At 36.1% G+C, this 72,089-nt stretch overlaps 1 protein-coding gene across 1 annotated transcript; it reads right to left on the bottom strand.

The window, feature by feature from the left end:
* Positions 1 to 16,035: 16,035 nt before the first annotated feature.
* LOC131062349 (metal tolerance protein 5) lies at positions 16,036 to 68,702 on the bottom strand. The gene is made up of 6 exons (XM_057995986.2): positions 68,195 to 68,702; positions 55,766 to 55,875; positions 55,398 to 55,643; positions 20,176 to 20,256; positions 19,330 to 19,563; positions 16,036 to 16,696 (listed from the first exon to the last, which is right to left on the bottom strand). The coding sequence occupies exons 1-6, from the start codon at positions 68,367 to 68,369 to the stop codon at positions 16,349 to 16,351; spliced, it is 1,194 nt and encodes a 397-aa protein (XP_057851969.1). The 5' UTR covers positions 68,370 to 68,702; the 3' UTR covers positions 16,036 to 16,348.
* Positions 68,703 to 72,089: the final 3,387 nt, after the last annotated feature.

The raw sequence follows: 72,089 nt of genomic DNA, 5'->3' as shown, positions 1-72,089 counted from the left end.
CATCATCTTTAAGGGAATTTGCATATTTTTTCTTGCTTCAACCCCTAGTACCTAACACAGAGTGATAGGTCTTAATAAAATAATCTTCAAATGAGTCAATGTTGAAGAAATCTATTTCCTATTGGGGGATTATCACAAGTCTCTTATGAAATCCCCTCAATGTATTCTTAGGGAGCCAAAGAACTTTGTAATTGATCCCATGATCCCTTTGATACTTATTATTGAAAAATTCAAACTAAATAACTTGGTTGGCAGCCAAATTGTTACCAAAGACCCCAAAAATGAAAGTTTTGTCAATTCTAATTAGCTCGACACCATTTTAGTCCTTAAAATTCTTCTTTTCTCATCATAATTTTGTGCTACATCTCTGAAAAGTTCTACATTTACAAACACATTTGGGACCATTACCTTTCCCAAATCTAAAAGCCAAGAATTTGAAATAGAATTGTATGACATTTTGTTCTTATATGAGTGCTCAAGTATTGCCCACTAGGTAACAAAAATGTTTGCATCCATGCAATCTCTACCATTGTCTATCAATCTTTTTAACATAATTATCGACCCTTGAGCATGCATTTGTTTCCTAGAAGAACCTACAAGTTGAACCATTTGGTCTTCATCTAAAGGCCTTTTTGATGATGTGGGTTGAGAGCTAGTTTGACTTGTTGGTTTATTTCTAGGAACTATGTTTTCTAAAGATGTCTAGGGTTTGATAATTATTCACTTTTTCACACATTTCCTCACTTATAGAAACCCTAGAGATGCAAGAATAAAAAATCAAGACTAATTTTATAAATTAGGGCTTGAAAATAGACTTACCTTATTATCAAATGAAAACTCTAGTTTGTTCTTATTCTTCATACAAAGCATACTAATGCATTATCACAATCATAGCACAATACTTATTTTTCTCAATTATTAAGAAATCACATAAATATTGATCACTTTCACCATTGTTTCTCACTCAAATGAATAGACTTTGTAGCTAACCATTTCCTTTTTTTGAACAATGACTATTGATTTAGAATGGCACATGTAGAATCAATGATGATCACCTTCTTCAACCATTTTTGAAAAATCTTTTAATGCATTAGAAATTTTTGACCAATCAAGAGTGAACACTTAAGTCCACATGGAGTTGACACATTTACGTGTTAGCCTATCACACTATCATGATCTTTGTAGGGTCCACCTTTCTTATAACTTGTGATACATATAAAAGAAGCGATATGCTACTGCATCAATATAACTTTGTAGGCTAGCACTTGATAAAATCTAAGAATGAATGAATGAATGCAAGAATTTTAATGGTGTTGACAAGACCCAATGGTCTGAGAGAAATGGTGGGCCTTGAACATGTGTCCAAATTTTATAGTATCACAACTTCACCAAGGTATTGTTTACAAAAGCATGTGATACCAACCACAAAGGATCAACTTAGACTATGTTGCACACAATTGGAGTCAAATCATGATCAAAAAGTTTTGAAGAATAGGGTCCGACTCTGAAAAGATGACATGTCGGATCCTTCTAACAAACGGGAGCCTTGGTGCCAACTAAGAAAAAGGCGAGGACCACCATTGAGGGTGCTAACAAGATGACTTATATGATTTAAATTGTAAATGTGATAATAGTCAATGGTTAACTACTAGAAGAAAGGGTCAATAACTTCATGTAAATAAAGGCATAAAATTGAGAAGGCAATGACAAAAAAATAAAATTAAAAGCATTAGAGCCATAAAAGGTTCAGGGTTTATAGACTAGGTCCAAAAAGAACCCCTATTAGGCATGTAGATAAAACCCTACGATTTGAAAAAGCTCTACCAAAAAACACCCCCTAACAAAATTTAATCTATGCTTGGGACTAAAAGATTCCAAAATATGAGCTTAACCAAGGGAAGCCCCTAATCCTAAATATCACTTTCATCTCACAAACATTCAAAAAATTTACCACACTTTTGCAACCACTTCAATCACTTCTATAAGCATACTAGTAACACAAAATTAGGCAAGTGGGCTTAGAGAGTTTTAGGTCATGTAATAATCAAGGGACCCTATTTTCTAACAAGAGTTGCTAGTAAATCATCAAACTTTAGAGCAAGGAAAAGTTAACTACAGTGAGAAAAAGGTCATTATTATGAGGTCACTAAAGCACATGTTTTAGAGTGAGGCAAGGGTCACTAGACTAAGAAAAGGGTCATTTTAGCATGCTTAAAGGTTCACTATTTCCATATTCAATTGCTATAACCTTCATGCATTCTTAGAAGCCTTCTCAATTTTTTTTATATCACTTTATAGCCTTCTACAACTCCTCCATTAACTTTTAATTCCAAAATAGACACTCTTCATCCAAGCATTTTATATTTCATTGCACATTTGACTCCCATGCTTTGCAAGCTTCATCCATATATACAATGAGAGAGATCATTACAATCTTTGCAATCTTTTTATAATTTGTTAGATTCATCTAGCCTAATATTACATTCATGCAAATAAACGAGCAAAGGAAAATCCTTATCTGCAACTTAAAAGAAATTATTAGATACATACTACCATAGAGACATTTGGAAATAAAAAATCCCCTACAATAATGTTATTTGATTCTATAGGCCTATACCTCAAAAAATGAGATGGACATGGCTTCAATGGTTGCCCTACAACATTCTAGCATCTAAAGACCATATTGAATCAACCTATTCAAGAATGAACCAAATAACATACTTTAACACCCCTAGGGTGTCAAACCCTAATCATTGCATTGTGGCAATGTCAAATAAAAAATTAGGGATAGATACGACCCAAAATAGGCATCCCAAATTGAATGAAATCTAAAATAATTTATGGTACCCCTCAATAATAATGATAGGTACCTAGGACAAGACATCACTATGATGGTGAATAAGTGTCAAGTTAAAACCCTCAATGCCACTATTTGTTTTGGCACCAAAACCCTTTGAATCTCTTCAAAAATAGCATGGAATTGTTAGCCAAGGTTGTTCGTTTCACCAAAAGATCAACTTGTTAACACCTGATAGAAACACCAAAGATAAACAAACCACGGGAAGCGATTAAGCCATCTCGCAAATCCCCGACGGAAACACTAAACAACCAAGGGAATGAAAAGTACACACCTTCCAACAATCCCCCTAGCGCGATAGAGGGATTCAAACCTATGACTTGAGCTCTAATACCATTTGTTAGACAAGGTTTTGTCATTGCGCCAAAAGATTGACCTATTAACACCTGATACAAACATGAAAGATAAACAAACCACGAGAGGAAATTAAGCCATGTCGTGAATCCTTTTGAGGGCGGTGCTGAACAACCAAGGGGACTGTTGTCCTCATTTTTGAATTTTCAAAAATGTGACAATCCCTACAAATTTTTTCTTTAAATGTGCCATTTTTATCTCTAAGGCACGTTTTACAAGGTGAAAAACTCACATTTGTTAGTATCAAATCATCAGGGGTTGTCTTTCCCATTGTTGTCCAAGTTTTGGCTTGAGTTTTCCTAGCTTTCTGTGCAATTTCAAGTTTCAGAGCAGTAACTGCAAGTTGGGGATTTTACTCTTGAGGCATGCTTCCTGAGGCAAAAATTTTACTTCTTGTTGAACAAGACTGATCTTCGGTTAATCTTTGATCCATGTTTCAAATTTCATCGCGTTTCGAGTTCATTTGCTATGACTTTCCTTCAAATTCAGTTTTTTTCCTCCTGACTGCAAGTGGGAAATTTTCCTTCTTTTGCAAGTTAGGAGTTTTCTTTTGTTTTTGTGTTGTAGGGATTTTTTCAAGCAATTACAAGTGATCTATATAAAAGACTTGTAACTTGTAACTTGTAACTTGTTTCTTATTTCCCATTTCCCCTTTTTGTCTTTTAAGTTGTTTGTAGGAACTTTTTGGACAAATTACAAGTGAATCTAAAAATACAAGTTTAATGAGAACTTGTAAGTTCTCATAAAAGTTCCTACTTTGTGCTTTTAAGTTGTAATAGGGATTTTATTTCCCTATGACAAGTCTTTATAAATTTTTATGTTTTTAAGTTGTAATAGGGATTTTATTTTCCTATTACAAGTTTTTATGTTTTATTATTTTAGTTGTAATAGGGATTTTGTTTCCCTATTACAAGTCATTTTATTCATTCTTTTTGTGCTTATTTCTCTTAGAAACCCGAATTCGCACAAATGAAGGAAAAGTATGTTATTTTTAACTTGCAAAGGGGATTTAGAAACACGATTGCATATTTTGAAGGACATTTTTACTTGGAGTTAAAGGTGAAGAACCCGAACTGCATTCTTGCCTCCAAGAATCCATTTTTTGTGGCTTTTTCCTTTGAATCCATTTTGCTAGGAGTTGGGTGTTGAATGTAGGAGATGTGGGAGGTTTTTTTCTCCCCATTTGCTGGTTTCCTTGCAACGTATTTTCTCTTCTTTGGCCACATCTTGATCCTCCTTGCTAGGCGTATCTCCTCCATTCTTTCTAACGAGGAGGTTAAATACGTTTAGTGTGTTTTTTCTCCTTCCTCTCCATGTCGTTTTTGGTGCTTGGAGGTTGTATGCAAATTCATTTTGGATGCAAAGGCAGTTTTCAACATGTTGCCTTCCTCTTCTATTTATAGAGCTTTTGGTTCGGTTCTTCTCAAAGTTTATTCTTTGCTAAGGGCATTTTGATCAAGCAAGGTATGTATTTTCAGTTTTGTGTTTGTTTTCTTTTGGTTGTTTTAAATTCCTTCATTGATCATGCTTTGTGAATATTTGTTCTTGTTTGAATTTGGATTTGTATGAGATCTTCCCAAATCATTTTTCTCTTTTAATGCAATTTGTAAATTTGTATGATTTTCCCCTCTTGCAATTTTTTCCTATTTACGTGCAATCAAAATTTCAAAACTCGATTACAAGTGCAAGTTGTAATGTTCTTTTACTTGCAGTCAACCTTCCAGAACCCAAAATTATCCAAAATGAACTCAAAAACACTTGAAAATGAGTCTTAAAGGTCCAATTACAAGTGCAAACTTGTAGTTACCAATTATGCATATGAAGTTGCATGTTTGTTCTCCACATTTGCAAGTTAATGCTCTTGTTTTTCCACACATGTAATGCAATCCTCAGAACCCAAAATTCACTTGTGAGCCCATTTTTGCATCAATTTATCCCTTCCCTTGTCAGCCCTATTTGCACACACGATCTATCAAACCAACAAGTCAATGCATGGGCATTGGTTTATAACAATATCATCTTGAATAATGTTGTTGTCCTCATTTTTGTTTTAAAAATGATGGACCATTACATTAAATTTTTGTTAAAAAATAAAAATTTTACTCTATGACATGCTAATTGAGGCATAATTTCACCTTACCCCTAGACTGGACTAATCCTTAATCCATCCTCAAACCACTTATCAAATTTCATCACATTCTAAGTTCATTTGCTATGGTTTTCCTTCAATTTCTAGTTTTTTCTCCCTGACTGCAGGTGGGAAATTATCCTTAAGTTGCAAGTTTTATGTTTTTCTCTTGTTTTAGTGTTGTAGGGAAATTTTAAGTTAATTACAAGTGCACTTTTTGAAAAATAGAACTTGTAACTTACTTTTTATTTCCCCCTTGTTTCTTTTTGGAGTTTTAGTCATCGTAGGAACTTTTTGGACATTTTACAAGTGAACTTTAAATTATAAAGTTTACATAAAACTTGTAATTGCTTTAAAAAGTTCCACTTAAATGATTTTAAGTTATGGTAGAGGTTTTTCTCCCCCATTAAAAGTTTTATAAAGCACTTTAAGGTTGTAATAGGGATTTTATTTCCCTATTACATGTTTTATTTTTAAGTTATTTTTGTGACTTGTAAAAGGAATTTTATTTTCCCTTTACTAGTCTTTTGTTGAGTTGTTTAAAACTTGTAAAGAGAGTTTTATTTCCCTTTTACATGCATTTTAAACTTGTTGTTTGCTCTCACAAACCCGATTTTGTCTTATGCATGAAAAATGAACATTTTTAACTTGCAAATGGCCCAATTTCTTTTGTTCTGTACATTTTAAACCTGTCATTCCTCCTCAAGAACCCGACCAGAAATATTGGAGGATTTTGTTGAAGATTTCCAATGATTTTTGTGGAGAAAATCAAGGAGGAAGAAGGCGTTTAGGTTTCATACTGATTTTCATGGATCTTTGAACTCCTTTCATGCCATTTGGAAGACATTGTTGGTTTTATGGCCTTCAAACAACAAAACACGTGTTTCTTGAATGCCACGATTTTCTTCTTGAAATGCTATATGAATCTTATCTCTTCTAAGTCATTTTTGGCTTATCTTGCCTAGGCGTGGAGGTTGGATACTTGTCTTCAATGATTCTTCATGTTTTGAATGGGCATTTTGATCCATATGGCATTTTTTCAACAACGTGGCTAGGGTTTGGAGTGTGGTTTGTTGTCTATTTAAGAGATTTTCTCTCTTCTTCAGGGATTGCTTCTTATTCTTGGGAGGTCATTTTGATTGATCAAGATATGTTCTCTTCTCTTTCTCTTGTTTCATTTCTTGTTTTTGTTTGTTTTGGTTTCCTTGGTCAATTTGTATATATGTTAGTTTCTGCCTAAAATCGGTTTTGTGAGAGATTTTTCCCTTTGTTCCAAGTTTGCAAAGCAATTTGTGGATTGCATTTGTCTTTCCTCATTTTCCCTCTTTACTTGCATTCAGAATTTAAAAACCTGATTGCAAGTAAGATGCAAATAGTTCATCTTCCCCCTTGGTTGAAAAACCTTAACCATATTTTGGTGAAATTCCAAGTTTCTAAGTTGAAAAATATTCATCCTTTCAAATCGAGTTTTTAAAATCTGATTACAAGTTGAAAGTTCTTCCCATTTTCATAAAGATGATCTTCCCAAACTCTTTCCATTTTCATCCATACTCATTACCATCATTTGTACCTACCATTCTCGCCATTTCTCACATGTCAAAACCTGATTTTTCACCCATTTCTTCATTTTCCTTTTTACAAGTACACTTGCATTCAGGTTTCAAAAATCTGATTGCACATTTGTTCTTCCCTACTTGTATACTTGTAAAACATTCCCCAAGATCTGAAATTGGTCAAAATCCAAGTTCCAAGCATCCCTATTTATTTCCCATCTTCCTCTCACAAAGTTGTGAAGTGCAAGAGATAAGATTTTTCTCATTTGAAGAGGAAAGATGATAGTTGCAATTGATCTTGATGTTACATTGACACTTTTAAGTCTCCATCGCAGCATATCAGGTTGTTCTTCAATGTCAGATTTACCATCATCTTTCGTTCCAAAGAAGATGAAATGCAAATTTGATAAGTACCAAAATGAGGTCTCCCCTTCACAAGTTTCTTCTCCTATGGATCATATCAAGGATACATAAATAGGGCATGTTGACATGTCAGGTTTCATCAAGAGGGTGGAGGATCTGTAAGATAGTAATATGCAACGACTGCTAGACAACCATGTTCACCATACTTCTTCTTTTCTAGTGGTTTCCCTAGAACCTGAGTTTGTTCTTGCTTGTGCTCACCATTTTGATAAAGAGACAAGAACTATCAGAAATGATGATGGGGAGGCAATAATCCGTCTTGATGCGGATACTATTGAAAAAGTTTTCAAAATACCGACAGTGCCTATGTATATGGAGATTTCCAAAGATAGTGCAGTTGATTACTATGTTAAAAGGGAAAATGATTGCAAACGCCATATTAACAAGTGGATCCATGAGCCATGAGTTGCTTTCACAAGACGGGCTATGTTATACCATTGTGACTTCAAGTGGGAAATTGGAGACATCATTACTCTTCTTAGTAGAATGTTGGGTCTAGAGCATTCTAATGTTTTTGAGCCCTGGATGTATCAGTTTATCATGTTCATAAGGCAGTCCCATCACATCTCATGGGCTGAAATCATTAGTGATGATTTGTGTGAACAACTTGTGGCAGTCCCTTTCACCATGAAATTCTATATGAACTCATATATTGTGTATCTAGCAGCATCACTTAGACACTTCCATGGTCTTTCTACCAAGGGTGATCGCTCGCTTATACCTGTGTAGGAGTACTATGATCAGATGCCTTTGAGACCCAATAGATTGGATTACAGAAGGGTTCAGGATGCGTTCTTTGGTTATTTTATGTGTCAATTTGACAAGACACTAAAGAATAGAAGAGTGTCAAATGAAGCATGGGAGAAGGTGAATGAATATTGTTGTTTGTTCCTTCAGTTCTCAACTTTCATATACATGAGAGTTGTATGTTATAGTGGGCAACCGTACATGCTTCCTAGATTCCCAACTAATAAGATCATTCTTATGGAATTGGGAAGACAGGTCATGGTTGTTCATGCACATCAATCTATCAGGCATAAGGTTGGGATGGGGATTTCTACAACTAACCCATTGAAGATTGGTCAGGACTCCCTGATTACATCCACCAAAGCCAAAGCTATGGAAACTGAAATGCAATAGATAAAACTCAAAAGGTTTAAGTCAAGAGCATATTTTGACTATCGAGGTATGAAGGAGAGAATTAAAAAGTCCTTCATACATGTGCATCGCATAGAGGATATTTGGGTGGATCTTCATACAAAAAAGGAGGTTCATAAGATAGATTGTTGCAAGCTCACCCTTGAATAGATTATTGATTTAAACCTGATGGACATTTTGCAAGGAATGATTGATGATGGGAATGTGCTTGATCCAAAATATGTTTCACGAAGAGTTCATGAAGCTCCACTTCCATTAATTCAATGGTCACACAAAGAATGCACTTCCGTTATTAAGAGATTTCAACATATCCTAGCTAACACCAACACTTGGATAAAAGGTAATGGTGTTAGACTCAGCAAGATCAAGTTTGGAAGAGAAGACGATTCTACAGGACCCCTCAAACACAAGTCTGAAATCTAGATAGATAACAAGGAAGGTGCATCATCTTCGGGCACAAGAATCAATTTGCGGGTTATTCGGGTGATGGTACTTCTTCCTGAGGAGGCGACAGTTCGTGCAAAGGAGAAATCCCAGCTTTACATTCATTTGATTGATCCTGAAGATCCAAAGGAAGAACAATAGTCAAATGATGCTCCTAAGTCACTAACTTCGAAGTCACCTCATGAGTTTCCTTCCTCAATCCCCATGGAGCTACCTTTATCTCCTCCTGACACAGTAGTGGATGAGTCTCCTCAGAATGTTGTTCTCAATTCAGTAGTTGAACCACCTCTTGATCATCAACAAGAGATTTTGCTAGAAATATTCAAGGATACTCTTGCATGTATTCATTTGTCAGAGATTGATACCTCTACTTCCAACTTTGAGGAGTTTATGAAACAATCTTCATGCCCTTTGGTTACTGAGAAAGCCATGGTTGCTATCCAAACATATACTTCCCCCAAGATGACCACGGTTGTTCAAACAAAAACTGCTTCTCCTCTACTTTCAGCTGCTATTGAAGGAGAACTAATGGATTTACCTCCATGGCTTAGTTCCTTCACTCCCAAGAGAAAGAAGCAGGAAATTTCTCCTGATGTCTTTGATTATCAGCAGCTTAGGCAATCAAGACCCAAGGTTGCTAAAAGAGCCAAGACGATCTCAAGGGTAACAATTGACAGTAACAAGATGAAGGTGGCTGAAATTGTCGAGCCTCTTGTAGACAAGCCACATGAGGAGATGCAAGTTGTTGATTACAAGGTCACAAGGGTAGAGTTAGGTAAGCAAACACATGAAGTAGTCAAACATTATGCCCACTAGTCCATAGCTTCACTGGTACAACGATATGATGAGATTATAGCCAAGAAGGACAAGCTTGAAGAGGAGAATAGGCAACTTATTGTAGCTATTCAAAAGATCACCAAATCCGCTAGTGAAGGGAGCAATCCTTCAAGTTCTTCTGGTCCACAAGAATCAATTCAAGGAGTTGAGAGAGCTGCTCAAAAGGTACAAGCATTGGAATCTTGGGTAGATCATCTCCATGATTTATGTGCACAGGTCTTGAAGGAGGTTTTTCAAATGATGGTAAAATTGAAGACCATTGAGGAACAATTGAACCAAGTTTTTGACGCTTTCAAACATAACTTGGAAAATGTGGAAGATAGCTTGACAACATGGCTCAAGATTCCTCAACAAAAGTTGAGTGTTCTTCTAGAACATCGAGTTATTCCTTCGAGGGTTGTGTATCTAGAATACTAGGAGCTCTTGGAGAACAAAGAACTTGTTCTCAAGTCACTTGTTGAAGACATTGATGATTCTGTGAGACTGGGATTGGAAGTATTTCAAGATATTGTTTCTTGTTGTGAGAAAGCTTCTTGCAATATCATGGATTATAATGGGGAATTATTATCAGAAGAAAGGGTTCTCTCAGATCTACAGTTGAAGATTCATAATGAGTGGAAGAGTGAACCATTTTCAGCTGCATCTATTCAAGCTTTGGTTGCCTATCAAGTCTTTTTGCAGGAAATTTAGTCTTCCTTTGAGAAGAATAATGCCATAATCCTTCGTTGCTACGATATTATTGTGAAAACCTTGATCATGGCAAAGAATACCCATGAACCGAATCCTAATGAGTTGCAAATTATCATCTAGAATTTGAAAGGATTCATGTCTTCACATGCTGCAACCTAAGTGTTTTTCAACACTTAGTTGCATTTTTCAGAATTGTAATCTCTTAGTTGTAGTTTCTCTTTTGACATGTTTACTTGTAAAAATATTTTATAAATTGCAAGTTAAGTCATTACTTGTGCTTTTCTAATTACATGTAGATGAGTTTCAAGTCAATTTAGAATAGGACTTGTGACTTTGAATAAGTCATAGTTAGTTATTGAATAAGTCTTGGTGGTTGAGGGAATTTCTCAAGTTAGTTAGGATCCTCCCACCTTTTTCTCAAGACTCCTCTCCTCTAAATACTTGAGGGGGTCTATTGTAATTTTTATCTTTTAGAAACAAAGCAAAAACTCTATCAAATTTGTAGCAAAGAAGTATTTGAGCTTTTATGTGTAAATTAAAGAATTGAAAGGAATAGAAGAAGATTGCTCAAGTTTTGAGCCTTTGTGCTACATTCTTGAGTTTGTGTTCCATATTATCTTTCTTGCAAGTGTTTCTTAGAGAGCTTAATCGAATTTGATTTGCAGTCTTTGTGCTGCAAGTATTGGAGGTTAATATCAATTAGAGTAAACATTCTTTTAGGAAGAGTTGTAAGACTTTGTGCTTACACTTGTTCTTGAAAGAAATTAGAAATAAATTTTGTGATAAGAAATAGTTGTGAGTCTTTGAGCTTATACTAGTTCTTACTATTTTCTTGTAAAAGAGAATAAGATATTCAGACTTTGTGCTGCTATAATTTGTTCTTGATATCATTAGCATAGAAAAGGGTAGATAGGACTTCACATATTCAAGAATTCGAGCTTGATATTGATGTCTCATCTCGAAAGAAGTGACGTAAGTCTTTGAGCTTTCAGGAAACTTCATTTCCTTTATCTCATTTCATTTCAAAAGTTGTTAGTTGTTTTACATTAAATTGCTATCACTTTTCTGTGGAGAGAAAAGGATATTGGCTTTCTTTAAAAATAAAAAAAAACTGTTGTTCCATCCTATTTTAGTTTTAGTATTAGATAGATGGGGGGAGCCTTCCCTTAATTAGGAGAGTATCATACTCACACACTGTGGTTGAAACCATAATTTTATATATTTCTCCAAGTGTACAAAATTTTCAACCAACAAAGGTGTTATAAGTTCTTCATCTGTGAACAAAAGAGGAAGAGATACAACAACAATTTATGGATGCAAATTATAGTGATTTCAAGACATAGATGGTCATAACATGAAAAGAGGAAGGCAACCCTTTCCTTCTTGAAGAAATGGTACTACCCCAAGCATGTGAAAGGTTGGAGTTCGTTGGTTAAGACACAAAGACTATCAAGGGTTGAAGTTCTTGTTCCAATTCAAGATGTCATTTTCAAGATGTCATTTACCTCGATCACAGAGTATCTTGTAGCAACATGAAGATTTTCAAAATAGAGGATGATGTAATTAGAGTCGTTCTTGGACATTGTTGTTGCTAGGATATGTTGTTGTCATTTATGTCAACATATTCATGCTTCGATGATTGCAGATTGGTTTATTGTGATCATGGTTTGGTGTATGGAGTATTTATAGTATCATTATATTCTTTTGTATTGGTTTTGGTGATACGGAAAGCTTAATTGATCATACCATATGATCCAGTTTGTAGTTTGTTTTTCTGGTCAGTGCTTTGTAGAGTTCAGTATTTCCTCTGGTATATTTTGGTGTGCTCAGATCTTGAGCTGAGTCTTTGGAGACTGTTTGGGATAGTCTTGTGTATCTTCATTTCAGATGGTTCGTGATTTGGTGCTCCGCAAGTTATCTCTCTTGGTGACAATTGTTGTTGTTTGAGTGTTCTTGAGTTTCAGACATTGATAAATGAAGATTTGATAAGTGGTGTTGGTGCAACTGTTTCCGATGATTCTAACGTGCTTGCTGGTGTTTCCTAATTGTGTCCTATTTGTTTCGATGATCCACATTGATCGTTGTGCGAGTTGTTGGTGATTTTGCTGAATTGGTGACGTTCTTCATTTTATGCGATTTTCTTGGTGGTGTAGCGTGTTGCGGTTGGTCTTGGCATGATTTACGGTGGTGTTGTGTGTTTGAAGATTTGAATTAGGTCCATGTTATGTCATGTATATCATTATATAGGTCTAGTGGTTGATCTTTGTATCGTGTGATGTAATTTTGTAATTGTGAGTTGAGGGTTTAGCCAACCTTGTTGTCAAGGTTGATGAATTGTATAAATAGGTGGTATTGTCAAATAATTTTGGTGTCGAGGTTGCATCTGCCTTATCAGAGAGAGGTGTATGTGCGAACAAGTGATTTATCCTTCGACGTTGTGATTGAGCATAGATTGGTGTTGCAAAGCAGACAATTGGGCTTAACCGGAACTGTCATCAGGCATTTGGAGATGCTTTTATTGTAATTCATTTCTTCTGGATTGTAATCTGAATCTTATTGTAAGTCAGTGAGACTTCCCTAAGGGTTGTAGCCTTCTAGGTCATTATCTTTTGAGCAGTGAGCTCTAGGCAGTGTGCTTGAATGCATGTGCATTCCCCATTGTAAGATTTGCACATACTACTGCAGAGTATCATCTTATTGTGGGTAGGTTCCCACCATGGCTTTTCCCTTAACTGGGTTTTCCATGTCAAAATCTTGGTGTTGTGTTATCAATTTGCTTATCTTTGTTATTGCTACAGTTTATCAAATCTGTTTTTGTGGTTAAGTTTGTAGATTTAGTGAAAACTGATTCACCCCCCCCCCCCTCCTCAGTTTTCCTTCATTGTTGTTGCCAGCAATCGTGTCTTCAGACACATAGAATAGTTTCAATTGTGGATATGTAATTTTATTTTGACAAGTTACATGTAAAAATAGGTTTTGTAATTGCAAGTGTCACTTTCACTTGCATTTTTGTAAAATGTAATTACATGAAAAGCAACTACAAGTTGAATTAGATTAGGACTGTGGTTGGAATAAATAATGGTGGCTGAGAGAATTTCTCAAGTTAGTTAGGATCCTCCCACCTTTTTCTCAAGGCTCCTCTCCTATAAATACTGGAGGGGGTCTACTGTAATGGATATCTTTTGGCAATGCAACAAGACTCTACCCATTTGTATGTACACTCTAAGACTTTGAGCTTAGTTGTAAATCAGATTGCAGTCAATTAAAAAAGGCAAATTGCTTTCAAACTTTGTGTTGATTCAAGGTGATATGTGACGACATTTTCTGGAGATTGATTGTGAGGTTTGAAGTGTTATACAAGAGGGATTCAAGCTAAATCTTGCAGACTTTGAGTTGCTTGTCACGTTTGAAACTATACTACGACACTCAAGTTAAAAGGTAACTTGCAGACTTTGTGCTGCTTTTATTTTCTATGTTTGTGCATAAGGGGTGTGTCATGTAGCTAGACTTTGAGCTGTTACATACTGTACTTGGTTATCAGGAAATCATCTAAAAAGGTTGATAGGAGAATATATAGTTGAAGACTTTGAGCTTTCTTTATGTTTTCCCGTCTCGAGGAAGTGATAGAAGTCTTTGTGCTTTCAGAAAACTTCATTTCCTCTCTCTCATTTTACTTTATAAGTTGCTGCTATTATTTATTTCCAAATGCTATTGCTTTTCTATGAAGAGAAAAGAGTATAGTTTTTATTGAAAGAAGAAAGACTGTTGTTTCACCCATATTAGATTGTTTAAGTTTGTAGATAGAGGGAGCCTTCCCTAAATTAGGAGAGTATCATACTCACACATTGTGGCTGAAACCACAATTTTGTATATCCCCCAGGTGTACAAAATTTTCAACCAACAGGGACAAATGGTGCACACCTTCCTACATGAATTCCCTTTTGTAAGTCAAGGGAAAGACAAATTGTCACAACCTAATTGACACCCACTTGTGTTTATGAAACCATCTCAACCCTCTAACACACAAAACCTAGCCCTCTTCTTTAGCTTAACTCATCAACAAAATGTGCCAACAATAGAACGTCCATTGAAACTCTCAAATGGTTATAAAACCATCTCAAATCTCTGTCAAACAAATGAGCACATTCATCTCCAAAGATATCAATAGATTTAGATTACATGTCTAGCTTCGACAAGGTACTAAGAACCTTGTTAGGAGCCAACACAAGTTCCCAAATCTTCACTACTTGCTAACAAGCCTTTAAAAATGTTTCAAAAGGTCCTGAAAACCCTATCGAGCTTTGTCAAAATTAGGAGAAACTTTTCAAAAGATGATAAAGGTTTAGGAACCTACTTCAAACTTTGACAAACACCAAACTTGGCTAGACTAAAAGTTATAAGAAGTCCATTGGCCTCCAACAAGATTGTGAAAACCTTATCAAGAGCCAACAAAGGTTTAAGAACTTTTGCAACTCATCAACACACAAAGACATACATATTCAAAATAAATTGAAGAGGTTAGAAAACCTACATTGAACCCTTCACAACCTTGGTGACTCCCAACAAAAGTTTTGAAACCTCAATGAAATGTTGACAACAAAGATTTAGCCAAACACGGGCAAATAAGTTAGAAAAACCACTTCGAGTGCCGACAAGATTATGAGAACCTTGTTGACCTCCAACATGTTTTAGAACCCCTTCAAAAGGTTGACAACACAACAGTTATTTAATTTTAGATTTTCAAACTTAAAATATTGACATTATACAAAAGGCAGAATGCAACATACAAGAAAAAGGGACTTATAAAGGCCCACATAAATGATCTCAGATCGGTTATAAACCTGAGCCAATAAAGACAAACAATAGAAGGGACTCGAGCAAAATTAACACAGTGGATTTGAGTACCAACACTCACCTTCCCCTTTCCCTTCATTACTATTTTAGCTTAAAAATAACTGACCGGATGAGTTACAAATAAGTATCTCATCCACATCAAAAATACAGTCCACTTCTTGGCCCTTCAAAGAAATTGCTGTCTTCTTGCCTCTTTTTCCTTTCTTCTTCCCATTAACATCACGTTTTCATATGTTTTTCTTGCTAAAGTAGTCATGAAAAGCATCTTCTACGAGTGAGATTAGTGACTAGGCTAATTTTACTAACTTGACAAGTCCATTTTGGATCTGAGTGAAAGACTCTTGCAAACTGTAATATTACAAATTTTTGCACGTCATTTTGCTTGGTCTGAATACTGCAGCTACAGTCAGCCAATTGTTGTTTAAGTAATTGAAACTGTCAGACCAATGACCATCTCTCAACGTGTACCTAATATATTTTCTTTTAAAGATGCAGGTACCATATTTCTTTGTATCTTGAATTTTCTTCTATGGTGATCCATGAGGAACAAAATGATATAAGCGGCATATAGGGAGTTACCCTTTTTTCCCTTACATGTGTCATGGTGAATTTCTTTAAAACAGACAAACATTAGAATTTATAAATGTAGCTCTGGACGTTCAACCATCAGCATAGTAAGTGATGAAAGAATCAACTAAAGCTTTACTGCACAAAAGCATCACATAGCTAGGAGAACATGTATTTAAGAAAATCAGCATTCAAGATTTCCAAGCAAGGACATAATTTGAAGCTTGTGCCCTTATCATGTTTACGTAGAACAAGTTGCTAATAAACTACAGCACGAGTTCTTCAAAGATTTTTGTCAATTGTGCAAATACTATGAAACAAAAACTCTGCAACTAAAAATATATCGGGAGCTACAAATTACTAAGCATTGATAGTGGCTACATATCATGTTGGAAGAGGGATATTGGTTGGCAATAATAGGTTTACAAAAAAGGTTAAAAACACTGGGAATGTTAGTTAAAGTATACAACCTATCATAAACAACTAGGAATGTCCGTTCCCATGCTCAGGTCTGTGAGTGTATTCATAGTCTAAATGCACAAAAGCCCGTTCTATGTCAGGAAGAGACTCCAATTTTTCTTGAAGCGCTTCTCCAATGTCATGAGCCTGTTGCAAGGGCATATCACTAGGTAGCACAATGTCAACTTCAACAAAGTAATGGGAACCAAATGTGTAAGCTCTGACTGTATCAATATGCCGGATGGCTTTGTGATGATTCCAACAGAGATATGTCAATTTCTGCAAATAATCAGGTGAGGCTGTTTTCCCCACCAAAGAATTCACATTCTCTAGAACTGTGCTCGACCATGTCCTGATTGTATAGAGCGCTAACTGCATAGAAGATCCACTGTCAGCTTCAGTATTTCAGACTATAAACATTAATATAAATTATAAACTTTGAAGTATACTTGAGATGTGATCAAAGGAAGCATGGTAATCTATATGTTGCTTCTTGAAACATATATCCTCGTCACTACAACCACACAAATAACTTGATAGACACTAATGATCAAGTTTAAATCAGAAAAGAATACATCCTTCTCACTATAACTCTACAATTTACCAAAGTTGCATAGACATGGATAGGGATACGGATAATACGGTATCGGATATGGGTATGCCATTTTTTAAGACCCCCAATATGGATACAGCTGGATACGACATTCATAAAAGCCAAATACACATATAGTTAACACAATTTTCTAAGTTACTTCAAAAGCAATATAGACACATAATTGCTACATAAATAATTATGAGTTGATTTAACAATTTATAATATGCAAAAATAGTAGAGTTGAATTTAGAAGGTAACCCCAAAAACTGGGTTACCAAAATAGAAAATAATTTCATTTGTCTTTCTCATTTGGTGTAGCTTTTGTTTATACCAATTTGTTTTTTTTTTTTTTTAAATTGCAAGAACAAAGTTTTTTTAAATTAAATTTAGGAAGATTTACGTGAAATTTTAAAAAAATCAAATCACATAGTATTCGGCATGGTTGGAAAATCAAGGTTTTACGTGGGTATGGTATCCAATGTGTGTCCGAGCTGTTTCGGATTTGAGTATACACATGCCCAAGGAAGGACAAAGGAGTATCCGTCCTTCTCTAGAAAGGGATTATTGTGCATCCTGCAGTTGTCACTAATATTCAAATGCTTCCAAGAATCCAAATTTAGGATTAGTGAGATTGTCATAATTGTTACCCTCTCTATAAAGGCAAAAATCTGTATCCATATATGTATGTACAAAGAGAGGTTTAGATATGGTAATTCTGAAAAGGCCGACTGGTATTCTGTGCAGTCAAGTGTTCTAAACACATTGTATACATACATATGCCTTGCAATGGTCATTGCTATCATCTCCGAGGAAAAGGAACCCCCAATACTTTTCTAAATAAATAAGCTCTCCAGAATTTAATAAATCAAGTAATGCAGATGGTCACATATACTCGCACTCTTTAAAATAACTACTAACTAGTGGAAAGTGGAAACATATTCTATATTTTTTATGAGGCTTATATGAGCTAGCTAGGAGCATATATTTAGACATTATTTGACACTATTAACCACGTAGATACTATAATGCACTACTTAACACAAAGACAGTCATGGCAAAAACATAAAACCTAACATAGATCGTTTCAGACAGCGCAAATGTCTTGAACTTTGCATTTCTCTGAACAAGGTCTCTATCATTCAATCAGCATACTCTTTAGTCGAGGAAAATAGCAATTCATCAAGCTAAGGATCCATAACCACAAATATCTTAAACAGAGAACAAGCACCAACATGCATTATAATTTTATTTTATTTTAATTTTCTCATAGTCTACAAATATAGCTCAAACAAATATCTGAGATAACTGATACAAATACCTAGCTCCTATTAAGCAATACAATACTCAGCTCCTTAAAAGCAACTACTTATAATTTAATACTAGAAGCCAAATAAGTAATAACATAAGACCAAGAGTCAACACTTAGAATTCCACCTTAGATGCCACTTTAGGGATTTGAACATGGATCTCCACAATGAGAACCACTTTATCTCAAGCTCTTGGACACCATTCACTATAATTTTAGCAAACTAGTGTGGTATATTCAAACAATACAGAAAAACTGCATTGCTTCTTTGAAACTAGTTGAAATAATAGACCTATAAATAGCCTGGTGATAATAACATTTTCTTCAGTCTTCCCATATCAATCATAAATAGATATGCAATCTTTACAATACAACATGAAATCATCAAAGCAGCAAATCTGATGACACATCTCACATTTCAGATAATATCACCATTTTCAGAGTGTAAAGATAACTGAGAGATGAGAAATGTAGGGTACAAAATTATCAGTGTTCCACAGAAACGCCTTCCCCCCCAGGCCCAAGTCCCCCCGTCCCCGAAACTTTTTCCCTTTGTCCCCCCATCCCCGAAGCCCATCCCCGCGTCCTCCCGTCTCCCCGTCCCCAATGGCCTTGGAACATTGAAAATTATCTAGCAATGAAATGTTCTTTAGAATATATTTATATGCATAAGATGAAAAATACATAGGCCCAGTAAATCACGTGTTTGTGAAACTCCAATCGACAACCAATGAATCACTGCTTTGCAATTATCAATAGGATACAACAAACAAGACCAAGGACATCAAAAGAAAGAAGACAAAATACTGGAAACGCATTTTTAGAAATCATACATGATCAAGTAAAACCTAAAAAAATAAGTATATATCATGAAAATGATGAGGACAACTGAAAGCATCTAACATAGTGCACACTTATGAATTCTGGAAATGAACATTCATACACAAATCAATAAGTAATGTTTAAAATAGATTTTCATCAAAAGCACTTTCAAGCATGTTCACACCACAAAGAAAGGCTAGAAAAATATTCAAGTAGAACATTTGTAGAAAATGAAAGTGTCATATCTTACAATGTAAAGTAAATGGTCAGAGAAATGCTTACCACTATTGCCCCAGCTGGATCTATCCACCAGTAAAATCTACTTGCAAGAACTGCAGCAAGGAGACCAATTGAATTGGTGATGACATCGAAGAAATGATCTTGGGCATATGCCTTTACAATCTCATTTGTAAATGTCCGGCAATAGATGACAAGGAGCAACTTCACAATGGTGACTGAAACCATAATTCCAACAACCCAGTGCCACCTATCCCCTTCTAACAACAAACCTCGCTTCTGTATAATTTAGGAATAAAGTTGATGTAAGGGAATTACTTATATGTAATATGCCAAAGTAGCTCATTGAAAAGACAATACGCTAATGCTGGACAGATCATAAAACAGATGGGAAAGAAAAATCAAAAGCAATATCCTTGGTGCATAACAGAAGCACACTCCATATTACATGTAAATCAGGCCAAGTAAAACTCAACATCAAGGTTTCTATGACTATTTTCATTTGTATCCACTTACAGACTTTTATTAAAAACAGATAGCCAAGAGCTCAAGCCAATGATACTATAATTCCATCAAAAAACAGTAAAGGGGATTTACTAATCCAAAATATTGATAAGCACCTGATGTTGTATTTAAGCACATAAATGTTGCCTCCAAAGCATTAAATATTATTATAACTTTAAAAAACAATGCTGTTTAAAGGAATTAAATCAAGAGCCCAAGATAATAAAAAATATCGTATATGCAGTAATGGGATAGAAAGCTAAACAAGTGTCCAAATAAGCATATAATATATCGTGTATGCTTGTGGAAAGTTCAAATCTTCATGAGAACCATTAGGCAAATTAGATATCCTATTCTTGAAGGTATATCCATGAACAGGAAATTTACCATTGAAACAAGTTGTCGAACAGATTCTAGCACAATCTGCAGTCCCAATGTAGCCATCACTGAAGCAAAAACCAGAATTCCCTGCACATTGAGCAGTTTACTAAGAAACAACAATCAATTAATGTGCGAGTTCATGCTTTGAATGACGAATGCAGACCATGACAGAAAGAATACAAGCATACACACATCAATGAGTAAAAATAGAAAACTATAAAGAACAATCTAAACAAACAATTTCTTGCATTAATCAAGAATAGAATTCATCTTCAGTTATATTGATATGTACTATGAAATTAATCAAAGATATTAATAAGTCTCATGATCGTCTTATGCTTAAACTGAAACTAGACACCCATTGCTAGGGATCCAGTGTAGCACGTAAATACAATTTGGAACATAAAACATCAGGTTGTAAAGCTTAAGGCTAAAAAGACAGTAATATCTTTGGATTTTAAAGCTTTGCATTACAAAAGTTTCCCATATGGATGCTACACTGCCACATGAGATCTCTTATCATATCACAAATAAGAAACCAAAGACTAAGGAGTCAAATGCCAAGGAAAAAAAATGAAATACAATTGAAACGTCTGGCATGTAGCTTAAAAGAGCATAAAGTACATAATATATAACAAGCACAACTTACAAGTGGAAAACCTAATTAACAACCACCAAAGTTGTATAAGTTTTAGGTGATGATTTTTAACCACCTGGCCTTTTCACAGATCATCTAGCAATCCTAGGTATGATCTAACCTTTGTTAAAATATAGTATTACAGAGTTATTCCATATAACTAATGAAAAATTCCGTGTCTTTATGAAAGTTTGATTACAGACCCTTTTCTCAGCTGGCACTAAAATACTAACACAGCAGATCATTTTTTAGTATTGATATCCCTCCCATGGAAGAGATCTACTTTAGCTGCATTTAAGAAACAAAAGATGCAACAGAGAAAGAGTAATAAAACAGAAGTTTAATTCCCAAAGAGGAAGCAATGAAACCCTCTTGCAAGCCAATCTAGACAGCAGCAAGATCCAGTACAGGATCAAAATGAAAAGAAATGACTTCTTGCAGATAAATGATAAGTTTTCCCACTAAGCCCCAAAACACATCTGTGATAGGATGGAAACCCATTACCAGTATTGCAAAAACACTTTCCCACCCCAGAGACTTCCAGAAATGTTTCTGGCAGTTTCCATCTACTCCTGACGAATTTCAGGATATTTCTATCGCTGGAGCTCTGATTCATGGTTATTTGCAAAAGTTTTCGATGCCCATTACCAAGGGCTTCCAGAAATTTTTGTCATTTCTGAGCATTCCCTGCAGTTTACTTGAGAAATCCGCCTCAAATATAATGCTGTTTTCTAACCCTGCCTTCAATTCTCAGGTTTCTAGAGCTCCAAAGGACCAGTTTCTGACTCTTGGTACAATTTAAGTTTTTCTATTTCCCTAGAAAAGCTGGAAATGCTATTTTAGATTGGGAAAAAAATTTAGATACTATATTTTGTTTTACCTCAGTTCTGTCTTTAGTCATTTATCATGGTTGAATCTTCTTTATGAATCACAAACCCAAATACAAGACCAATGAATTTGAAGGAAAACTACCTTTGTGAGACCTATTTGTGCCAACTGCTTATATGTGCAGGGGTGATTCTAAGTAACATTGCACTAGAACACTCACCCCAAGGGAAAACATAAATTCCTTCTTTCCGAAAAATAAGAATTAAAAAAGATATTAATTATATGTGAGCTGGAATTCTACCCCCAACAGTAAGATTAAAAGTATCACTTAGCAGAAGGGAGGATGGGATGAAGAATCCTCCTAATATTACTAACTGTTGAACCATGAAAGTTGGCCTATTTGGCTATTAATTTAAGCACCATTAGTCCATTGTACATTCTAAAAGAGATTACAATCTATCAATTGTACAAGTTGAAGTTTGATACTGTTCAAGCTTGTCCAAAATGTATTGTCAATTTTAGTACCTTGTCAAACTGTCTCCAAAGTTACTTCTATCTTTTGTAAAGCAATTTCCAAGGATGAAAAACCATATACCCGGGATGCATCCACTGCATTTTCAGACCCTGCCCCCCATAGGGGACATTTCAGGGATGCTGGAGCGAGTTAGAAAGATTCTCTAGCCACCCCCAATTTGCAGAAATTATATGAAATGTCCAAATAAAAACACAAAAAATTGAAAAAAAGTACATGTGTTTTAACCTTGTAGTCTGTTGAAACAACAATGTAAGCTTACCAAAAGCTTGCGATATAGAAAGCATTTCCTAATTGTTGATGTGTCTTTTGTACACGACCAAACATAGAATAAAATACCTAAAGGTACCTTATCCTCTCTTGAACAAAGTTTCCCAATTGTTGAAGATCTCGCCGAAGGATTAGTCGGAGTAATTCCAAGGTTCTGATATGTAGGTTCTCTACGTGTGGATAAGCTCTTTGCGGTACGATGTGATTTTGCTGGAATCACAAAGGGACTTACTTTCGATGACCTGAATGTCTGATTTGCTTTGGATATTACTGGAACGTGGAATTTCACTGGCCCTTGATTTTGAAAAAAAGGAAAAAGGATAAGGGTTGGAACCGGATCTATTTCTAACACTAAGAATGTAAGAGCAATGAATGACCTTTGATGAAATTCTAACTAAGTCTTGCTTTGACATGCTAGGATCATCTCCACAAGGTTCGTGCGATCTTCTAAGGATGGCTTTATGATGTTCAGATCACGACTACAAGCATAGATACCGTCAGGTTGATGCATATCAATGAAGAAGCGATAATTGAAGTTAAGCTTAAGTTGAATGATTCCAGTTGACTACACAAGGCAAGTTTGCAATCAACAAACCGCTAGTAGTATGGATATACAAATTTCACCATCTATCATACACATTTCTTCCACTCATCTAATAACATGAAATCAAATTTGAGAAGTATAGAGACCATGCAAATTGTTGAATCGACACATAGATTTCACCATTTCTTCAATGAAGTTTACAAGTCTTTTGCAACAATGTCTTGGCAACAATCTTTGCCTTCTCTTTCTACTCTACTCTAAAATGATTCTAATTATTGACTATTCTCTCTAACTATTTCCTATTCTCTGACTATTAACTATTAGCTAACGATTAACCTTTACAAATGAGGAGCCAAGGCTTTATATAGGGAGCCCTTTACAAACAGATGGCTCTGATTGACTTAGAACCAATGGCTAGGATTACAAGATAGAAACCCTAATTAGGGTTTGTTATAACAAACTTCCTTAGCCAATGAGAAAATTGCATTCCCGGAGCGAGGACCAATAGGAAGCAGGGGTAGGTACACTGAAGTTTGTGCCACCTCCGATGAGTTAGGTACATTGAATCTGGGCATGATGAGGTGGGCCAATTCGACTGGAGGAGCAGTGACTAGGATGCCACCTTGCCTGACGTCTGCGTCTTGGTTGATTCTTTTCTGTCTTTGACGTGATGAATGATGTACTTCCTTTGCTTGATGAGGCTTCCTTATTGTCAAGTCTTCCTTCTCCAGTAGCATATCTTGCCCTGAAGTGCTAGCAAAGCCTTTCTTTGTCATCATGTGGTCCCTTAGCGTGGCGAAGTGAAGGTTTTGCAACTTCTTGAACACCTGTAGTTTTCCAACATTTCAATACACCTTGAGTCCATCTTTGTGCCTTTGGAATGTCCTTGATGAGGATGGACTGGAATAGGTCATCCTTGTCCTGGCTTGGTCTCCTCCCATCTGCAAAATAAACCAAAGGGTGATTAAGCACATATGACATATTCATTTCAACATAGCATTTTCCACCTTAAATCATTAATGAGAAGACATCAAAATGGAATTTCGTTCAATATACTCTCCAGGGACAGGCCCTATAAAAATTTTGCTCTGGACCCTTTGGAAGGGTTAGGAGCAAATTTTGACAAAGTTGCTCAATTAGACCTCATTTTCAACATTACTTCACCAAGATCAAGTTGTCCACCTCCAAAATTGCCAATGAATAGGTTTTGCTCAAGAACCTAGGCAAAATACTAGACCACTTAGGAATTTTGCTCTGGACCCTCTAGAAGGGTTAGGAGCGAAATTCTTGTTGAGGCTCAAGTTCTATCACTTCTCCACTCCAAAATGTCTTCCAAGGCAAGCATACACTAGTATTCTCTCCACCAAGGCCTGGGAATCCATCTCTTGATCTTCATCATGAGAAAATTAGGTGAAATTGAGAATTTCGCTAGGAATCATGGCTAGGGACAGGACCTATTTAGGATTTCGCCTTGGACCCTTTGGAAGGGTCAGGAGCGAAATCCTAGTTTAAGCTCAAAATATTGATCATTGGTGGCCACAATCAATTCAAAGGCATGCCTAGGGGTCCTTCCAAGCTCAATCTTCCTTGATCCACACTTAGCTTGACACAAAAATGGAAGGAAAAGAGGGATTTTGGGAATTTCGCTCTGGACCCTTTGGAAGGGAGGGTCCAGAGCGAAATTCTATTTTTGAGCACATTTCTTCATTCTTTCAACTCCAATCCACCTCAAAAGGCAAGGACACATCATCTCACTTCCATCCACGCCATAAAAACCAAGGATTTGACCTTCTCCAAGGGAAAATAGGTATCCTTCAAGAATTTCACTCTGGACCCTTTGGAAGGGCAGGAGCGAAATTCTCTTTTTGAGCTAATTTCTTACTTCCTTTCTCCTTTTCATGCCTTGGACACACTTTGTTAGGCTTCCTTCTATCATGACCATGCAAATTTGCTCTTCAAGTTGACATCTAGCTCAAGATTTTGTGAAAAATAGTGTCTTACAAGAATTTCACTCTAGACCCTTTGGAAGGGTCAAGAGCGAAATTCACTTTTAGGCTCAAATCTGGTCTTCATTTCTCACATTTCTTCATCCAAACAAGTGTTTTGCCCTCAATAATGCCTAGGAATGAGTTAGTTCCAAGTTTGGGTCAAAGTAGAATGTCCTATAGAGGAATTCGCTCTGGACCCTTTGGAAGGGTTAGTGGCGAAATTGAAATTCGCTTTGGACCCTTTGGAAGGGTCAGGAGCGAAATTTGACATTTTGGTCTCTCCGTCAGGATTCATATATGGAATATAACAATTAAGTGTAAGTGACATTTCCTTATATCTTTCTTCTTTCTTATATTGCAAAATCTAGTTTTTGGAGGATTCTTCAATTTTCTAGACTTAGTCAAATTTCAGGATCAGGATGACATTCCAGACAGCCAAATTTCAGGACATTGGAAGATCAGGAAGATATTCCAGACTTTATCACTCACCAATTTGACCTAACTCAGACCTTCAAAGATGATATTCACTCACCAAGCTTCATTGACCTCCTCAAACTCAAACACGACACAATTAGTAACGAGAAAAACCTTGTCCTAAGGAAGACTTTCAAAGATGACCCTAACCCGGAGCATCCAGTGACTCACCTTTAGCTAAAACAGAGCCTGCCCTCTTAGTGATCCCTCTGGCAACACTTAGCATGCAAAGGATAATAGACAAAACCCTAAAAGACCTAGAAACAAACCCCAGAAAGCAAAAAAAAATTAGGGGTCCCCATTTGCAATGGGGCGATGTGTGAATACGTCACAACACTAATATCAAAAATTTTCCAAATTTGATCAAACTTTGCTATCAACATGTCCGATCCCCAGTAATTGGCAACCACAAGCCACACCAACAATTTTTATGTAAGGTTTTAAAAAAACTTATGGTTATCAATCAGCCTACCACAATTCTCAAATCAAGTAAATCTTGGTTTCATTGAGAATGCCAATTGCTCAACCAAAGAGTTTTATAGACAATGTAAAGGAAAATGCTATTTTAGTGAAGCATTTTGTCATGATGTTCTCACAACATTTTGATTCTAATAAAATAGCCAAAAATGTCGTGATGACCTTGCTACATTTGGATTAAAATACTTTGAATCTTCATCATATTATTTAAATTATTTGTTGTGAATCCCCTTAATCTTTGATGTAACATTTCCTCCCCAATTTATGAGGAGTGTGAGGTTAGTTACACTACAAGGATGATCTCTATTTTTAAGTTGATCTTACAAATCATTTCAGTCCCTTGGATTAACCCTTTTGGTTTATGGCTATGATTGCTTCCTTTTGGCACTTTATATGTACAACATTTTTTCTCTTTGTAAATATCTTTTGGTTGCAATTTTATGTCGATGCATTTGCTCTCGAAAAAATGCCTAACTGATTACTTGTCTTCAGCTCTTGATTAATGAAATTTTTTTAGCTTTTGTTCCTCATATCTCATCCTAGAGAGTGCCCTCTAGTCTGATTTTTGAATATATTTTGTGTTTTTCCATTTATGTCTCTGTTGTGACGTTTTCACACATCGCCCCATTGCAAATGGGGACCCTTTCTTTTTTGCTTTTTAGGGTTTGTTTTTTGGTCTTTTAGGGTTTTGTTAGTTAGCCTTTGCATTTTGAGTGCTGTCGGGAAGATCAATAGGATAGCAAGTCCGGCTTGAGTGATGTCCTGATCATGAAATTTGGCTAAGTCTGAAAGTCCTGATCCTGAAATTTGGTTAAGTCTAAAGACCTGATCCTGAAAATTTGGCTAAGTTTGGAATGTCCTGATCCTGAAATTTGACTAAGTCTGGAAACTGAAAAACCTCAAAAAACTAGATTTTGCAATATAACTCCTGGAGGTCTGAAACCACTCTCAAACATCCTGAAAGTATATATGGAATATAACTTTCACTTATACTTAAATGTTATATTCCATAAAAATTATCCTGATAGAGAGTTCAAAAGGTCAAATTTCGCTCCTGTCCCTCTCCAAGGGACCAAGGCAAAGCGCTCCTGTCCCTCACCAAGGGACCAGGGTGAAAGGGGCTTATTTGAGTCATTCCTGGCCTTGTTTGGTCAGATTGAAACATCAAAGGCATGGTGAAGGACGAAATGAGCATGATAGAGCATCCAAACTCGATCAAAGACAATGAAATGATGGAGTTTTTGTCTACAAAGGTAAAAGCGCTCCTGTCCCTCACCAAGGGACCAGAGCGATTTTCTTTATATACACATTTTTAGACCTTTCTTAGACTTGAACTCTTATTCATGGCGTGTAACAAGATGATATCTTCCTTAGCCAAGACATTTCATGGTGAAAAGTGAGGCATTTTGGCCTAGAAGACAAAATTCGCTCCTGTCCCTCACTGAAGGACCGGAGCTTGATTTTCAAATTTGCACTGTTCTTGCAAGATCAGGACAATTTTATGATTGGAAGAGATCAAGGAGGGCATGTTTTGTCCATTGAATATAATTTAAGCAGTCTACAAAGGAGTAAATCAACCCAAATGACAAAAAGTGCTCCCGTCCCTCACTGAAGGACCGTGCCACTTTTTCAAGTTTCTCCTATTTGTTTGATATTTTATGGCAAAACTTGACTTGGATGGGAAGGACGAAGGATGTTTTATGCCTTGGACGCAATTGAGAGATTTAAAGAACAAAAGGGTACGCCAAGATGTCAAAAGTGCTCCTGTCCCTCACTGAAGGACCGTCCCACTTTTCTAAAAATACAAATTTCTTGCAAAGGCAAGGCAAGTTGCGTGATTGAAATGAATGAAAGAGGGCAAGATTCATCCATTGAAGATAATTTGGAAGACTAGCAAAGGACGAATTGGCTTAAAAATGAAAAAGTGCTCCCATCCCTCACTGAAGGACCGTCCCACTTTTTCAAAAGCGCTCCTGTCCCTCACTGAAGGACCAGAGCGAAAATCTCTAGAACATCAATTTTGCCTTGCAAAAAACGAGTTGAACATGCACTGAAGGGACGAAAGGGATCATTGCTAGCCCCACAACGTGAATTGGCAATTAAAAAACGAAGGATTGAGGACAAAAGTGAAAAGGTGCTCTTGTCCCTCTCCAAGGGACCAGAGCGAAGTTATTGGCATTCACTATTTTCTACTTGGGCGTTAATATCCTCCAAATCGCATAAAATGCCAAAATCATCAACTTCGAAATATTTGAAAAAATTAATTAAATTGGCATTTAATAAATTAATTTTGGGCCTCAAAAAATCAAATTTCTATTATAAAGGCATTTAAAATTAATTTTTGTGAAATAAAAAATTAAAAGTTGAGCGCACAAGGCATTATTTTGTCTTTATTTATCAAGTCGGCCTTCTTCTTAATGTTTTTTTTATATTTTATTTTTTGGCTTATTTTGTCAAGTCGGCCTATGGGAATTGAAATGGTGAGCGCTCTATATATTGGAGGTGTTGTTTCACAATTCAAATCATTCAATCATCCTTTCAACTGCGAAATTGGAGAGCAATTTGAGGAGCGAAATCTAGAGTAGTGGAGCGAATTTCTACTAAGTGTGGAGAGGCTAGTGGAGGGCGAAATTCATCTTGAAAGCTGTTGGAGAGGCGAATTTCTAGCTAGATTGGAGGATAATTTCCAGATTTTTTGAAGACATTTGAAGGCGAATTTCCAGATTTTTGAAGAGGCTAGTGGAGTTTATTCTTTTTCAAACTAGAGGAGGCGTACTTCATCCAAGGAAGGACTATAAATCTTGCCCAACAAAATCCGGTCCTCTTCCTTCATTTTTCAAGGTTTTGTACTTAAATACTCAAAGGAAAGGTATGAAGAATCATTTTTTTGAAGTTCTTATTCAAGACTTATTATGATCCCATTGCAATTTTGTAAAGTCTAAGTCTTGAAGATCCAAATTCCATTCATTATTAATTTGAAAATGTGTAGTTCTTGATTTATCATGACTTTTTTCAAGTTAATATCTTAACTTTTACCGTTGTAAGGTCTTAAATTTCATGCTTTGAGGTTTGATGCTCAAAAGACTAACTTTAATATTTTGTGTAGGCATCAAATGGAGATCCCGGAGTTGTAAAATCAAGCCAGATCAAGGACGGTCTCCTCCAAGGACGATCAAGCAAGGACAAGGGCGACCTCCTCCAGCCTAGCATCAACAAGGACGGCCTTCTTTGGACTAACGTCATCAAGGGCAACTTCTTCAATCCAGTATTCCAAGGTGAGGTACATCAATCATCCTGCACATCAAGGACACAAGAAGTTAGAACAAGGGTTCGTTGAAGAAGCAGATAGTTCCAGATGAATTAATTAAAGCTAGCTTCTCAACAACATCAAGTTGAATATTTACCAAGTTACAAGTGTCAGACGAGGTGGCATCCTAGTCATCACTTCTCCAGTTAGTGTGGTCCACCTCAGCATTTCCAGATTCAATGTACCTAACTCATGGAAGGTGGCACAAACTCCGATGTACCTACCCCAGCTATCCATTGGTGGAATTTTCTAGAGAGGACATGTGTCCAAGCAATACAATTTTATCATTGGTCAAGCATAAAATGTTATGTAATGGTTGTAACAAACCCTAATTAGGGTTTTCATTGTTGAATCTTGGCCATTGATCTCGAATTGATCTAAGCCATCGAATTGTATTGAGGGCACTATATAAGCCCTGGCATTTCATTTTGTAAAGGCAATAGTTAGAATATAGTTGGAAGCAGTTAGAAGATAGATAGAGAGTAGTTAGAAGGTGATTAGCTAGTTGATAGAATAGCAATTAGAGTAGAGTAGAGAGAGAAGGCAAAGATTGTTGCCAAGATGTTGTTGTAAAAGACTTGTAACTTCATTGAAGAAATGGTGAAATTTATGGGTCGATTCAACAATTTGCATGGTCTCTATACTTCTCATATTTGATTTCATGTTATTAGATGAGTGGAAGAAATGTGCTTGATTGATGGTGGAATTCGTATATCCATACTACTAGCAGTTTGTTGATTGCAGACTTGCCTTGTGTAGTCAACTGGAATCATTCAGCTTAAGCTTAACTTCAATTGTCGCTTCTTCATTGATATGCATCAACCTGATGGTGTCTATGCCTGCAGTGATGATTTGAACATCATAAAGCTTTCCTTCGAAGATCGCACTAACCTTGTGGAGATGTTCCTGTGATGTCAAAACAAGACTTAGTTAGAATTTCATCAAAGATCATTCATTGTTCTTACATTCTTAGTGTTAGGATTAGATCCTTTCCTCGCCCTCATCTTTTTTCCTTTTTTCAAGTCAAAGCTAATAAAATCTTGTGTTCCAGCAAATATTCAAAGCAGATCAGACATTCAATCATCAAATGTAAGTCCCCTTGTGATTCCAGCAAATCACATCATACCACAGAGAGCTTATCCACATGTAGAGACCCTACATCGAAGAACCTTGGAGTCATCCTAATTGATCCTTTTTCGCGACATCTTCAGCAATCAGAGGCTTTACTCAAGAGAGGATAAGGTACCTTTAGGTATTTTATTCTATGTTTGATAGTGTACAAAATACACGTCAACAGTCTCCCAAGTGGAAATGTATTGTATTTGTATTTTTGAATGTCCTGTTGCTGACCAATTAATGTCGCTCTGTACATTGGCGAGTTTGCATGATACAAGTTGAGGCAACCCCATCACATGCATTTGCATGTTCATGAATGAGCATTGGTTGTGGGTTGAAAAGAGTGTTAATGAATGTTTTTGTTTGCTGCCCCTCTGCCCACCATTTTCATTTTATTTCCCCGACCCTTATCTCTCATTTTTAACTTTATGCCTCCTCTCCACTTCCTTGCAAGCATTAGTCTAGTAACTAGTTTTTAGTATAGACAAGAAGTAGGCCTTCTCCAAATGTTGCTCACACATTTCAACATTGTGTGCAAGAGCATCTGCAACTACTTTTTACCCCATTCTAGCATGTTTAGCCTTTCAAGCCCTTAGTTGTCCATTTGGAGCAGTGAACACATTGATTTTCAAATCATTAGATGTACATCCTGTAATTGGGGAATTTCAGTACTCTACTAAAATACAATCCACATTGTTGACATCCATACATTCCTTATGATAGTATGTAAATGATTTTGAAGTGCCATTTATATGAAATTGAAATTCAAGGCCAGTACAATAAACAGAACATTTTCTAGGTCCACTGTATTTTTTAATTTAATGTGCCCTAATAAGTCTAGTTGAAGTCGGATAAGATGATTGCAAAGACAGAACACAACCAATCAAACTATCATATTAGCTGTGAAAACGTTTAAATTGCAAGAGAACCTCAAAACCTTGAGGTGTTTATATATATAAAGCTACTACTTGAATATGAATGTACAAACCAAGTGTATATATATAAAACATGATTGCAAAGGCAAAACAAAACCAATCAAGCTACCATGTTGTTTGTACAAACATTTAAACTACAAGAACGTGACAAAACCTTGAGGTATATATAAAGAAAGCACTTAAATATGAACAAACAAACCTCTGACTATTCCAAGTGGTATGCACATTCAAATTTATCTATATTATCTATCTCTATATAGATAGATAGATGAACTTAAAATTCAAGACCTGTCTAGTGGACAAAATATTTTCTGGTTCCATTGTATTTTTTAATTTAATTTGTCCCAAGTCTAGTTGAAGTCAGATAAGAAGATTGCATAGGCAGAACAAAACTAATCAAACTATCATATTAGTTCAAACATTTAAACTACAAGAGCATGGCATAACTTGAGGTACTAATATATATATAAAGCTACTGCATGGATATGAATAAATAAGAAAGAACATTTGACTGTTCCAATCGGTACGTACGTTCATAATGAAAGAAATATCATATTACTTCAAACATTTAAACTACAAGAGCATGACATAACCTTGAGGTACTAATATATATATATATATATATATACGAATAAACAAGAATGAACATTTGACTGTTCCAATTGGTAAGTACGTTCATAATGAAAGAAATATTTTTTTGTTGATATGTGTCCACTCATGTGAAATCACAATTCAATTCTTAAACTTATTTATAAAGCTTTTGTAATGTATATGATGAATGAATTATTAATGTTACCACATGAATATTTCAAAAAAATTATATTTTAAAAATTTCACTGTTTTTTAATAGTCAGCCCAATTGTGTAATGTCCCCTTCCTAGGTGACAGGTAGTTGAGCAGGGATTGGCCTATCATTTGGTTCCCATAGGCCAGTGGAGTGAAGAGGGAACCCATTCAAGAGTCATGGAGCCTTTCCGGGGTCTTTGTGAGCTGATTTAGACGACAACTCCTAGTTTTTAGGAGGGATCCCTATTTTTTAGGGAATGACTGAGAGTTGGTTTTGGGGTATCTAGGACCATCTCCTAAATTTTAGGGAGGAGTCCTATTTTTTAAAGAGGACTACCAATTGACTAGTTGACCACCCAGAGGGCCACGAAGCAAAGATGGTTCGCTTTTGAGCATTCCCAGATGTTTGGAGACAATTTCCTACTTTCTAGGAGGATTCCTACTTTTTAGGGGGATCATTGCCAGTTAGCCTGCAACACTCAGAGTTCATCCATGGACAGGTGGCTTCAGTTAGAATTCGATTTGGAGTCCAGATGAGCAGCTTTTGAATAAAATGGGAGATATTTAAATATTTCCTAAGTTGGTTAAAAAAATAATTATAAAGTGAATTATTATAATCACTTTATATTAATAAAGTGACCCCTTGGCACATTTTCCTAGATGTTATAACTTAATAATATGGCCACTTTTAATGAGGAATTAGACCCTCAATGGGTCAAACCACTTAGGGGAAGTTATTTTTTAAATAAAAGAAACATTTTAACATGTTTTATGATGCCAAAAGTACAACCCTAACCCCAAATTCGAATTAGGGTTTGAGGAATGTTTAAAAGAAGTGTTTGACATTCATTTTGCCATTCTTGATTGCTTTTTTTTATGAACTCTTGTGGAAGCAATTCTACACATTCAGATCTGCAAGTATTCACAGGGAATTGGGAACAAAAATTCCCATTTCTTCACTGATTGGACGTAGCCCTAGTCAAATTTGCTCATTTTCCAACATTGTGGTGCTTATAGAAGATTAATTTTAGGTCATTTGAGGACCAGATTGAGGAATATTCATCTTTAATAGCAAGAAGGGTTTGTGGAGACCATTTCTTGGTCATTTGGAGGTCATAATCTGCAGCCACAACATTCTTATTGCAGCTATATAGCCTGGGAGAGATCCTTTCACCAAAGAAAATTAATTACAGGGTTACAACAGTTAGATTTGTCACAAATTTCATTGTCAACAATAAATAATTGCATATAACAAAGATTTTCAAGTGGAATTAATGCCTAAAAGGGTTAATTGAGCAATTTATTGGGGAAAGCGCTAGAATTTGGAACCCTTGCCTAGAGACTTTGTGGGTTATGCAGCATATATGCATAAATTGTTTTTGGTAATTCTTTTTAGGTCAAATACAACTCATTGGTGTTGTTAGTTCATCTTGGAAGTGTTGTGACCTATTTCACACATCGCCCCATTGTAAATGGGGACCCCCTTTTTTTTTGCTTTTTAGGGTTCTGTTTTGGCATCGCATCTGCTAATCACCAGTCTTTTTACAATGAGAGTTTAGAGTTAGAGTTTTGAGGTCATCCGAGCTAGATTGAGAATTTATGCTCAGAATTGAATTTGAAAGCTGCCAAAGTGTGTAGAAGGTCCGAAGGACAAAAATTGCAATTGCTTTGAGCCATTTCTAACAACCTGCTATTTTTAGAAAATTTTGCTTTTTTTTGCTTTTTTAAAACTGGCATTTGGGTTTTTTTCTTTGAGCTATTTTATTACTACCCATTTTGTCGGAATTTGAAAATCTCGCCTCTAGATATAAAAAAGAAGGGCTTTGAAAATTTTGCTTTTTTCTGAGATTAGGGTTTTGTTCTTTAGGTCATTCTAATCCTACCCATGTCTTCAGATTCAAAAATTTTTGCTTCTAAGTGTAAAAAGAAAGTGTTCGAAAATTTTGCTTTTTTTTTATGAGATAAGGGTTTTGATCCCCATGCCAAATTAATCCTACCCATGTTCTCAGATTTCAAAAATGAGGTCTCCAAGTGCAAAAAGCAAAATGGAAAACCAGATTAGGGTTTTTGTCCAGATGAACTAGCAAGGTATGAACATGGCATGAACACTGTTGACCAAGTCAAAAGAAGGCAAGTGGAATGGCACATCGAAAATTTCGTCCAGGTTGAAGAAATGAAAATGGTAGACAAGTTCAACAAGGTTCAAGGGTAGAATGACAGATGATTAGTTAAAATGTGGAAGAAATTTGAGCGAGATCAATTTAAAAATTGTCCAACAAATATTAAACTCCTACCGAGGGTTAACTAACTCATAGCAAGGGTTACTTAACTCCTGCCTAAGGTTAAGCTTATTCATACACCAAAAGTGTCTGACAATTTTTAAAGTGCATCTCATGTCCAAGCTAGAGATTCTTTCCAAGTCCACTTTAAAAACATGGCATAAGGAAGATGTGCAAAATTCGCCAAAGCTTGAGAAAGAATGTAGGGTCCACTTGAAGATGGCATAGAAAATATATATATATATATAAATTTCCTAGTTGGCAATAAAAGATGACTTGGCAATAAAATATGATATAGCATTCCAAGAGAATTAAAAATAACAAATTATAAAAAAAAACAGAAAAAAAAAATTGTGGTATGCCTTCCTCAAATTCGAATTTCTAGAAGGAGATTTAAAACAAATAAAAATTTCTAAAACATGATGGAAGCTTCTAAGGATAAATTCCAACTTCTTAGAGGGAGGATAAAACAATAAAACTTTCTAATTTTTTAGAATCTTCCAAGCTTCCTTCTAGAAGAAGGCAAAGGGTTTCAATTTTCTAAAGATAGAATAAAACACAAAGCTTCTAGAAATTGCTAAGAAGCTATAAAGACATGATGCCCATTCATTAATACTTTGTTTACCAAGAAGAAGTTTGTATAGCAAAGAATGAAGCATCAAAACTCTATCAAAATTCGCCAAAGTTGAGAGAAGCTAGTAGCTTCAATGCATGATCAGATTATCCAACTTCAAAATCTACCATGTCTGCAGGTTTGGAAATCAAAGTGAACAGCTCTCAGGCATAAAAATTATTAGATTCATGCCAAAATTTGATCATATTATCAGATTACCTTTGCAGAAGTAAAATAAAATCAAGGGTCTGAAGAAAAAAAAATTCAAATTCTTCAGAGGAAGCAGCTCCAAAATCCAACTAGATTATCAAATTTCCAGAAGAATTTGGATGAGAAATAAAGCAAAATCAAGGGTTTGGATAAAATAAGTTCGATAGTCTCCTTAAATTCGCCATTGATAACAATTTGAAGGAGAAAACTCTACCTTGAACATCTCCAGAAGGAAGAATAAAGAAGGTCCAAGGGTTTGAAAGGGACATTCAAAAGGTTCAAGTTTGCCATCACCAAGGTTTGCTGATAAAATTCTGAGTTCACCATTGATCATCCTTGAATCTACCTTGGGAAAAGAATTCAAATCTGTACATAGATTTCTCAGAAATCTTTCAAATCTGCCAAAAAAAAATAAAATCCATCCAAAATCGTCCAAGGCAGCAAATTGAAAGTGGACTTGCCCAAGGAAGAATAAATTCTACCCTGTCAAAAAAAAGTAATCTAAATTCACATTGTCAAACTGCTGCTATCATGGTCAACAAGGAAGTTTTAATCATTTCCAAACCCTCCTTGGAAGAGGAAGATTGTTTATATCCGATATACATGTGATAACCTTCCAAGTTTGAAGTGAAGCATCAACCAAAATCTGTCCAAAGATGTGGAAAGTCTGCCCTTTCATATCCAAGGAAGAAAGTCATCCAAAATTTGTTGAGGAATAAGACATGCCCAAAGATTTTGTCCAAAGAAACTAAGCACAAAATTTGAGCAAATAAAAAATTGTCCAAGGATATGTGAACTTCGCCTTGCCAAGAGGAAAGCCTTCGAGCATGCCAAACAATCCAAAGCATGAAATTTTTCTTCCCAAGAACAAGATGGCCTGACAAATTGGAAGACAATTTGTCCGATCATACTTCCGAAACCTGCTAAGATGACATGACAGAGAGCAAGACAAATTGTCTGATTATATTTCCGAAATGTGCCAAAGACAAGAGGACATGTGACTGTCCGAACTTTTCCGATCCATCAAAAATGAAGGATGATTGTCCAAGAATATTCCAAGTCTGAAGACAAACCAATTGACATGAAGCATGCCAAGACATAAAGACTGACACAAATTTGTTCCAAGACACAAACCTTAATATGTTAAACACATTCAAGTTCCTTGTTTAAGATAGCCTAAGAGGGAGAAAACATAAATTGGCACATTCACAGTCATGACATAAGACATGACTGAAAATTGTCCAAGCAGGTTGATCAAACTCAGACACAAATTTGTCCAAGGCATAAATGAAATATGTGAAAATGTCGGATCAGGGACCTCAAATTTGATCCATTAGAAAAGAAGACTATAAAGATGGCATGCTATGAGGAAAGACTAATTTTGACAAATTCACATGAAATCAGACCAACAATCGAGAAGGAAAATAAATTTGACAAGCACATGAAATCAAGGGTCAATCAAACGAACGAGTGGATAAAGGGTTGATACATGAAAAATGGCCAAGTGTGGAATTTTCCACAACCAAAAGAATCAAATTTTGACTAAATGTTGGAGAGGAAACAGGAAGAAAGAAGAAGAACAAAGAAGAAAATAAAGAGGAGATGAATCAAATTCTTCTCCAAATTCAAGGCACCTGAAAGAGTCTCCGGGCATCAAGAAAGAAAAGTCTTCCGACTCGACGAAAGTATGGAAAGAAATTCCAGATTTCTTGAAGGATTTCATTTCTGAAGAGTCAAAGACAAGCTCCCACGTGCAACATAAATTGGCGGCAAGAAGAGTATTCCAGACAAATTTCCATACTTGGCAAATTTTTCGACACAAATTGGGGAATTCAAGTCAACATGTCTAGGTCCATTGAACAGGCTACCTCTCAGCAGAAGAAGGGGGTGCAATCCTAAAAGATAGTATCTTGTACCACTTGTCTCTCATCCGACGATATTTTATCTATTTTGGGAAACCCTAATTAGGGTTATTTTGTTTTAATCTAGGTCGTTGATTAGAAATCAATCCTGGCCATTTAATTGTAATTGGGGAGCCTATAAATTGAACTCACCCCTTATTTGTAAATCATGGGAGCATGTTGCAAAACATGTTGAGATAAGCAATTGTTGCATACAATTGCCAAAGTAATAAGTAATGCATTGTTCGAATTGATGGTGATTACCTCTTTTATTTTGGAGTTGGCATGGTTCTTATCCCTCATCATAGTTTAGATTTTATTTCATGTATGTTAGAAGAATGAAGGATTTGATAGTTTAGATTGGTGAAACTTTTTGCTCATACTTTTGTTGGATGGATGATTTTCATTCGATATGTAAAGTTAGCTTGAGCTTTTGATGTGGATGCTTAACTTCTACTTTGAGTAATATTGTTCAATTGTCGGTATTATTCGTAAGTGTGAAAATCTTGAGCACAACCTTAGAAGATTGCACATGCTTTGCATAGTTGTCCTAAGTGTGGCGAAATAAAGTGTTGTTATTAGTTTCACCCAATCTTTACCGTCTCCTGAATTCTTAGGAATAGATTAGAATTTCTAAACCATATCTCCTTTTCAGTTTTCTTAAAGTCCACAATCCAAAACCCACAAACGATAAACCTCCATTGTGAATTGAATGAGCCAAGTGTAAGTCCCTTTGTGTATTACCAGCATATCACAATGCCCATTGAGCTTATCCACACGTCAAGACCTGACCAAAGAAACCTTGGAATCGCCATATAGTCTTCTTGCAACCTTAGAATAAGTGGTGGTTTTTCAAGAGAGGATAGAGTATCCTTGGGTATTTTATTCTAATGTTCGATATATGATAAAACATACACCAACAAGAAGCACCTATATCATCATTTCTTGCATACCAGTCAAATAAAGAAGCTCAACAAGGCAAGCTCTGGATACCTAGTATGCTATTTGACCCTTGTGTGGAATAAATTAGTTATAAATTTGTCTTTCTTGTTTGCTGCAATAAAGAAATCAGAAGCCTGAATTCAATTTTCAGTATTAGATTAGTTGTATTTTGCATATTTCTTTCATTGTGCAACATTCAAAAGTCAATAACACGCAAGCAAACCTCAAAACTCTTCAAAACCTAAAACAGCTACACGCCGGTGAAAGTACTTTATTTAAACAAATTTGTCAGATTGTGCCAATCAGCAGTTGGCATCTTTCAACGGTGGCATTGGCAAAATCTGACAGATTTGTTTAAATAAAATACTTTGACCGACGTGTAGATGTTTTGGGTTTTGAAGAGTTTTGAGGTTTTCTTGCGTGTTATTGACTTTTGAATGTTGCACAATGAAAGAAATATGCAAAATACAACTAATCTAATACTGAAAATTGAATTTAGGCTTTTGATTTCTTTATTGCAGAAAACAATAAAGACAAATAATAACTAATTTATTCCACACAAGGCTCAAATAGCATACTTGGTGTCCAGAGCTTGCTTGGTTGAATTTCTTTATTTGAATTGAATGCAATAAATGATGATATAGGTGCTTCCAAGATGAACTAACAACACCAATGAGTTTTATTTAACCTAAAAAGAATTACCAAAAACAATTTATGCATATATGCTACATAACCCACAAAGTCTCCAGGCAAGGGTTCCAAATTCTAGCACTTTCCCTAATAAATTGCTCAATTAACCCTCTTAGGCATTAATTCCACTTGAAAATATTTGTGATCTGCAATTATTTATTGCTGACAATGAAATTTGTGACAAATCCAACTGATGTAACCCTGTAATTAATTTTCTTTGGTGCAAGGATCTCTCCCAGGGGTATGGCTTGTTATACCTGTTGTGGCTGCAGATTATGACCTCCAAATGTCCAAGAAATGGTCTCCACAAACCCTTCTTGTTGTATAAGATGAATATTCCTCAATCTGGTCCTCAAATGACCTAAAATTAATCTTCTATAAGCACCACAGTGCTAGAAAATGACCAACCTACGTCCAATCAGTGAAGAAATGGGAGTTTTTCGTTCCCAATTCCCTGTGAATACCTGCAGATCTGAATTTGCAGACTTCCTTCCACAGGAGTTGATAAAAAAAACAATCAAGAATCACAAAATGAATGCCAAATGCTTCTTTTAAACATTCCTCAAACCCTAATTCGAATTTGGGGTCAGGTTTGTACTTTTGGCATCATAAAACATGTTAAAATGTTTCTTTTATTTAAAAAATAACTTCCCCTAAGTGGTTTGACCCATTGAGGGTCTAACTCAGTGGTGGCATTGGCGCTTGGGTTTTAAAACATACAAATACATTTAATTTGCCCCTACTTGCATTACCTCAATGGCATCTTAAAAAGTTTTGGGCCTCTTGAAGGGCGAAAAAAAAAAAAAAATACCATCCCTTTTCAGCATTGTTTTTCGGTGGTTTGCTAAGCTATTACTCTTTGGCGCTATGAAGACACATGAATTTGTTTAGACTCGAATCCAACCCAGTTTGGCCTCTTTTCAGTATTATCTTCAGTGTCTAAGAGGGGCGAGAAAATAATGCCTTCTTCAAACTTAAGTTGTCATCTCTTTCATTATTTTTATCAACACCAAAGTTCTTTTGAGTTTTTGGTATATTTTCGGTATTTTGAAGGCAACTTATGTGGGGCGACTTTATACGAACTTTATTAAATTGACCCCACCCCCTTTTCAATATACATTTCAAAGTGCGGAAGGCATTTTATTGGCCATACAAGACACGCAAGTTTATTCAATCGACCCCCCCTTTTATACTATCTCATTCACCAAACTTTGGTGCTGTGAGGATATTTATCGGCATTTGTAGGGGGCTAGAATAGGATATGCTTTTACTGAAATCATGGCATGGACTTTTTCTTTCTTATCAAGACTTATTTCAGTGATGTCAAGGCCTAAGAATGAGTGTGGATTTCATACACCGCGTCTCAAAATGTCTGGACTTCCCTTTCACGGGATTTTGACAGGTTTGAACAAGGGTGCAACTTACCTCATCTATAGAGAGTCTGTGATAGAAAAATAAAATGCTCAAGCTTTCTTTTCACCATAGGTGTAAGGAAACATTTTTTGTAGACAAAGTTGGGCTAGACCTTGATTGAGGTTCTCTCTATCTCTCTCCCGCAGGCAGATGAAGGTAGTGGGAGTCCCTGTCAAGGAGATGGGGTGTGGTGTCAGCACAACAAGCGTCATTAGTCTTCTTACAAGGAATAAAATGTGCCATCTAAAAGAATCTATCCACCACCACAAAAATGGAATCATGTCCTCTCTGATTCCTTGCTAAACCAAGAACAAAATCCACACGACTATCCTCCCATGGCTTATCTGGTACAAGTAATGGCTAATATAGCCCTATATTCTACCTAAATCCTTTTGCCATTTGAGATACTCTACAACTCTACACAAACTTCTTAACATCTTGTTGTAGTTGTGGCCAATAATAATGCTCACTAACAAAAGCAATGGTCTTATCTCGCTAACATTTATTTTAGTATTTGTATTATTTCATTCATGGTTAATTCCAAAATTTTGACCTAAGGCAAATCCCTATTCCCAACATCTTTCCCTTTCTTTCTGTTTGCAGGAAATTGGTGCGGAGCTGTACTCAAGAAATCCGACAAAATTAACAATGATAAATAGGTCAGCTTTCAATGGTGGAAAATTCAGAGGTCCAGGGCAGATCTATGCTACCTGGTCCCAAAAAATCAGGCCGAACTTCGGAGGACAGGTTTTAAACATCTCATTTTGCGCAAATCCAAGTTGGTGGCCCTATGGGACATCTGTAGCTTACTATTTTTGTCAGATTACTTCAAAAATCCCCCATATTACTCTAATTTTACATTTATATTACAATTCAACTTAGAAAGAAGGAAACTACCCACACACACAATTGGGTAAATCTGATCGGCATTCTTAGCCCTTTTTCTAATCAAATTGTGGCTAGATCTATTGGATTTACCCCCTTCTTTCAATGCAATTTGATTAATTGTGCTAGTTAGTGATTTTACTTGTTAAAACCCTAATTCCTAATTTTCACCACATAACAATAACATCTATAAGTCTCGCTTCTTGAATAATATCCAAGGAAGATACCTTCCTCAAATTTGGAGTCAAATTTTCCCAAATCCTCATCATCTCTCACTTACTTCCAAAAACTTTGAAGTATTTCACTCTCTCATCTTCCCTTCCATGGTTCATAGGGTGTCTTTCTGTTATTGACTCTAATTTTCCCTTTGATTAGAATGTAGGCTACTAAGCTAACCGCTTCTCTACAAAAAGTGTCAAGGAGCATAGATTAATTTAACATTGATCTATCCATTTCTTGTACCATTTGATTCTTTCTTTCTACAACTCCATCTTGTTATGGAGTCCTTGCATCTGGAAAATGTCTTTTTATGCCATGATTCTCTCAAAATTCTTCAAATTCATTTGAGGTAAACTCACCTCCTCCTTGTGATCTCAAACATTTGATCTTTAATCTAGTTTTATTTATAGCCAAGGTTTTGAACTTCTCGAATGCTACACATTTTACCTTTAATAAAGTAACCCATGTCATCTTCAAGTTATCATCAATAAGAAGCATAAAATAACTCACCTTGTAAACCTTGTGTGCTGGTTAGCCCACAAAGATCTGTATGAACAAGTTCCAACAACTTTGTCATCGATTACTCCAATTTGTAGCTTTCTCTTGTCCGTTTCCCATATTGACATTGCTTGCACAAAGTGTTTAAGGGTTAAGTAATCTCTGACATATCTCTTACAGCTTGTTTGTTGTTGATCTTCACAAGATTATCTTAGTTTATATGGCTCATTCTTCTATGCCATAACTAGCTCTCACATGTTTGTCACTTGCATTTTTCTCCCTTGATCTCACTAGGATTGTAGAAGCCATTTTCTGTTCTATTTGCATCAACAGCAACTTATTTTGTACTTGCCTTCCTTATATCATAACCTTGAGCATGAAAAGTAAGAGTGTGTCTTTGGTCACACATTTGACTCACACTAAGAATATTATGCTTCAGACCTTCAACATATAAGACATTTTTTGTCCTTGTCTTTCTATTGTCAAGACTAAGAGTTCATTTTCTTGTTATCCTTGCTGTACCATTGTCTCCAAAATTCACCGTACCTCCATTATCTTCCTTCAAACACAAAAAATTGCTCTTGTCTCCTATCATTATGGATTGAGCATCCACTATCAATATACCATTGATATGCTTTATTTTGAGCATAGAAGCCTATTTATAAAAGCATAGATTTTTCTTTCCTTTGTTGCTCTTGCTTCTTTTTCCAAACATGTGTAGGTTCCTCCTTTTTCTTGCCATGAGTATCATCCTTGTTTTGTCTACGAGGTTCCACAAAATTACTTCTATAGAAACATATTCATTTGCAATTAAGGGAGCAAATGAATTGTAGTTTCTCTTCAACAATCCATAAGAATTACTTCTTGCACAAGTCATACAATCTGCTACTTTATAACCAAATTGGCTACAAAAAAAAGCAATAGCCAAAGAAAGGGTTTCGGAACTTGGTCATTGTTGACGTGTATTTTGTACACTATCAAACACAGAATAAAATACCTAAAGGGTACCTTATCCTCTCTTGAGTAAAGCCTCTGAATGCTGAAGATGTCGCGAAAAGGATCAATCGGGATGACTTCAAGGTTCTTGTATGTAGGGTCTCTACGTGTGGATAAGCTCTTTGTGGTATGATGTGATTTTGCTGGAATCACAAGGGGACTTACACTTGATGACTGAACTTCTGATCTGCTTTGAATATTGCTGGAACACAGGCTCTTACTAGCTTTGATTTGAAAAAAGGAAAAAAAGACGAGGACGAGGAAAGGATCTAATTCTAATACTAAGAATGTAGGAGCAATGAATGATCTTTGATGAAATTCTAACTAAGTCTTGTTTTGACATCCTAGGACCATCTCCACAAGGTTAGTGCGATCTTCGAAGGAAAGCTTTATGATGTTCAAATCATCATTGCAGGCATAGACACCATCAGGTTGATGCATATCAATGAAGAAGCGACAATTGAAGTTAAGCTTAAGCTGAATGATTCCAGTTGACTACACAAGGCAAGTCTGCAATCAACAAATTGCTAGTAGTATGGTTATACGAATTTCACCATCAATCAAGCACATTTCTTCCACTCATCTAATAACATGAAATCAAATATGAGAAGTATGGAGACCATGCAAATTGTCGAATCGACCCATAAATTTCACCATTTCTTCAATGAAGTTATAAGTCTTTTACAACAAAATCTTGGCAACAATCTTTGCCTTCTCTCTCTACTATACTCTAATTGCTATTCTATCAACTAGCTAGCTACTCTCTATTCACTAACTCCTTTCTAACTCTCTAACTTACTATCTATTGCCTTTACAAATGAAATGTCAGGGCTTTGTTGTGACGTTTTCACACATCGCCCCATTGCAAATGGGGACCCATGTTTTTTTGCTCGTTTTGCTCGTTTTCGCTTTGCTTTTTAGGGTTTTGGTTTAGTTTGTCAGTTGTCTGGATTTAGGGTCAAGCCCTAGGGTTCCCTTTTTGATCTTCTCAAGCCAGAATCCAGTCAGTTTTGAGAGCTTTTTGAGCTTCCTTTCGTAGGATGCAATTTTGATGAAATGAATTCGCCAGAATGGTCTATTTTCAATTGGAATTTTGAGTGCAAAGTCTAAATTTGTCTAAGTGTTGATGATGAAATGTGAGTTTTTGTCCAATTGAGTAATTTTGACCAAATTTTGACTTTTTTGATTTTTGATCTCGGGCGTTGGGAATGATTTGTTTTTGCCTCGTGAATTGATTAAACTTGTGAAATCATGTTATTTTGGCCTGTAGGAGCAAAATCGCTCCTGTCCCTCAGTGAAGGACCGGAGCTCGTTTTCAAATATCTTACTGTCCCTGCAGAGTCAAGATGAATTTTGAATTGCAAGTGATGAAGAATGGCGTGATCTTTCCGTTGAATATAAATTGAAGAATTTCACGAACACGGAAGTGCCTCCAGGAGTCAAAATCGCTCCTGTCCCTCAGTGAAGGACTGGAGCTACAAATCAAATATTGCCTTGTCCTGGCAGGATTTTGACGACTTGACGATTTGAAGAGGTCCAAGGAGGGATGTTTTATCAAATGAATATAACTTGAAGTGCCGTCGTGAAGGAGAATGACCCAAAATGTAAAAAATCGCTCCTGTCCCTCAATCAGGGACCAAGGCGAAATTCTTTGTAGCTCCCGTCCCTCTCCCAGGGACCAGAGCGAAATCCTTCATAGGGCATGTTCTGGACGAAGATCGAGCAAGTTTTAGGTTTGAAGGCAAGAAAAGAGGTGAGTTGAAACTGTTGAAAGCAAATTGAAGATTACCAAATGTCAACAAGGGACCCAAATGCCCAAGTTTGCTCCTGTCCCTCAGGCAGGGACCAGAGCGATTTTTGTCTTAGATGATTTTCTTGCCAAATTTAAATAATTTCCAAGGCATGGATGAATGAAAAGTTACATTATGAATCCGTTGAAGATAATTTTTGAAGGTGAAAAGGAAAGATGAAGCCTACAGGACCAGGATCGCTCCTATCCCTCTCCAAGGGACCAGGGCGATATAATGATTATATTGCCGTTCCTCCAAATTCAAGACATTCCAAGTTCGGATACATGGTGGTGAAGACATTTTAAGGCGTCTTAATCAAGCACAAAGTTACAAAGGTCGCCTATGTTGAAGGAATTACACCAAGACCCCTAGTTCGCTCCTATCCCTCAGGAAGGGACCAGAGCGAAATTCTTATAATGGCTTAGATTTCGAAAATTTGTCAAGTGTCAAGCGACCAAGGGGATCAAGGGGACTTCATTTTACGCGTTGAAAGCAACTACAAGTTGAAGAAGACAAGGACAAACTCAAAACCTTGAAGTTCGCTCCTGTCCCTCAGGAAGGGACCAGAGCGATATTGATTATATTGGCTAAATCTCTCAAAAATCACGTTAAGTCAAGGTTTTGCAAGGTCGTAAAAGGTCTAAGGTGTCATTTGAAGATGATTTACAAAGGTTTCAAACGTTAAACAATCATCAAATCGAACAAAGAGGCTATATCGCTCCTATCCCTCTCCAAGGGACCAGGGCGATTTACATAGGATCCTTCATTTTCCTTCAAATGCATGTCAAGGCAAGTTTACACAAGATCAAGGACGTCTTTTAAAAGGCAATGAACGAAGAACAAAGATGGAAAGATGGCGAATTTAGACCAGGACACAAGGATCTCTCCTATCCCTCTCCAAGGGACTAGGGCAATGATCTTCTAAACATCAAGGTATCTTGTGGAATTCAAGCGAAACGAAAGTGGAATGAAAGAATAGCATTGTTTATCCTTCACAATGAAGATTGAAGTTCAAAGTTACAAAGGTCAAGGAGAAATTATAGGGATCGCTCCTGTCCCTTTCCAAGGGACCAGGGCGATATTTGCCAAAACAATTGTTATCCTTTAAAGATCACGTTAAAACAAAGTTGCAAAGGGATTGAAGTGTTGTTTGAAAGGTAATAAAAGAGGAGTTGATATCAAGAACGGAGAATTTCAAGTGAAAAGATCTAGATCGCTCCTGTCCCTCCCCAAGGGACTAGGGCGATATCATATCTAAAGGACATTCATTTGCAAGAACAAGTCAATCAAGCTTGAAGGACCTAGCGAAAATGGCAATACCAACGTAAGGATGAAAACTTTGAACGTCAAAAACGCAAGGATCAAGACTAAGTTGATGGATCGCTCCTGTCCCTCAGTCAGGGACTAGGGCGATGAGGTTTGTACTCTTCCCAATTCTCCAATTTTGGCGTTCAAACAAGTTTTTGAATTTATTTTAAATGCTAAATCCGATAGGTCTTGAAAATTTAATTAAGTGGCATTTAAAAATAACGCATAACATTTATTTTATGAAGGTCGGCCCTTGTTATTATTTAAAAATCATTTTAATTGCCTCATTTTGGCAAAGTCGGCCTAGAGGTGAATAAGGGGTTAAGCGCCTATAAAGGAGGAGTAGTTCATGTCATTTTCACATCATCGTTTATCATCTTTTCATATGTGATTTGGAGAAGACAAAAGAGGTGCGAGTTTCTATCCAAGGAAGGCGCAAACATCATCAAAGGAAGTGCGAGCTTGAAGTTAGAGTTAGGGCGAACTTGCTATCATCACGTCAAAGACCCCTCCTCCAAGATGGCGAATTGCTAAAGAGGATTGTTTATTTGGAGAGAGATCATGTTGAAGCCATCAAATTTTGATTTTTGCTTAGGCGAATTCCTTCATTTTGCATTCTAGTGTTAGCTCTCAAGAGAGGTATGGCGATATGGATTTATTGTTTTGATTTTGAACGTTGAACGTCATAGCTTAAATTTTGAATTTTGAAATTTTGAATTCCAGTAGCCCAATCGTTTTTAGGAAATGATTAATAAATGACTTATCATGAAGTTTCCTAAATTTAATCTCTAATCTAGTTATTCATTGCAAAATCATGTTGCTAATTTTGAAATGTTGTGTAGGCATCAAATGGAGATCTCATCAAGGAAAATCAAGCCGGATCAAGGACGGTCTTCGCCGGGACGATCAAGCCAGGACATGGGCTACCTCTTTCAATCCAGCGTTCCAAGGCGAGGTACATCATCATCCTGCACATCAAGGACACATGGAGTTAGAACAAGGGCTCGTTGAAGAAGTAAATAATTCCAGATGAATTAATTAAAGCAAGCTTCTCAACAACATCAAGTTGAATATCTACCAAGTTGCAAGTGTCAAATGAGGTGGCATCCTAGTCATCATTTCTCCAATCAGTGAGGTCCACCTCAGCATGTCCAGATTCAATGTACCTAACTCATGGAAGGTGGCACAAACTCCGATGTACCTACCCCAGCTATCCATTGGTCGATTTTTCTAGAAGGGACATGTGTCCAAGCAATACAATTTTATCATTGGTCAAGCATTAAATGTTATGTAATGGTTGTAACAAACCCTAATTAGGGTTTTCATTGTTGAATCTTGGCCATTGATCTTGAATTGATCTCAGCCATCAAATTGTATTGTGGGCACTATATAAGCCCAGACATTTCATTTGTAAAGGCTAATTAGCAATAATTAGAGAGAGTTGTAAATAATAGAAAGCAGTTAGTAGGTAGAGAGTAGTTAGAAATTGATAGAATAGTAATTAGAGTAGAATAGGAGGACAAGGCAAGAAATTGTTGCCATTGATTGTAAACAAACTCCATTTTCATTGAAGTAATGGTGAAATGTGTCGTTTCTTGCAATTTGCATGGTTTCTTGTTGAGTCTTCAATCCTAGATGGTAGATGATTAGATGAATGGAGGAAATGCGATTGATTAATGGTGGAATTCGTATATCCATACTACTAGCAGTTTGTTGATTGCAGACTTGCCTTGTGTAGTCAAATGGAATCATTCAGCTTAAGCTCAATTTCAATTTGTCGCTTCTTCATTGATATGCATCAACTTGATGGTGTCTATGCTTGCGGTGATGATTTGAACATCATAAAGCTTCCCTTAGAAGATCGCACTAGCCTTGTGGAGATGGTCCATTGATGTCAAAACAAGACCTAGTTAGAGTTTCATCAAAAATCAAATCATTGCTCCTACATTCTTAGTATTAGGATTAGATCTTCTCTTCGCCCTCATCCTTTTTCCATTTTTTTTTTAAATCTAAGCCAGTAAGAGCCTGTGTTCCAGCAAAGCAGATCAGAAGTTCAATCATTAGATGTAAGTCCCCTTGTGATTCCAGCAAATCACATCATACCACTGGAGTTTATCCACACGTAGAGACCCTACTAACCAGAACATTGGAGTCATCCTAACTGATCCTTCATGCGAATCTTCAGCAGTTAGAGACTTTATTCAAGAGAGGATAAGATGCCTTTAGGTATTTTATTCTGTGTATGATCGTGTACAAAAGACACGTCAACAGGCTTATATAGTGTTCTCAATACAATTCGATGGCTAAGATCAATTTGAGATCAATGGCCAAGATTCAACAATGAAAACCCTAATTAGGGTTTGTCACAACCATTACATAACATTTAATGCTCGACCAATGAAATAATTGTTTTGCTTGGACACATGTCCTCTCTGGAAAATTCCACCAATGGATAGCCGGGGTAGGTACATTGGAGTTTGTGCCATCTCCCATGAGTTAGGTACATTGAATCTAGACATTCTGAGGTGGACCTATTCGATTGGAGAAGTGATGACTAGGATGCCACCTCGTCTGACACTTGCAACTTGGTAGATATTCAACTTGATGTTGTTGAGAAGCTAGCTTTAATTAATTCATCTGGAACTATCTGCTTCTTCAATGAACCCTTGCTCTGACTTCTTGTGTCCTTGATGTGCAGGATAATGATGTACCTCGCCTTGGAATGCTGGATTGGAAGAGGTCGCCCTTGTTGATGTTTGATCGAAGAAAGCCATCCTTGTCGATGCTAGACTGGAGGAGGTCGCCCTTGTCCTTGCTTGATCTTCTTGGAGGAGACCATCCTTGATCTAGCTTGATTTTACAACTCCGGGATCTCCATTTGATGCCTACACAAAATATTAAAGTTAGTCTTTTGAGCATCAAACCTCAAAGCATGAAATTTAAGACCTTTCAAAGGTAAAACTTAAGATATTAATTTGAAAAAAGTCATGATAAATTAAGAACTATACATTTTCAAATTAATCATGAATGGAAATTGGATTTTCAGGACTTAGATTTTACAGAATTGCAATGGGATCACAATAAGTCTTGAATGAGATCTTCAAAAAATTAATTCTTCATACCTTCCCTTGAGTACTTAAGTACAAAACTTTGAAAAAAAATGATGAGAGAAGACCGGATTTTGATGGACAAGCTTAGATTATAGTCCTCCCTTGGATGAATTACGCCTCCTCTAGCTTGAAAAAGAATAAACTCCACTAGCGTCTTCAAAAATCTGGAAATTCGCCTTCAAATACCTTCAAAACATCTAGAAATTATCCTCCAATTTAGCAAGAAATTCTCCTCTCCAATGGCCTTCAAGATGAATTTCGCACTTAAAGGAATGATTGAATGATTTGAAACGTGAAGCAACACTCCTCAATATATAGAGCGCTCACCTTCCACTTACCCATGAGGCCGACCTAGCAAATAAAAGGTGAAATAATAAATAAAACCTCAAAAGGAGTAGGCTGACTTGTCAAATAAAGGCAAAATAATGCCTTGTGTGCTCAACTTTTAATTTTTTATTTCACAAAAATTAATTTTAAATGCCTTTATAATAGAAATTCGATTTTTTGAGGCCCAAAATTAATTTATTAAATGCCAATTTAATTAATTTTTTCAAATATTCCAGAGTTAGCAATTTGGCATCTAATGCGTTTTGGAGGATATTAACGCCCAAATATGGTAAAAAATAATGAATGCCATTAACTTCGCTCTGGTCCCTTGGAGAGGGACAGGAGCGAACTCTCAATCTAGGCCTTGCTTTCCTCATTTTTAATTGCCAACACTTCATCTAGGCATCAAAAATGGCATTTTTAATTGGAGTCTTGAGTTTAATTCATTTGATCTCTAGAAAGAACGTGCCTTAGGACATTTTCGCCCTGGACCCTGGGTGAGGGATAGGAGCGCCTTTTCACTTTTGTCCTCAATCCTTCATCTTTCATTTGTTGATTCTCGTTGTGGAGTAAGCAATGATCTCTTTCACTTGTTCCATGCATGCTTAAATTGTTCTCGAAAGGCAAAATGAGTGTTCCAAGGACTTTCGCCCTTGTCCCTTGGAGAGGGACAGGAGCGCTTATTGCATTTGGCCTAGGATCATCAAGTTTTGAAGGCAAATCTTTGTTCACCATGCTTTAGAAGACATCTCTTATCTTGCACAACTTTGCCTTAGCGTAATCTTAGAAGGAAATTGTTGATTTTGTGAAAATCGCCCTGGTCCTTCAGTGAGGGACAGGAGCGCTTTTGAGTCCATTGCACAAATTCTTGATCACATCAACTTCAAATTACCCTCAAGGCATAGAACATCATTCCCCACTCCTTCTTGAGTCCTGGAAACAAAAATAGCATTTCAAAATGTAAGGTAAATGGGCATATTTGGAAATTTCGCCCTGGTCCCTTGGTGAGGGACAGGAGCGCTTTTGCTAATTGCCATCAAAATTTGTAAATCTTGCATCTCAATTCCACCTCGAAGCATTTTAAACATCATTTCAAACTTGCGCCTTGGCCTAGATTTGTCCAAATTTGGAGAGAAAAGCAAGATAATATGTTTTTCGCCCTGGTCCCTTGGTGAGGGACAGGAGCGCTTTTTGTAAATTCAAGTTTGTCTATCCTTTGCTAGCTTTCCAAATTATCTTCAATGGGCTAATCATGTCTTCTTCCATTCATTTCAATCACAAACTTGCCTTGGCTTTGCAAGAAATTTACACTTTTTGGAAAATCGCTCTGGACCCTTGGAGAGGGATAGGAGTGCCTTTTTACTTCATGGTATATTTCCTTGTCTTTTAAACCCTCAATCGCGTCTAAGGCATAAAACATCATTCGTCCTTCCCATCCAAGTCAAGCTTTGCCATAAAATCTCAAACAAAGAGGAGAAACTTGAAAAAACGCCATGGTCCTTCAGTGAGGGACAGGAGCGCTTTTTGCCTTCTAGGCCAAAGTGCTTCATCCTTCATCTCAAAATTCTTGGCTAAGGAAGATATCATCTTGTTATACACCATGAATAAGAGTTCAAGCCCAAGAAAGGTTTAAAAATGTGTATATAAAGAAAATCGCTCTGGTCCTTCAGAGAGGGACAGGAGCGCTTTTACTTTTCTAGACAAAAACTCCATCATTTCATCGTCTTTGATCAAGTCTGGATGCTCTATCACGTTCATTTCATCCTCCACCATGCCTTTGATGTCTCAATTTGACCAAACAAGGTCAGGAATGACTCAAATAAGCTTTTTCGCCTTGGACCCTTGGTGAGGGACGGGAGCGATTCACCTTGGACCTCCTGAGAGGGACAGGAGCGAAATTCGCTCTAGATCCTCAGTGAAGGACAGGAGCGGAATTTGACTTTTGAACTCTCTATCAGGATAATTTTTATGGACATTTCCTTCTATCTTTCTTCTTTCTTATACTTTAAGTTATATTCCATATATACTTTCAGGATGTTTGAGAGTGGTTTCAGACCTCCAGGAGCTATATTGCAAAATCTAGTTTTTTGAGGTTTTTCAGTTTCCAGACTTAGTCAAATTTCAGGATCAGGACATTCCAGACTTAGCCAATTTCAGGATCAGGACTTTCAGACTTAGCCAAAATTTCAGGATTAGGACTTTCACTCAAGCTGGACTTGCTATCCATGTGATCCCCTGGGCGACACTCAAAATGCAAAGGCTAATGGACAAAACCCTAAAAGACCTAGAAAACAAACCCTAAAAGCAAAAAGCAGGGGTCCCCATTTGCAATGGGGCAATGTGTGAAAACATCACAACAGTCATGAGGGTACATCTTGGAGAGAATGACCTTCCAGATTTATCCTTGTTGTCCTTGTGAAGGATGTTGGCCTTCTGTGGGATATCACTTCCTTCTTGGTGCTATCACTATTGATAGAGCTCTTAAGTGCATCAACATAGCCCTTAGGCTTTTCTTCATTTGTTTTATTTGGCAATTCTATAGCTTTATAACTTGAATCTTCTTTGGTAGTCTTCTGATTTTCCTCAAAGTCAAGAACAGTCCTGATGAATGGTGACCTTTGAGCATTGATAATGTCCTCCAATATTTCAGTGCTTTTTTCAAACTTCATGCTTTTTTTCAATAGGGTAGTTGCCTTTTCTAGTTGCATTCTCAATGAAACAATTTCAAATTCAGCCTTTCACCATCTTCTACCTTTGTCTTTAGCAAAAATCTAACTTCCTTTTCTATCCTTTTTGACTCTTCTAGTTGAATGTTTAGACTGATAATAGTCTTTTCTACTTCTTCAAGACTTTGCGACACTTTTTATTTTGAATTATGATCCTTCTCTTCATATTTCTGTAGATACAACTTTTGCTTCAAATTCTTTTTCTTAACTTCACTCAAGGCACAAATGAGTTGTTCTTCAATATCCACTTCTCCATACATTTCTGCAATTTCTTCTTCTTCTTCTGAATCCATCTCCACTTTTCCTTTGTCCTCATCTTCCAAGTCGTTGCTCTTTTCTTCTATTGCCATGAAGAGAGTTTCTTCTCTATCACTATCGGAGATCTTTCAGCACTCTCCTCATAAGAACTACTATTGTCTTTAGAGTAAAGGCTCTTATTGTGCTTATGGAAGGTCTTGCTTTCATGTTTCCCTATTTATAGCTCTTTTTGTATTGATGGTGTTTTCTTCCTTTCTTAATGTTGTGATCTTCTTCATTATCACTACTTTCACTTTTGACCTATGGACACTTGGCAGCAAAATGACCTATTTTACCATAAATAAAACATTTGAAGGGTAACTTATCTTTCTATTTGTCAAATCCTTTCTTGATCTTTTTCACAAAGTGGACTTCTTTTGAATCAAATTCATCATTAGAGCTATCATTTGGTTCAATTTCTTTATCCTTCATCTTCATGCTTTGATGACTTCTCCTTTGCAATTCTCATCTCATATGCTGTGAGGATCCCATGTAACTCATCCATAGTTAGTTTGTCTAGATCATTCATTTCTTCAATGCCGAAATGTTTTGCATCAAATCTCAAGGGAAGAGACCTTGGCACCTTTTGTATGATTATGGAGTCTTCAATCTTCTCACCAAGTCCATGAATGGTGTTGACAATTTCATCCATGCGGAGTGAATAGGCTGCAATGTTCTCCTCATCTTTCATCTTCAAGCTCTCAAATTGTCTTCTATGGGTTTGAAGCTTGGCCTTCTTAACTTTGTCGTCACCTCCATAGATGTTCTTAAGTTTGTCCCAAATTTTCTACTCCTGTGAATCCCTTTAAAGGATTCAACATGGAATCAAAGCCAATTTACAATCATGGGACCTAGGAGTCCTTTTGGTGATTTCAACATTAACCTCTTGTATAACATCAAGCTCCACTTTTTACAAAATGAAACACTCTTCCAAGGATCCATGCAAGATAATATTTAAGGTAGTTGATGTCTTTTGGCATCGTCATTCCCAAATAATTGCATACCACTACTCTTGTTGTCCCCTAGGGGTTTCATACTTACACACAAAGCCCCTAGGCTTGCCACCAACTTTGTTATTTCCTAATGCCATATCTCAAACAAAAAATAATATTTGGCATCCTTGCATAAACAAAAATTAAATAAAATATTATAAAGTTATAAATGTAAACCATAGAAGCTAGCTAAATAATAGGAAAATAATAATAAAACCCTAGAATGAGAAGTGAAAACAACACAAACTTTCGAAAATAAAAAACACAAGAAAGGATATTGTAACATATTTTTCAAATGCTGCCAAAAAAACATCAATTCAGTCCAGGATCATGCAAAAATCTATGAAAATCACCTACAATGCGTTGAATGTTGTTAACATGTAAAAGGAATGAAAGCTGAAAGAAGAAATTGTGAAAACTGATGGGTTTTGATGTTTTTTAACCATTAGTTGTTAGTATGCAATTATAGCAATTTTTCCTCACGAACTTGCAAGTTTTGTAAAGATTTTGGGTGTGGAACTTGCCAATGAGTTTTCAAGCATATTACTTACCAAGTGGATTTGCCTTGAAAGTCGGCAAGTATTTTGGGCAAGGTTTTGATATATGGTTTCAAAAACTCTCAAATTTACGAAAAATAAATTTTGCAAAGCTTAATTGAAATCTTTAAAACACTAATCAACATGTTAGTCCTATAATATTAAATACATACATCAAATCAGAAATATGAAAACATTAAACTGAATGCTTTTCTCAAGTTAAAATCACATTCAAATTTATTAAATTGTAAATCAAGAATCAAGACTACGGTTTAGAACCACAACTATAGTCCCTAATTCATGATTGTAGGCCAACTTGAAGTCTCAAATCATTATATTAGATTAAGAAAAAGGTATGTAAATATTATGATGACCATAATTTATTAGCTCACAAAAGACCCTTAGTATAATCCATGACATTCAGTTACAGGGTCCTTAGGATTCTATTTGAACATTAGGCATTTACAAAATTTGGGAGCTTTGCTGTATTACAATGCAGAACCAAAAATTTTAAGCATACCGATGTAAGGAACTTTTGATAAATAATATACTGAAGTGTTTACTCCAAAAGGGGTTGTCTTTATCATATCCAAGTATGAATTAAGGAATCCTTCAACAAACTCTTCAAATTGTTAAGCACGCAAGTTTTGCACAAACATTCAAATCAATAGTGAGACTTTTGTGCAATGCCTTTCCATTCTCATGACTCTAAGAAAATTGCTAATGAGGTATCTCAAGGAGCTGTTGTGATTCAAGTAAGCTCTCAAATTTTCCTAGGCATAAAGATAGATCACTGCAGTGTCTTCTCTATCAGGGGGTCATGAGTTTGTGCAGGACCAGAAGGAAAGCCACAAGCACCGCCATGCACACCCAGCAATGAAGTAACAAGATTTCCTCCAAGGGTAAAAATGGGATTCAGGTTGTGACACAACATCTATGTTACAATTGACAGTTTTCTCACAACTTAGTGCAGTGCATGTCTTCTTTCAATGTAATTTATAGAAAATACCAGAACCTGCAATTGGACACCAAGATTGGCACAGATCAAATGGCAGAGACATTTGTGTGGATTATCTCTAGAGATTGACATTGACTAGTGAAGAAACCAACCAGATAACATGACTTAGATTGCTTGATATGTTATGCTTTATTGTCACTTTGACTGAGAATAACCTAAAATATTCTTAGAGGCTGTAGTCTCTCTGATAGGTGAAGATTTTTGAACAAAACATTATTTTAAAGGGCAACTACTTTTCAACTACACAACCAAAGCTGTCTGACGACAAGACTGGCAGTGAATTGCTTCTAGAAACTGGATATAATCCATTGACTTCAAACTTTTAAAAGTCAGAGAACCACATTAATATACAGCTAAATTATAATGACAAACACATTCTTTAATATCATGATTAGCATATTCGAATGGAAAGACTTATTAAAAAATTCTATTAGAAACAAACATCTACCTTAGAAACTACAAAAATTGCAAACAAGGATACCCTAGATTTGACTATTCACTGGAATTTTAATTAAAGTAAAATTAGTAACGGTTGCATATGATAGGTTTAAAACACTCAAAAAAAAGAAATAGAGAGGACTAACCAATGGTTGCATGCGCTTTTTCCCAATCGGATAGAGATAAGGATTTGGCTTCTGCATCTTATATGCTGTAAACCAGAGAATAAATCCTGATAGAAGATCCAAGAGTGAGTCTAAGGTTGAAGCAATTATGGCTAATGAACCACTCCTTATTGATGCATATATCTTTGCAGCAAAAAGTACAACATTTGCCAAGTTGGACAGTAGAATTGCAGTCCTCTCACTTTTTGCAACCTTCTCACGATCTTCCTGAAAGAAATTGGGCAAAGATTATTATTTTGAATAATCAAATTCTCCTTGGGTAAAATATGGTTCACTGATGCACTAACTGCTTTGATGAATGTGCACAACAACAAAGGATAAAATCAAACCTTGGACATGCCAGGCAGATTTCCACAATCAGCAATAGTATCCATTTCTGTAAAACCATAAAGCATCTCCTCTTGCTGCTGATAATATTCAGCCACTCCATCACCAGAACCTGCCAAGGAACATGAAGAAACAGCTAAAAGCTAGTAGATATAAACATCTTAAACAAAAAACTCAGTAAACTATATTGAGATATGCAGTTAATCAAAGACAACAAAAATAAACGAAGTCATTTAAAATAACAGGAATCATAAAGTCTAGTGTGACTCCATATGTACACTCATATCTTCTATTACAAGTTAAAAGGTGAGTTTCCCTATTAGCAGCCAGAAGTATTCAGCGTAGGGCTTAAATCTTGATATTTCACTGCCGAGCAGAACAACACATCTGAAGTAATCTTGAATGGGAATTGTGAGCAATGCTTGCATACAATTCAGATTCTGGAATCCTCAATTAGCTCAAGTTCAAACCAAGTGCTGAACATACTTTCTAAGCACCGATATATTTATAATTTTCTTAATGAAAGAGGCGCTTCAATGATTAGTTTTATAATCTCTTTCTTCTTTTTTACTGAGATAATTATTAATGACTACTGTGGATAATATTTTGCACTTAGGTCAACCACCTCCATGAACATCCTAGTTCTTTCAATCATGACACCGTTAAAGAGAATCACTGCACTAAGTTATCACATTCCTTTGACTGTAACACATCTACTCAAAATTTACATGATGCTAACTGATGCCTGGTAGATGTGACACAGCATTGAACACGCAGATAACTAAAACTCAAGAAAACAAAAAACCTACTGTGAAAATCTTATGCCAAGTTTTTGATGCTGTAAGAAACCCCAGACCACTTGGAGCTGTGGTGTTGTAACTCCTATGAATGCAGGCATCTAGACTTCAAAAGAATAAAACTATGATCTACAATTCAATGGAGACATATTTTAGAAGCTTTCTGCAAAAGGCAAGTCATGTGGTTCATCAAATATATAAATGCCAAATGTATAGCCCATGAGCCTATTGTATGCATAGATATCTATGATAAAAGAAAAAGTCCTCACTGAGCAATTTTGAAATTTCACAAATTCTACATTTAGACAAATTAACCTGACATGATCTATCTAGGGAACAAACAAACTTGAATACTTCAAAGCTCAAAGAATGTCACATTAATCAGGAATACTCTGCAATTATTCTTTGTACAACTTACATCTCTTATTGTAAAATAATTTAATAAATAGACCAAACCCATACTTGTGCACCATTGGTAACCAATTGAAACTAACAGGTACTTGCAGAATTAAACACTGGAGATCTGGTGTAAGAAAACTCTCATATTTTTCCAGTACATGCATCTCCAGAACTTTTCCCTTCATTGAAAACAAAACCATTTCTACAGCATACAACTACTTAACAGGAATTCAATTGATTATACCCCATTTTTCTGCTGCTGATAACAAATCGCGCAGGATTTCATTGGTAAAAAGCTATCAAAACATCCTCTGTGTCTACCAATACATTAGTTTTTAATGTTTGCTATATAAACCTGTTATTCAATTCCCTAAGCTCAAACACTTGCATGGAATAAATCACTAGACAGCTGCATCACATACATCTGCATATCTGATTTCTATATCCATTACAATTAGCAAATAATAGATACCCTGTCATTGAATTTCCAAAGGTGACCAGCACCAATTTTACTTGCAGAAGGAAAATGTTGCCCCATAACTACGTACGAGAAGAACATGCCAGGTTCACTACTAAGAACCACAAATTCAATCTATTCTTCTCATCTCTGCCATAATATCGACCATGTTAGATTGACCAATAATTAGCAACCAACCTCAAAATATTTAGAGGCTACACATCAATCTAATACTAAATAGACATACCATAAATATCATTTGTCTAAGATTAAATGACATTCATAGAGAGCCAAGTTGTGAAGCTAGTGAAGAGCAAGAGCACCTTGGCGGCATCCTTGAGGGTTTTGCTAGAAGCTTGCAAGTTGTGAATTTCGTTCAGGAGCGGCTGGATTCAGATCTGAATGCCAGATTGATATATGCAGCATGTAAAAATTTCTAATGTTTTTCATGCTTGTAGCAACTTTGATCTGTCTCAGTTGCTTAAGAATAAATATGGTGTCATTCATATTCTTCAAAGAGCTTCTGAGGTGAAGTGTATTTCCACTAAGATTGTTGATATGAATGTCATTAAGTGGTCTGGTGCTATAGCTCAAAATGCTGACACAGCTTCTAGGGAAAGTCTCTCCCCTACCGGAACTAAGGAAATAGATTTCCAGCCTTCAATTCAAAAGGATTGGTCAGAAATCTTGGTAATAACCTATTCTATGACAAAAGGTAATCTCCTTTTTGAATCATGAGGACTCTGTTCAAACCCTTCTTGATGGTCCTTGATTTTTGGGTGAAGCAAAATTATTTAAAGAAAATGTAAACAAGGGTTTGATACTAAGGAGGAGAATATAAACCTAGCTCCAATCTAGTTCAGGCTCCCAAGCCTGACACTGGAATATCGAAAGGACAAAGTCATGATGGAGATAGCAAAATCAATTGGACAGCTTGTAACTTTTGATGCAATTACAAAATCTAGGAAGCAGTGATGCAAGATCCTATGTTAATGCCAATGTTGATAAGGAATTACAGTCTTATAAGTTATATCAACTTGTCTTCAAAGTGTGGCAGCTGGGTCCAAAGGATTGAATATGAGAGCTCCTCATATCTTTGTTAGATCTGCCACAAATCTGGCCACTTTGCTAAATTTTGCCCATCCAAAAAGTGTAATTCAATTTTACAGAAAAAGAAGGATCGGTACAAACAACGTTTGATGCAAAAAGGAAAAGAAAAGGTTGTGAAGGCCCCAATGAAGGAAAATATAAAATGGCATGCCGATAAAGTTCTACCATAGACAAAAAAAAGTGTAACCAAGGATTAGCCTAGAGATGTGTTGTGACCTTTTCACACATCGCCACATTGCTAATGGGGACCCCCTCTTTTCCGGCTTGCTGGGTTGTTAGGTTAGGGTTTTGGCTGCTTTGTGGGCAATTTTTTGTTTCTCGTGTCCGAGTCTCGGAGTTTTGATCATGCCTAATGCCATTTAGGGTTTTTGAAGTTGTAGGATCAAGTTGCAAACGTTGATATTTTAATGATCCTAAATTTGTCTAAGAGTTACCCTTCTTGAGCGTTAACGTGTTTTTAAACACGCGCATCGGTGATTTTAAAGTGCCAAGGTATTCCCAGACCTTTTGGAGTTATTTTCTCGCTCCTAAGGTATTATTTAAGTTGATTTCGCACTTTATCCTGATAATTTCCTAGTGTTTTGCTCAATTTTGTGGAAAATTTGCCTAAGTCCAATCAAGTTTTGAAGTTTCTAGCGATTTTGAGTGGTTAAAATGCCAAATTCCTAAGGGAAATCCATATTCCAAGGGTTAGAAGGTCAAATTCCATGCTAGAGGTTTTTTTCCCCTCATATTCCAGACTACCCACCCTTTTCCCCCACTCAAAATCCACACTACACATGGGTTTCCCCTGAAATCCATACTGGCTATGATTTTCCACCACTGTTTATCCATGCCTGGGTCGTTTTTCCCCTGGAAGTGCTAAAATTTGGCCAAGTGTCAGGATTTTCCAAACTACCTTCGATTTTCCACCAGGAGTGTGGACTAGAGTACAGATTATAGTACGGACAACGTTGAGGATGATTCCATGCCTGGATTGATTTTCCACCAGGCTGTTTTGTGACAAGTTAATGCAGATTTTTGTGCAAACTCTCAGTCCATACCCAAGTCGATTTTCCACTAAGAGCAATTTGATGAGTTTTAAGTCCAGATTTTCATCTAGACTGAGGTCGAATTTCCACCAGGGAGTGTTTTTTTGCAAATGAAGTGAATTTGGAGTGTGGATTCCTTGTCCATGCCCCCATCGATTTTCCCCTGGCTTGTTTTATATGCATTTTGATGAAATTTTGTTTGGATTTTTATCCATATTGGGATCGATTTTCCCTTGTGGGGAATTTTTTACGTTTTAAATGATTTTTTAATGGGATTTTTTTATCCCTACCCAATTCGATTTTCCCCAAAGGCTCAATTTTGATTTAAAATTGAAATATTTAATAAGTGAGCCCCATTTAATTGTTTTTAAATGATGATTAATGATTATTTAAAATTTTAAAAGCAAAATTAAATAACTTGCAATAAGCATTTAATGTTTTTACCCTTCTAGAAGCAAGTTAGTTTTACCAAACAAGTATATAAGCAAGTGTTTTATCCCACATTGCTTGTGTGGTGAAAGTGAAAGGCAAAAGCAAGTATAAGAGAGGAGTCTCCAGCAATATTTTATTATTAAATCTGCCAGGTGTCTCCACGAAAGGCGATTTTTCTCTCTTATTGGTGAATTTTGGCAAAGTGTTGAAGTGAAGTGTTGGATTGAGGATTTCTTTCCTCCTCCATTTTTTCCAGCTTGGCAAACCTTTCTATTGCTGCCATTGAAGATCATTTCCATATTTTTTGATTTTTTCCAAGTTTGGCGATTTTTGGTGTTTGAGACTTCGGCGATTTTGTCTACCATTATTGCATGTTGTTCCAGACCTCCATTGTCGCAGATTTGATCTACATTGAAGACATTTTCAAAATTTTCAGAAATGGCGCTATAGCTGGGAAAGTTCGATTTTTTTATTTTGCAAGTGTTGGGAGCTTACTTTGGTGAATTCCATGCATGTTTGATGCCACCTTTGCCTCCCTACTTGATATCATTTGCTTCAGATCTGAGTTTTCTTCAAATTTAGACCTCCACTGTTGGCTATACATTCAATTTTCTGACTTAACTTTTATTGCCTAGCCAGCTGCAACTTTAGCGATTTACATTTGGAGACATTTTGGAGGCATTTTGGAATCATTTTCAGACCATTAGAAGGCTGTCTTAAGGTCTGCAACTGTGTTAATGACTGCTTGTCCTCAAAAATTTATCTTTTACCAGCCATAACTATGTTCCCAAAATTAATTATTTTCATCATCAAGACTGATTTTTATCAAGTTTGTGCATATTTTTGAAGGACTGCAACATGTTTTTTGAAGTTAATTTATTAGTTGCAGGTTGTCTTCAAAATTGTGACCTCCATTGTTGACTGCGGAAGGTGTCTTCAGACCTACTTTGTGTGAAAACACAACCTTTCACACCTTTCCTTAGTCATCGTTGATCCGGTATGCTTCTTTGCATTTTAGTTTGCATAATTTCTAAGCATAAGGAGGTATTACTGAATTTTATAGAGGGTTTCCATGCCCTAGCATTGTCACACTTTGAATCTAATTGTCAAAATCTACCAAGAGTATGGATTATTTTCCTGACTTAATGCTCTAATTAGCTAAAATCTTTAGAAAGTCAGGAATTTTATCAAGAGCATTATTTATTTTCCTAAGTCTAACTTCAAGCTTCGTACAGGTACGATGTCGAAGTCTGGATTTAAGGAAAGGAAAGAACTACTGAAGATGCTGGAGAATGGATTCTATCCAGAGCTTAAGATTTCATCCAGATGGAAGGAGATCACAGATACAAACATGCATTTCCTAGACTTGAACCAGATGCGACAGTGGATGTTCGGAGTCGGAAATCAGGTTCCTTCCCCAGCATATGCGAACATTATGAAGAGTGGTATTTTTCATGCCACTGGATTTCCACAGTCCATACAATGTAGTGAGCTTATCCTGGAGAGTGCACGATGTTATGATCTGCTCACACGAATTATCAAGACTCCTAAGGGCATTGTTATTGCCTACCTTGCTGAGGATGCTATTGTTGAGGTGTTCGGAATTCCACGCAGAACAGATATGAAGGATGTGACCAAGGATGAATAAACAGAAAGATACACGAAGAAGATGGGTGCATGCAAGAATATGATAAACAAAGAGTAGATGATTGAGCCTAGGTCTCATCATTACAAGGCTCCCAAGACACTCATGTGCATAGACTTCAAAGAGGAGTATAGCGACTTAATATTCCTACTCAACAGAGTGATGGGGATGCCGCAGGGAGCAATATTCGATGGATGGATGTTCTATTTCATCTAGGATTGTCTTAGAGGGACATTGGTAAATTGGTCTAAGATTATAAGTAACAATCTAGACTTTCAACTGAGGAATGTAGAGCAGTCCAAGTCATTCGCCATGACTTCTTACCTGGTATACCTACTTGCACGGTTTGTTTCATATAGAGGATTGATATGCAAAGGTGAAGTCGGGAATGGGCAAGGACAATTCAAGAGTCATGAATGCTACCCCCAGCTGAGCATATACAGAATTGAAGACTACGAGAGAGTGAATGATGCATTCACTATGTACATCACGCGGATGCTACAAGGCAGAATCCACAAAAGATTGTCTAAGGAGGCAACAAAGTTAATAGAGAAATATGGATCGTGGTATATTCAGTTTCCCACTTTCACATACCTTAGGATTCATTGGTTTCAATCTGAACCCTACAAACTTCCTAGGTATCCGACCGACAGAATGATCTTGTTGGAAGTGGTGAGACAGCTTCTAGAGTTTGATGTCGTTCAAAGAGAGAAGCATAGGACACGCATGACATTCCCTATTTTAGTTGGGAAGACGTCAGAGGTTTGCCAGTCTTCCATAGCCGCTAGCACTGCAAGTGAGGAGCTTGCATTCTATCGATTTGCTCCATATAAGAAAAGAAAAATATTTGATCCAGATAAGAAAGTAGGAAGGATTAGGGGAGAGAAGTTCATCCACAAAGTTGACATAGAAGATTATTGGGCCAACCTGATGGACGAGCAAGCAGTGAAGAGACGAATGTGGTCCAGAATGTCAGTGGATTTCATGAGGAAGTGTGGAATTTTCCTCATTCCTGATCAAGTGTTAGATGATAGAGATCATACACATCCACAGTATGAGAGTGAAATGAAGAAGGCAATCCTATTGCCTAATTGGTCAGAGTCAAAAGAGAATGACCTGAATGTATTGATGAGAGAGGTCTTAAGTTTTTCCTATGCATGGGTAGATATACAGATGAATAAGCTAGTTTATGTGGGTGTTCCCTTCACTTATGAAAGGATGAAGCCGGAAGAGTCTACTTCTGAGGATGATCAGAGGAGTATCAGTGATGTCAAGATTTATGCAGATGAAGAGAGTCAAGCTCCCAAGAGAAGGAAGAGCACGCCTAGAGAAGTCAAGGCCAGAGGGAAGAAGATTGAGGAGGTGAAGAAGTAACATAAGACTATCATTCCTCTACTTATCATTCCTTCACCACCTCTCAGTGTCTCATCAATCAAAGTGATCGAAGTAACAGTTTAGAACAAGGAGACCCAACAATGTTCCAACACAGGGATACTACTAGAGAATATTCAGGAGTTACATGCCACAGCGACATCTGCACCTCCAAATGAGAACGATGATCAGTCGGGATCCCCTACTGTCCTTTTGGAAGTTAGTTTGGGAAATGAGGTATACGATTGGACCAGGAATAATCCTGATGATGATGATGATGTTATCTCGGCATTGAGAGGACTTGATCGGGAAATGTGTCTCGATGATGGTATGGAGATGACCACTATTCCTAAATGGGTGATGGGAAGTATGGAGAAAAGTAAGAAAATGATAGAGGTACAGCCTATTGATGACATTGATGACTACCTAGCTAGGAGTGCTAAGGAGAAAGAACCCAAGAGAGCGGAGATTTTGTCGCACATAGCTAGAGATGAGATAGGAATGTGGATTGCGCAGATTGTTGTTCCTATTGCAGGCATGACAGCAGACATTGCTACTCCTATGGATTTCCAAATCACTTCAGTTGCCCTTGGTCATACATCCAGAAAGGAAGAATTTCAGGAGGTTGGTGAAAACCTCAAGGCAATCGACGCAAGGTTAGACAAAGAGATTGCAGAGAAAGAAAGGTACAGAGAAGAAAATATCAGATTTAGAGAGTATATTGCTGGGATAAGGCGTGAAAATACCACCCTTATTTCCCCTATTGTAGTTGACCATGGAATACATTCACACTATGAGGCGGCGAGAGATACACTCTCGGAGGTGGAAAAGTGGATTGAGAGTACAAGAAAGTAGGCAGATGATTTCCTTACTCATTTTGTCCATGCATATGATAGGACAACAGGGCTCATATTTAGAATCCAGTATTTGGAGGGAGTTTGGGAAGAATTCCAGCCTATTCAAGAGAAGACTATTCCATGCCTCTAGGCTTTGAAGAAGATTCCTCATTCTACCTTGGTCAGTGAGAACATTGTGCACAGTGGAGACAGATATGATTTCCATGGCTGGTATTGTTCATTAGCCGTGAAGAAATCAACTTATGAGAACGCCCAGTCGAGTTGTATGGAGATGGAGGGATTGATTCAAGACATTCAGATGAAGATCCTTGCCTCGATTAAGGAATTACTGGGTGTTGATGTTAGTGATGCTAGTGGTTTACACTTAGCCGAATTAAGAGACAAGATGAAGTTTATGTATTTTTGCCAGTTGGACTCTTTGAAGAAGAGTCAGATAGACGACTTGGTCTCTTTGTTGATTTATGTTCATAGTTCGCAGAAGCTCATGCCAGATTGGGAGAACACTTTGGATGCTTGCTCGGATTACTGGACGTGATTGATTTACAGCAGGATACCTTGCCTAGCATTTCCATGGAGGAGTTAGATTCAGTATTGGCTAGATTCTTGGAGTATGCTAGGAGAGAGACAGATGCAAGGAGGAATCTTCTAAAAGATTCCCTATTTGATGACTAGGTGTCTTTTTATTGGGCCATATGCAGGTGGCACCATTTTTAATGTAAATCCTAATTATGGCAATTCTAGGGTTTTGTTGGCATGATCTTGGCCATTGATCTTGTATCAAGCTGGGCCATCCATTTTGTAAGAGACTCTATATATGCCTCCTTGTCTCTCATTTGTAAGGGAGAGTTTTTGTGGAATTGTTGGTATATGCTACAGCTATTTGAATCATAATCATTGTTCAATTGTTGGTGATTTTGCTCTTCAAATGTTGTCTTTGCATTCATAGTTCTCAATTCCTCCAAGTTAGATTAGAATTTATTTAAATGTATGTTAGATTGAGTGAAAGATTTGTTGAATATATTTGTGTGGAATCCTTAATCCATACCACTACCCTCTTGCCGCTGATAAGTGTGCCTTGTGTGGTCAACTGGAAATTTGAGTAAGCTTAGCTTCAACTATTATGTGTCCCTTGACAAGCATCAACTTGGATGGTGTCAACGTTTGATGGTGATAGCCTGAAAATCTTTAAGTATACCTTAGATGATTGCACTAAGTTTGTGTCAATACCTGTTTGTGAGACCTCACCTAGTTTGATTCCACTAGATCTGTTCATCATTTCCTACATTCCTAGGCTTAGAATAGATTTCCTAAACCCTATTCCTTTTGCCCATTTTTTTAGTAAAAAGTAAATCCAGAGCCATATTGATAAATCTTAAGTTGTCAGCACACCTACTCCACATCTTCATGATAATCCAAACATTTGCATAAGTCCCCAAGTGAACACAACAATTCACATCGACCATTGAGTTACCCACTCATCAATACCTGACGTGTAGAAACCTTGGAATCATTTTAGTTGATCTCATTCTTAGCATCTAAGGTGATTTTGTTCAAGAGAGGGTAAATTACCTTGGTATTTTATTTTGAAATGTTATGTGCATAAAACACACATCAACAAGATGACACAATAGAGAGGAACTTTATTCAAGCTCCAGCACTCCACTATAGAAAGGTTGAGGCACTAAGAAAATTTGGGGACATTAGTAGGAAAGGAGTAGCAAGAGGTGAAATGGTGGGATCTACTATGGAAGGAGATTGTGGTCCCAAGGTAAGTATCTACCTTCTGTTAGTTTTCATTTCCCAAACAGTACCATAAGAAAAAGGAAGTAATCAAGATCTAGAGGTGGTAATCCAGAAAGAGAAGTATCTAAAAATATAGAGCTAGACAAGGAAGATTCTGTCCCTTGTTCTTTAGACCCAATCAGTGTAGTTTCTTGCACCCTCCCCTTTCTTAAATTTGCAGCAAGATAAGCATATGACTAAAATCTCTGAGAAAATTGCAAATTTCGGAGTGATAATAAAGGGAGTGAGATAAAATATGAAGGATATTTGCAACAAGGAGACTGTGAGATGTTGCTAATGGAAGTTAGAATACTCCAGATCTTAGTGGATCCAAACCGCCTATTAATACTTGTGAATGAAGGTCATATACTGAATTATAAGGGAGTTGTTTGGTCCAAAAATGAAAAATTTAATCTCAGCAACGTGATTTATGGTTATCTGCCTGCTGTCTTTTTGCTGTTAGTTTTGTGTCTCTGCTGTTAGTTTTCAGCATTTGTCCTGTTGGACTCTTTTTTTAGTCAACATTTGAAGTTTCTTGTTGTTTGATGGGCTTCAATGCTCAATATTAGTCTTTGTTCAAAGGTTTGGGCCCTTTCAAAAACCCACATTTACCATCTAATCAAAGAAGTATTCACAGGATATCTGTGAGCATAAAAGGAGGTATTGAAAGTAGATTTAAGATACAATCGGATGGCATAAGATGAAATCTTTTTTAAAAAATCCTCTGTTGACTCGATAGAACAACCAAGGTTTCTTGGATACATGCATCTAGGAATCTAAAAAGGTCTTTCAAAGAAGTGTTTCATCAGTGGGTTCAGTAACAGCCTGACTGAGCATAAATTTGAGTAGATTCACTTTCAGCAATATAGATTTATGCAGTGAATCTACTCAAATTTATGCTTTCTTTAATATTGCTGAAAGTTAACTATATATAAATATATGACAAGAGGGTGCTTGATTTCAGCACATATTAAACCTAATAATGAAAGAAACCCCCAGGCTCCCATCCCCACAGAGAAAAAAAATGGTGGTAGGAAAATTGATGAAGAAGCATATCAAGTACTACATGCAAGCTATCATGGATTTCTCTTTGTTGAAACTCCGTGTTTCTAAAAATCCATGAAGTGGATCTGCTTTAATATTACTGGATATTCCTAAAACTCTATGAAGTGAGTCTCCTCTACTGAAACTGCATATTTTTTAAAACAAAAGAGCTGGGTCTACTTGATTTCAGAAGAGGTTACAGTAAAAATTGACAGAAAATAACTGAAAAAATTGATAGGTTGTGATAGGGGAATTGAAAAAGAAACGTGTACATCCATTATTAGCATTGACGTAATCATGGATTTCTATTTATTGAACTGCATATTCCTAAAAATCTATGAAGTGGGTCTACTTAAATGACTCCATAAATCCGTGTACGTGGGTCAGCTTCGTTGAAACTGCATAATTCTACAGAGGTGGGTTTGCATTATTAAAACTGCATATTTCTAAAATCCTTAAAAACAAAACCAAAAGTATGAAGATATATTTCTCAAGAATCTATTTAGTTATGTATTCTATCGAAACTAAAAATCTATGAGGTGGGTCTGCTTCATTGGATCTACATTAAGCTAAAAATATGTCAAGCGTATCTAAAAGAAAGTGTTGCATGAGATTGCTTGATTTCAGCACAGAATAAACCTAATACTGAAAGAAACCCCCAGGCCACCATCCCCACGGAGAAAAAAAATAGTGGTAGAAAAATTGATGAAGAAGCACGTACCAAGTACAACTTGCAAGCAATTATGGATTTCTCTTTGCTGAAACTCCGCATTTCTAAAAATCCATGAAGTGGGTCTGCTTTAATAATTCTGGATATTCCTAGAATTGTATGAAGTGAGTCTCTTCTGTTGAAACTGAATATTTTTTAAAAACAGAGGAGCTGGGTCTACTTGAATTCAACATAGATTACAATAATAATTGAAAGAAAATCACTGAAAAATCTTAAAGGTTGTGGTAGGTGAATTGAATAAGAAACGTATACACTAATTGTTACAGTGAAGCAATCGTGGATTCTTCTTTAATGAACTGCGTATTTGTAAAAACACATTAAGAGGGTCTGTTTTATTGACTCCATAAATCCATGTCGTGTGCCAACTTCGTGTGAACTGCATATTTCTAGATGAAGTAGGTGTGCTAGAAACTGCATGTTTCCAAAATCCATTTAAGTCAGTCTGCTTGATTTCAGCTCAGAATACAACAAAATTAGAAACAAACCCAAAAATATGAAGAAAAACAAACCAAGTATTGCATTAAATATGAAGAAAAACAAATCAAGTATTGCATTAAAGCAATCATAGACTCCTCTCAGAAGCCTATCATCTCTTCATGAATTCCTTTCTATTGAAGCTGCATATTTCTAACATCTATAAGTGGGTCTGATATATTGAAACTGGGAATTTATAAAAATCTATGAAATGGGTCTGCTTATTTCAGCACAGAATCAAATAAGGATCGAAAGTTGGTTTGTTCTTATAAATTTCAAAGGTGGTGGAAACGAGCACAAACCGAGTACTACAGCAAAGCAATCATGGATTTTTCTCTGGGGCCTATCATCCATTCTAGGCCTTGGAACCCTGTTGAATTTGAGCCTCCATGCATTGTCCACCCCTGTCTGGTCACTGCTCTCAACCTGACCAGCCTGTAGCAAGACCTCAATTCTCTCCCCCAAGTGATCTACCATGGCTGATTGATCAGATATGGGTAATATGAATATGAATTTGAATATGGCGGACTGATCAGATATGGGTAATATGAATATAAATTTGATTATGAGTAATATGAATACGAATATGAATATGAATATGAATGTGAATGAGTATGTCTGAAATATGGCGGAAGGAGATTACTTCAGTATCTTTATTTATACACATGGTGTCGTAAGATTCGTGAATACACATCAAAATGGGCCCGCCAAAACATTAATTGGTTCTTTTTGTTATCGTGTCCTAGGCACAGAATTAGGCAAATGTTTCTCCTACCAAAGCTCAATCTTAATCTTGGTACCACGAAATTGAAAGAAAAAAATAGATTTCAATCTTCTGTTTTTTGGGGTTTTGAACAAAGCTGATCTCAATCTTAACATTGTTATTATCATTCGTAATTGAACCAGACCAGCAGTCTATTCCTATATTCTATTCCATAGGCTTTTTCCCCTTAGTGATCGTTAGAACAAATTCTACTTATTTTCAAAAGCAGGAACAAAATATACATTGTTGTGACCGTTGTGTAGTATATTCAATGAAACATCGAACATCCATTGGAAGACATCTGGAATAAGATATACAACACGTTGCTTTTGCTTTCTCTTCAGCTTAAGATTATTTATTAGTTTTTTGGTTAATATAGATTTTAAGCGCAAACCTCATCTTTCTTTCTATAGTATTAACTATTAAAGTTAATGGAGAGACGGATGTTTTACTCCAAAAGTGATTTTTTTTAATTTAATTTATTTAATAATCTCTAAGTAGCTAGGTGGATGAGTGGTAAAGATTTTTATATTGGAGTGAGAGATTTTAAATCAAACTATATATTTGTTTCTTATTAAGTGTCACATAAGTAGTTTCCTACATGGAACTTTTAAAGATACTTTTTCCTTTAAATGTTTGAATTGTTTAAATGTTAAATATTACAGCTAATATTATTCCTACCAAAAATATAATATATGGTTCAATTTTTAATTAGAGAAAATTCATTTATTGTTAGTGTTAAAGGAATCCCTCACCTTTGTTAATGGTCACAAGGTACGTGAAAAACAAAAATCAATGTTTAATTTAATGTCTTTAAATAATAATTGTAAAATGATTATGTGTTAATTCAAAATTTGATTTGAATTTTAAAATAAGTGATTAATTATTTATAGTGTAGGATTAGTTCAAGATAATAAAATATTAATGTCAATTTAGAGAATGAATGTTTGAACATAATAGATATAATAAATGTTAAATGTGCAGCTCGTTGAGTGGCTTCGTCCATCCTTGCATAAGGCTAAAGAAGTGGAATGGATTGCACCAAATGAGGGATAGACAAAAATAAATTTTGAAAGGGCTTCCAAAGGAAACTCAAGGCCATCTAGAGCAGGATGTGTTGCTAAGGACTAGGTGGGAATCATTTTGGCAATTAGAACTCAATTTTTTTGTAAATGGGTTCAATAGCATAGTAGAGGCCATGATTGCCTTACTTGTCAAGAACATGACAATTAAATTACAGATTATGAAGCTTTATATGGAAGGTCCAACTCTTACGTAATTGTGAATGCAATTATAAAGGGGAGGCAACGATTGGAAGATTAACAAACTTGTAAAATTAATAAGATCAAAATTAAACAATTTTTCTAAATTACAAATTACACATACAAGGCATGAGGGTAACAAGGTGGCAAACACCCTATTGAAATGGGCATCACATTAAATGAAGGTAATGGTGGTTTGATATTGGAGGATTTTAGAGAGCTGCATTTTGAGGATGAATAGGTATGAAGCAACATCATGGGAGAGAAGTAAATGACATGGTAATGAATGCATTGTGGCTCTTGATGTGATGAAGTGTGCGGGAAGGACCTTAAGAGGGTGGTGTGGTTGATGTTGGATGTCATTGCAATTGAATGCAAATTAAGATAGTGTTGTGGTAGCATAGTGATCATGGAGGCAAACTTTACATTGAGAACGAAAAAACAACAACTTGTATTTTTGGGTTGAATTTCAAAAGATAACATGAAAAACATCTTCAAAATTGATGACCCATTTTTCTTCCAAATTGTCAAAATGATCTTGAGAGAGGAGTAGTTGGATGTAGAATATAGATACAAGACCAACATGGACATTGCATCTCTATTTTTGGAGTATATAATAATACAAATATAATTTTTTCTATCTCATTTTGGATCTTTTAAATTCTAAAGTTTATATAATTTACATTGAGCATATTTCACTTTATCATCACACATTTTAATATGCACATTTGTGTTATGATTTCATCATGTATTTTTAATCTTAGGATGTTGTTATTAATTTATTATGGTTAGGAGTTTATTAACTTTTTTTGAGTCTTCATTAACTTTACCTAAATAGTATGTATCTTATGACTTGTGTTTTCTTTTCTTATTTCATGAATGTTACAAATGACTTTCTTTGAACTCTTGCCAATTGAGAACTAATGGTAGCTCTAAGATGAACATTGATACACGAATTAATTGGAAATATGTATTTTAGGACAAATCTTCTATCTTCCATAGTATAAGAATTTAAATTGAGAAACTAGACATACTTACATCTATTGAGACACTTAGGTAACCAACCATGATGCTCAACAATCTAAAGAGTAACCTTGACACAAGATTCATATTTAAGTTAATTACAACATCAATTAATGAGAATACACCTAGGACATATGATTCAAAAAATTATTTTTTAGTATACCACAAGTGTCAATAGTTTTATTAGAAAGAATCGAAATTATTAGAATGCCCTTTTTTAATTTTGGATGCTTGTGTCTAAAAGATTTAGACTTCTTACACATTGCATTAGAACTCTAACTTGTTTCTTTATCCACATTTTCACTTTTTTTTTCTCACAATTGATATCACTGTATGCCATCTTTATTGATTTCTTTCTCAAAAATTTTATGGTTTGCCTATTTAATTTAATAATTCAAAAACACCACATCAATTAATTTACCTCTTGCATAAATAAACTTATTTCTCTTTATGATGGACACTTCATGAAGTCGTCCATCTTGCTATTTACACTTGCATTGATTATCAAGGAGGAATTAAATTTGATGGCTATATGGTTGCATTCAATCATTTTTGTAATAAAATGCAATTAAAATTTTAAGAAATGTATCACATAAAAGAAGAATTTTCACTCTCTCTTTCTCTCTCTCTCAAAATATATCTTAAATATCACAATCTAGATTTACTCTTGTTATGATATTATAATGACTTTTATTGAAAATAATGAACTATTTATATTGAAAAAGTATATATACTTATACTAATGTATAGAAATATGTTGTTGAACTTTGTTGTAATACCTTCTACCACCTACCTCCTACATATATATTTTTTATATAAATAAAATTATTACATATAAAAATTAAAATTTGACCTTTTATATTACATTATATATAAAAACTAATGCTATTTATTTTTTCTTATCTTAAATTAAATATTATTTTCCTTTCAATATATTATTAAACATAATTTATTACACCACTTAAAAAGTTTACGAAAAAAGCAGAGTACAAAGTAGTTTAAATAAAGAAAAACTAAGTAGCCGTAAAGTAGGTAAAGAGCACGACTTCTTGTTGTTTACTCCACTCATCACTTTTTTTATACAAACGCAAGACTAGAAGACTTAAAGTAGAAGATATCTTCTATGTTTTGTAAAATGAAGTCACATAA

The sequence above is a fragment of the Cryptomeria japonica genome, chromosome 1 (assembly GCF_030272615.1).
Source record: "Cryptomeria japonica chromosome 1, Sugi_1.0, whole genome shotgun sequence".
Lineage (NCBI taxonomy): Eukaryota > Viridiplantae > Streptophyta > Pinopsida > Cupressales > Cupressaceae > Cryptomeria > Cryptomeria japonica.
The sequence above is the reverse complement of the archived record's forward strand: the minus strand, read 5'-3'. Positions and strand labels throughout refer to the sequence as shown.

Excerpts from the sequence above, each read along its gene's own strand:
- LOC131062349 (XM_057995986.2), bottom strand. The coding sequence starts at position 68,369 with ATGGTAGATCACTTGGGGGAGAGAATTGAGGTCTTGCTACAGGCTGGT. Across the intron at positions 19,564-20,175 it reads TTCGACAACTTGTTTCAATG|AAGCGAGGTTTGTTGTTAGA; the intron begins GTAAATTTCCTG and ends TAAATTATACAG. Across the intron at positions 16,697-19,329 it reads ATCCAGCTGGGGCAATAGTG|TTAGCGCTCTATACAATCAG; the intron begins GTAAGCATTTCT and ends TCTTCTATGCAG.